Source organism: Sander vitreus, chromosome 2 (genome assembly GCF_031162955.1).
Source record: "Sander vitreus isolate 19-12246 chromosome 2, sanVit1, whole genome shotgun sequence".
NCBI lineage: Eukaryota > Metazoa > Chordata > Actinopteri > Perciformes > Percidae > Sander > Sander vitreus.
The window spans coordinates 33814409-33885692 of NC_135856.1; the positions used below are offsets into that span (position 1 = coordinate 33814409).

At 40.6% G+C, this 71284-nt stretch overlaps 5 protein-coding genes across 7 annotated transcripts; all 5 read left to right on the forward strand.

Annotated features, from left to right (window-relative positions):
* Positions 1-5224: 5224 nt before the first annotated feature.
* On the forward strand, positions 5225-9543 carry LOC144528222 (cysteine-rich protein 1). Its single transcript, XM_078266713.1, has 4 exons — positions 5225-5417; positions 8839-8933; positions 9034-9088; positions 9234-9543. The coding sequence occupies exons 1-4, from the start codon at positions 5375-5377 to the stop codon at positions 9242-9244; spliced, it is 204 nt and encodes a 67-aa protein (XP_078122839.1). The 5' UTR covers positions 5225-5374; the 3' UTR covers positions 9245-9543.
* A 2172-nt stretch (positions 9544-11715) lies between these two features.
* pi4k2b (phosphatidylinositol 4-kinase type 2 beta) lies at positions 11716-25550 on the forward strand. 2 transcript variants are annotated; one of them, XM_078266723.1, is made up of 12 exons: positions 11716-12259; positions 17065-17216; positions 17746-17826; positions 18037-18156; positions 19353-19484; positions 20010-20030; positions 20264-20417; positions 22027-22085; positions 22621-22723; positions 24078-24211; positions 24361-24420; positions 25327-25550. In XM_078266723.1, the coding sequence occupies exons 1-12, from the start codon at positions 11905-11907 to the stop codon at positions 25498-25500; spliced, it is 1545 nt and encodes a 514-aa protein (XP_078122849.1). In that variant the 5' UTR covers positions 11716-11904; the 3' UTR covers positions 25501-25550. The 2 variants fall into 2 exon arrangements, with proteins under 2 accessions (XP_078122849.1, XP_078122857.1); XM_078266731.1 differs by lacking the exon at positions 20010-20030.
* Positions 25551-28942: 3392 nt separating this feature from the next.
* LOC144530575 (serine protease HTRA3-like) lies at positions 28943-36423 on the forward strand. Its single transcript, XM_078270199.1, has 10 exons — positions 28943-29739; positions 30820-30925; positions 31220-31442; positions 31938-32132; positions 32329-32361; positions 33221-33335; positions 34297-34347; positions 34436-34493; positions 35229-35324; positions 35621-36423. The coding sequence occupies exons 1-10, from the start codon at positions 29316-29318 to the stop codon at positions 35787-35789; spliced, it is 1470 nt and encodes a 489-aa protein (XP_078126325.1). The 5' UTR covers positions 28943-29315; the 3' UTR covers positions 35790-36423.
* A 4188-nt stretch (positions 36424-40611) lies between these two features.
* On the forward strand, positions 40612-52460 carry LOC144530584 (G-protein coupled receptor 26-like). The gene is made up of 4 exons (XM_078270211.1): positions 40612-40703; positions 48938-50025; positions 50445-50558; positions 51406-52460. Exons 2-4 carry the CDS (start codon positions 49289-49291, stop codon positions 51647-51649), a joined length of 1095 nt encoding a protein of 364 aa, XP_078126337.1. The 5' UTR covers positions 40612-40703; positions 48938-49288; the 3' UTR covers positions 51650-52460.
* A 5320-nt stretch (positions 52461-57780) lies between these two features.
* cpz (carboxypeptidase Z) lies at positions 57781-68619 on the forward strand. Of its 2 annotated transcripts, none has more exons than XM_078266747.1 (13): positions 57781-58038; positions 58508-58537; positions 59147-59198; positions 59784-60106; positions 61315-61530; positions 62110-62306; positions 64348-64509; positions 64609-64767; positions 65840-65975; positions 66083-66222; positions 66520-66619; positions 67397-67542; positions 67802-68619. In XM_078266747.1, the coding sequence occupies exons 1-13, from the start codon at positions 57867-57869 to the stop codon at positions 68003-68005; spliced, it is 2037 nt and encodes a 678-aa protein (XP_078122873.1). In that variant the 5' UTR covers positions 57781-57866; the 3' UTR covers positions 68006-68619. The 2 variants fall into 2 exon arrangements, with proteins under 2 accessions (XP_078122873.1, XP_078122866.1); XM_078266740.1 differs by having other exon boundaries at positions 57783-58038; positions 62110-62345.
* The last annotated feature ends 2665 nt before the right edge of the window (positions 68620-71284 follow it).

Genomic DNA, 71284 nt, shown 5'->3' on the forward strand with positions numbered 1-71284 from the left:
TTCACTATTAAAGCAAGGAAGAAAAAAAAAAAAAAAAAATCACAGTCAAAAAATGAAAAGGGCAAAGAGCTATGCCAAGAATGCACAGGCAAGAAGCAACACATTAGGTTCTTTCCTTCTGCCTGCCTCTCTGTTTCCCCAAGCAGATCTAAACAATAGGTGGGGCCAGCCACGAGAACCGAGCACTCTGCACTCAGAACCCTGCTGAGTGACTGAGGTCAACTCTGCAAGTTGAAACCGTGTATAATGAGCATATCATTCCCTTAATATACCGGTTTCCTTAGATAGCTATGAGGTTGTTAAAAATCATCTTATTCCACACAGTCTGACTGTGTCATATAGCCTACTGTATATTCTGTATCAGCCTGTTCTGACTCTTCATTGAAGCTATATGGTGTTTACACTGAGTGAAATATGGCTGCATCAATTATTCAAATGACACTTTTTTTTAGATGTCTTGTGCATCATGTCTGACATATCTGGGGCCTTTGATAAGTAAGCATAAGAAAGTAATACAAAGTTCTGTGGATTTGATCAATGTTTCGCTGCATGGCCTGAGTCTGTAGTGACTGGCCCTCCAGCTGGCCAAAGTGTGTGGCCACTACAAGTGTTACTAAAAAAAGTTACATTTCTAAAACATTTTTCCTCTTGTGTGTTGTGTTGAAACAAGGCGAGTCTACAGCCACGCTAGGAGCTCTGTGAGGCTTTACTCAGGCACTGCGATTCTAAGAGCTAAACGCTAACTTTAGCATGCTACCTTGCTGCTCACAATTATAATGCAAACCTGCTGATGTTTAGCAGGAATATTGTTGACTGTGTTCACCATCTTAGTTTTTGCGCGTTAGCGTGCTAACGTATGCTGATAGCACTAAACAAAAGGTACAGCTGAGGTTGATGGGAATGTCATTTATTCATAAACCAAATTATTGCACACATTAGCAATGTGACCCGGTGATGGAGCCAGAGGAATATTCAGGAAATATCAAAAGTTAGTCTATTGTAATCCATCCTGAGGGGGACATGGATGTCTATACCAAAATGAGTGCCAATCCACCTGGTAGATGTTGAGAAATTAACTGAATGAGTCTAAACTGTTGGTGGGGCTAAGAAATAGATCCAATAGTTGTCATAGCACTTTACTAAACTCTGTAGAGGCACTAGAGAAAAAAGCCAGGGGATGACCAAAGTAAGCAGGATTTATGTTTATGGAGGACATGATTGTCTGTACTACATTTCATGGCTGTCCTTCCAATAGTTGAGAAATTTCAGTTTGGACCAAGATGGTGGACCGGAAAAATTAATGGCATCGCAACAACAAATGCTAGAAGTTTAGTTCTTAGTATTTATGGCAAAGCTTGTATTTGCATGTGTGTGTATGGTAGTGCAGTGCCATTTGGAGGATTGGCATTGCATATCAGCCCTAAGAGAATTGAAAGCCAAAGTGGCATCAACACCTGTGTAATGTATGCTACTGGCACACACACACACACACACACACACACACACACACACACACACACACACACACACACACACACACACACACACACACACACAAAAATGATTCCTCCATTGGTTTCTTCACAGACCATACAAAACAAAACAAATATCCCATAAGGCAATCTGACTGAACCAGCTACTCACAGCTACTAATCATGTAGTAATAGTCACCATGCCATACTCATATCACCACATAGAGGCATGAGGGGACTTATAGGCTTTGCCAGATTAATAGTGAAAAACAAGGACTTATTTTTCGGACTTTTCCATCCGCTGATACCCTAAGTATAGAGGATTATAGCCTTTAGATCGTCTGACTCCAGAAAGGCCGTCACAGAGGGGGATATTTGTGGAAAACACACCCCAGAAATGGATCACCACACCATTGTGTACCAAAATACCCAAGCAGCTGTGCCAGATGAGCACTAGAATGGCTTTAAAACAGTGAAGGATGAGAGATTTTTGTTGGCTCGGTTGGAAAAGCTTAAGCTGTTCGGTTTTCTGCTGTTGACAGTCTGATGATTCAAAAGAAGCAAGGAAAGTCGTTCTGAAAACTGATATTTTCACATTGACAAATGATGATAATATTAGAGGAAAGCACAAAAAAAAGCAGGTACCAGAAAGCAAATCATCATGTGGCCCTTTGGCTATCTTCATCTGTCAAATGTTTGAAATGCTGCTTGATTTTGTTTGCAATGTGTCTCATATTGTGAGGCTCATTGTGTGTATGCGGCTGAGATGCAAACCCCAAAGCCATGTCATATTCTGGGCTTGGGGAAGAAAGGAGGATGCCAAGAACTGAAACGTGATGACGAGTGGGTGTGTGAGAGTGAGTGGGGTAAAGGAAGCCTTCCAAAGCTCCTTTTTGCTCTATGTGTGTGTGTGTGTGTGTGTGTGTGTGTGTGTGTGTGTGTGTGTGTGTGTGTGTGTGTGTGTGTACTTTGGTGTGATCGGGAGTGTGTTCATGTGTGGGAAGAAGGAATCCTTCCAGCTGTTTTCTTTCCTGAGCCTCTTCCTGTGTCCCCCCCGCACACAATTCTCAAAGCCGGCGTCGGAGGGTTTGGCCTCGGCAAGATCCAACCCACCAGAGGAGACGGGAGGAGAGGAGCCAGTGTTTCTCTCCCTCTCTCCTCCGAACTCTGTCTGTTTCCACCACTCACTAAATGTTACTATAAATCCTGTTCACATACACACATTCCCACATCTCTCCATCCAGTGTGTGTTGGTGTATCTCATATGACTTGGCAGAAGGGAACCATGCATATGTGCGTGCCAGTGCGGGAATGTGTGTGTTAAGAGTTCTGGCAGTTTTCTTAACGCAGCCTTACCAAAAGATCCACTGGGAAATGTGGTTTTAACACCCCCTCTCTTCTGTCCTCCTGTTTCCTTTCTCTCTCCATTTCACAATTACATCGCCTCTGTTTCTCCGTGCTCCCTCTTTCTTTTTAATTCCTCCTCTACATTTTCCTCTAAGTCGACCTGTGGAAATCCTCTCTGCTTCTCCTTCTAGCTATCCTTCTCGCTCTAATGACAGTAAACTCTTGTGCATATTAACTATGTGTTCTCTATTAAAATAATGACATCTCCATTTGCATAAAGAAACATTGTAACCGTGCATACATACTGTATAGGCCTCTGATTCAGGATGCAACTCTCCGAATGCTGTCCACACACAATGAATGCTGATGGAGAGCCATGATAGGTTATCCTGTAGGGAAGACTGGTCAGATAAAATAACTACTTGGTATTCCAACCCTCTGCAAAGCATGGCACACAGGAGATATGCTGGTAAATATGCAAATGATGAAATACTTCATACATTTCATGGCCTTCTGAAGTTCATCAGCAACAGGAATGATACCCAGATATGTTTGTGATGAGGGCTGGGAGAATACGTTAGAACATCACAAATGTGGTATTTGGGAAGTAAATACATTTACTCAAGTACTGTACTTAAGTACTTGTAGTAGTTTACTTCCATTTCATTTTGTATTTGCCCACACTTTCACACAGTAAATAATGTATGGAAGTATAAGTGAACAAGAAGCTTGATTTAAGACGTCCTTCATTTGATACAGTATTTAAAGACTTTAACATCTTTGCTTTGACATCATTTGCATCTACTTTTCAGCATCATTTATTATCCATAATCACTCCCCAAAATGATTTGAGTCACTCCTTCAAATTCAACATCACTTCGAAATAGTGTTACACTCAAGGACGATGAATTTGGTCTTGCTTAAATTCAGAGATAGTTTGTTCCAAACAAACTCCTGCACACTGTCTAATTTGCAAAGACATATTAAATGGCAACGGTACTAGACCTTAATCTCGAAATAAACCTTGCCTGATGAAGGTCTAGTACCGACTTTTTTTAATTTTTTTTACATTTTATAATAGCTTGTCACTTTAACGTTTTAGAAACAACTAACCAACTACAACATGAAATGCTGCCGGCAGTAATGCATCAAGAGTACTAATATTACAAAAATATAACACTAAAAAGGTCATTCTTCATAATGAGAATTTTAACTTGTAATACTCTGAGCACATTTTGCTGCAAATACTTCTAAACTTTGACTAAAATGTCGTATGCCGGAGTTGTACTTGTAATTATACCTCGAAGTATTACTACTTTAAGGAAAAGATCTCAATACTTTTTCCACCACTGTATTTTTTCGTCTCCTTCGGTCATTCATAAGCGAAAAACAAGTCCTATTGACAGTGATAGGGATCGAACCACACAGACGTTTGCCTGTCTTCTACACTCCAGCGGCCCCGTTCTGCTCTGCCAAGTTCATCAGAGTTCATCTTCTTTGTCCCTGCTGAGCTGAGGCCGAGTACTGTCTCCATCCCTGTCTCGCTCATCTCTCCTCACCCCTGTCCCTCCCCAGGTCTACTTCCATCACGTATCCTGAGGGGATAACTGCGTCCACACACACACACACACACACACACACACACACACACACACACACACACACACACAACCACACACACACACCTCCCCCTCTGTCTGTCCCTCAACCAACCCGACCTCACCCTGCCTCTCCCTCTGGTCTTTGGCTGCAGCCTCTGTGATGTCATTAAGGAGAAGTACAGCCTTTTGGGTGTGTGTGTGTGTGTGTGTGTGTGTGTGGGAGAATAAAGGGGTATGCATAGTGTGTGTCTGTGTGAGTCAGTGAGCGGGGGCGTGCATGTGTGTGAGAATGTGACAGGGAAAGAGAGAGAGAGAGAGAGAGAGAGAGAGAGAGAGAGAGAGAGAGAGAGAGAGAGAGAGAGAGAGAGAGAGACGACTGACAGAAAGAAGGAAAGAAAGGCACAAGTGTCAGGTTTCTCTTTTCAATTCAGAGGCTCAACTCATTGTTTTTAATCTAGAAAAGAGGCTGAAAACAGCAGGAGAGGAGAGAAGATAGCTGGAAACTTGAGCTGCTAACAGCTGTTTATGTCCCTCCTCTCCTTACCCCTCTTTCTTTTATCTCTCTCTTCTTCCCTCTTTCTGTCTCTCTTTACAGTGTCATGGCTGTGTATCCATTAACATATAGACAACTGCCCATACAATGATGCCTATTAACATGGCTTTATATCTCTTCTATATCATATATAGAAGTGAGTGATGTGATTAGAGATGCTGCCTGTCTCTTTTTCTTCCACTGATACCACTTCTCAAATCACATATTTCACTCTTCCTGTGACGTCTCCACTCACCACATCCTGGTTTTAAAGAGGCCAACATATCGGCAGTTTAACGCTTTCGCTGTCAATTTCAGTTCACCCATATGCTCACATATGCTCCTCTCGTAGGATATATATTCTCACTACGCTAGCTAAAGTGCACGCACCAACACTGTACGTTAAATAATTATATAGCATCATGGTAGGCTACTGTCCTATCTGTGGAAAGCCCGTCTACTTTGGTAAGTGTGACCTCTTTCCTTTTACTGTATATGTCTGTCTTCCTCTATCTGTCTGGCATTTTGTCTCTGTCCTGTTCTCCATTTCTTTCAGATTGTGTTGCTCTCTCTCTCTCTCTCTCTCTCTCTCTCTCTCTCTCTCTCTCTCTCTCTCTCTCTCTCTCAATGTCTTTCTTTTACTTGTTTTACCTGAAAAGGAAAAAAAAAGGGTCATTTTCCCCTGTTCCTTGAATACATTATGTATTCAAAATATTACAGAGTAATAATATACTTTCTTACAGTGGACATTATAACCTGCCAAACACAGGTGCAACTAGTAATGTTAACGATGGCGACGTTCCATTTAGATGCATCAGTATTAAGTGCATAGACTCACAGACACACCTAAAGGAAATGGGGACATCGTTAACATATCGTAAGTCAATATATCTGCTTTGAAAAATATGCTTTGATTTTCCTTTTGATATTTGCTGATATATCTGGCATTATTCTTTGTTTGGAGGGCAAAAAGAAGGTCTTTCTCCCTGGCTTTCTCCTTCTCTTTAAAAAACACACACACGCACACACACACACACACACACACACACACACACACACACACACACACACAAATGCACATACACGTATCCATGATAACAACAGGATGTGGGTCTAGCCAAACAAGCTTGTACGCTGTTCTATGGGTTTCCTTCTTACCTTCTGTCTCTTTTAGTTGAGTCCTCTCCCACACTATTAAATACAAACCATCACTTAAACCATCTATTTCAAGTCTGTTTACTTTTCTATTCATGAGCCAGCTAAGTTCAAATTCTCAGATGTGACCTGGCCAACACCACACTCTCTGTGTACTGATGAGACTAGCAGTCTGCAGTCAGAACCAGACACTTGAATCTCACTGTTTCTTGTTAATCTTCTATTACTGTAAATTGATTTTTACGTTTTCCTTAATCTGTTGGTATGTTTCTCTAAATCCAAAACAGAAAAATGCATTAACAAACGTGATCAAGGTCTGTAGCAGTATGACAGGTACTCAACAGAAAAGTCTGTGTGATTTGTATAACAAACGGTTAAAGCGAAAGAAAGCAGAACCCACCCTGTCTGTCTGACAGCACCCACCCCTGCACCCAGAGTTTTCAGAACTTGCCTTCTGGTTCCCACTTCAAATGCCCACTAGCCAAACAGCAACAGATATGAACACTTCTTCATGCCCTCAGCCATCTCACCTCTGAACTCAAACAGAAATAGATAATATTAGCCTAACCACCCTACCACGCTTATACTGTATATTACAGGTTTTTTTTCGATTGCTTTTCCACAGTGGGCACAACTGGAGCCACGTGTGCAAAACTCTAACTAGAGTCTGCACAGCAGCAGTTCATGTGGACCAAACTCCAGTTCGTTTTTCATAGCTTGAACACAGTTTTCAAAAGTCTACACACTTATCCCATGACTTTAACCACAACGTGCACAACACTGTGGATTTACAGCACTTTACTACACATTAAAAACAGAATTTAGAAACTAGATTTCAGTCTGGTGCCTATCAAACACTGCTGATTGCAATGGTCTCTTGTTTTAGACTTGTTAGTGAACACATACTGTATATACGGTATATAGGGAAAGCTCATACAGCCTTATTTGGAAATAAAGAAACAGCAAATAAGAATGAAACAGTTATTCATTGTACGGTTTGAGAGAAACAGTAAACAGGTAAAAGAGCAAAGATACCAATATGTCCAGGTAAGATGTCTGAGGTTATTAAACAAAAGTGAAAAACACTATATCTTTACTATAGTAAAACTGCATTCTTACTGTTTTTCAGAAAGTAATGGAGGTGAAAGTAAAAGGAACACCACATTCATTTGGATTTAGAAATGGATTTAGAAATGCATGGCAAGGCAGGACATCCAATGTTCTTTGTTATTACGTACCTTTAGTTTTAAATTTTTTTCTCCAGTCATCACATTACAGTTTTTCTCAATTGCTAAAACACAATTTCTGAAACCTTGCTCCATTTGCTGAAAACATCAAACACAATACCTCATCTTCAAGCGCTATTTACAAAACCTCGGACTCCTCTCGCAAAATGAAACTTTCGTTTTACCTGTGTTCAAAATCAAACGCTGCTCTCAAACATAAACAAAGTGATCAAAATGATATACACTATCAAGTCAGTAAACAATACACCAAAAAAATTGAAAACACATTGTTCAAAACATAGTTCTCAGGGAGAAGTAATCTCAAAACAAATTTCATATTTTTCCGTCATTGTCTTTAGATGAATGAAAACATGTTCTATCATATTAGCTCAAAATTTATCAAAAATTACTACTCTGCTTTGCTCTTTATATTTTTTGTTTGTTCTTCCTCCTCCTTGTACCCCTATTTTTACAGTACTGTACCCTGCATCTCACAAACCTATTCTTTGTCTCTGTGATACTGTAATTCTTGTTCTCTGTTGATATACGTATGCGTCCTCGTCCTCTCACATTGTTTCTTCTATCCATTCTCAGACTTTCTCCTTCCCACCTTCAACAACCTGTTTGCTCTCTGAACTGACTTATAATGATTATGTCACATCATTTGAAACAAGTGAAATCAGTTTTGAGTGGTTGTGTTCAATCAGTGACATGTTGTTCTCTATTTGTATTTGATTGTTGCCACTTGTGTTTACCAGTATGGATGACGTGCATTAGAGTGCAGAATGTGTTTAGAGATTTGCTAAAAAGTCTAAGTGAGATCTGCAAATTGTGTTTGACCGTGTGAAATGGTTTAAGGTATTGACAACAGACTGCACAATTAGCTAAATGAGTTCAGGCAACTGAGAACTTGGTTCAGCCAATGGGTTTTAGTGTTTTAGCAATTGAGAAAAACTGTAACTACTACAGGTAAAATAAAATGATATATATATATTGAAGCAAACTGCTGATTTTCATTCCTTTTTGTTTCCTACAAAAACTGGTATGCTATAAAATAAAAATGTTCACATGAAAGAATTTCACTCTTTTCTTTAAAGAAGCTATTGATTAGTGTGAACTTAGTGACTTAAATTGCTCAAACTGTAAAGATGAAAAGTCTGTATTTAGTTTCTTGGTGTTTTTACTCTGTGTGTTCTGAGTGACAGTGTGTGTTGTCTCAGTGAGGATTGTTCTGAGTGTTTGGCTGCACTGAGCCTGTTCTGAGACGCGTGTTAAGAGTTGTGTTGCTTGGAGTGAGTTTTGCAGGAGATGTGAACTGTTTAGCTCAGGTGACTGTTGGTAATGCAGACTGCAGTTTGAGTTTTGCACATGTGGCTTCAGTTGTGACCACTGTCGTTTAGCAATCGAAAAAAATTCCTCTGCCTTTTTTTTGGATTAAATATATCTATAAAACAGGCTCCCAGTCTGCCTCTCATTATAACGGTCCTCATTTGTCATTGGCACAGGTGAAAAGAAGAGGTCCTTAGGGAGGGACTACCACCCTCTGTGTCTTAAGTGTCAAAAGTGCAACAGACAGCTCACAGCTGGACAACATGCTGAGGTAGGCCTATATGTGGACAATGAATGAGGGACTATGTGAAGAAAACGTGAATGAACGAGTAGGGTGATGCAATAAATATGTCCTGCTAATTGTTTTTCAGTATGATGAGAAACCGTACTGTTCACACTGCTACCTGAAGATGTTTGGTCCAAAAGGTACTGCCACACACACACACACACACACACACACACACACACACACACACACACACACACACACACACACACACACACACACACACACACACGCCACACACACATACAATGTCTGAATGTCTTTTCTCTGTGTCTTTCTTGACAGGAAACAGGTGACTTGTGTCGCCATGGCACAGTGCAGCTCCTTCACAGACACCAGACTGAGCCAACATGGACAAACGCTGACATACAAAAGACATACCGAGCCTGTTTATTCGCATTATAGACAGATATCTAACAGTCCACTCACTTCAGTTGACTATCATTTATACTCCACAAGATTATTTATTTATAAATGTGATGACCACTTGATGCCACATGTATGTGATTGTTCACTTTTATAATGTAAATGAATTTTGCATGCAAATTGTTAAGTCCGAATTAATAAATGCATTTTTTAAACATGCCAACGTCAATCCCTGGTGGATGTCTCAGTCTCTGCGGTGGACTTTGTAATCAGGAGCCCACATGCTCATATCTGAGCATGCAGGGTGGATGCATTCGCTCACAAACTAACAAATACTCTAATCATTGACAACACACACACGCACATAAAAAAAAAAAAAAAATGAGTTGAGCTATAGGGTTCTCCCTCTCTGCCTCCTCAAGCAGCCAGGGGAAAGGAGAAGGAAGGAAGGAAGGAAGGAGGAATGGATGAGGGTGGTTGATGTTGGCAGGGTAAACCAGATCTTATGCCAGCACAATCTGCTGGAATGGGTGCTACAGTGAGGCAAAGATGGATCTCAAACGCGCTTGCACACGCACGCACACACACACACACACACACACACACACACATCCATTCACGCACATTGCTGGCCCTGAAGCAGTGTGCCTTGACTGCTACAGGGGCTTGTCACCCAGTGGTGGGTGAAGTACATACACGCACACGCACACACACACACACACACACACACACACACACACACACACACACACACACACACACACACACACACACAAACACACATAGAGAAAGAAGTGTGCTGATGTGCTTCCCTGTAAAGTGGCATGTGTCACACGAGTGACATTTCAGGTATTTGTCCTTGAAGGATAGAGGGATACAGAAGTAAAAGGATAAAGGAGGCGGAGGCAGAAAGAGTGTGGAGAAAGCTGAGGGACAAAGAGAGAGAGAGAGAGAGGGCTGATGGGATTATTTTTAACATCTAGCAAAGAGCTAGCAGAGGGATGCCTGTGTGTCTCTCAAGCACGTCTTTGAACCTGTCCGTCTCCCTCTCATCCCCCCAGATCCCTCCTTCATCCTCCCTCCTCTTCTATTCCTGCCCTCCGACTCCTCCATTCTCCCTCCTCCCTCCATGTCTCCTTCACCCCCTAACCCCCTACCTTGATAGATCACATGACGGCTGTGATACCAGCTGGCTGACTGCTCATTTGCATGTGATTCAGCTACATTCTCTTATTAGGTAGAGGGGGTGGTGGTGGAGGGGCCGAGTTATAGGTGAAGAGGGGCTGAGGGTTAGGGAGAGCGAAGTGCTGTGGAGAGCGCTGGGTAATTGAGGGCCACTGTGAGAATTGAAAGAATAAAGAGAGAGACCATGGATTTATAGGGGAGAGACAGGAAGGCAGAGGGAGAAGTAAAATAAAGAAATAGAAAATGAGTGTATTAGGCCTGGCAAAGTTAAAGCAGGGGTTCTTCAACCTGCAGTAATTCACCATGGCTCCAAAGAACAGAATTGATAGACTCTATCATATCTTTATGTGATGGCTGCACCAGGAAAGGACCATTTGTGGTCCCAAACTTATGTTCAGAGACAGTCTGTGTGTAGGAAAGGAATCAATGATGACAATTGATGAGGAACTGATATTAAGGAGCACCATTTTTCTTTACATCCAAGATAAAAAAGAATGGAATGAAGTAGTAGGCTATGTTTCTAAGGAAAGTCACTTTGCGTGGGACTCAACACTTGCACTGTAATCTTCATTTGTGTATCACTGTCGACATCTAGTGGCTATGAAAGACAGTTGACAGCGAGGAGTGCATCACAACATATCAAAATACCAGTGCTGTTTGTGTAGCATTTTTTAATCAAGTTTCAAAAAAGTCTGCCCACTACCTTTTTAAAAAAATTATCTGTGTTAAGTTTTTGGGATTTTTTTTCATAATGAATGAAAAAGTATTGGAGCTGCTTTGCATTTTGTGATTAGCTAAGGTGATGCTTTATAAACGGTGCTTTATTTTGGGTCTTGTTCATTGTTTGCAGTGAGGCTTCCCTTGGAAATATGCGACTGAAGAGCGGAGGGAAGGCAGCCAAAGCTGTTTCAAAGCAGGCCAACAGGTGTTATTTTTAAGCCAGCAACTGGTTTTTACCTCTTTACATGATTAGCAGTAGCCTGTATGCCATTTGTTGAGATTGAAAGCATAGCCTATGTTTTAAAGCTAATATTTGGTTTAGGTTTTACCCTGCATTAGCTATAGTCTAACCATGTGAAGTTGACATGTGTGTCAATCTACTAAGATTGTCAAGAGCAAATTTAACCTAGAAAGCGGGAGTTCGGACTTCACAAGGAGTACTTGAAGGCAACTTTAGCTAACTGTGTTATTGTGGTGCGCATGCGCAGTGAGCCAACTAGGAAGCAGAACAGACAAGCTTGAGTTGACGGCTTATGTGGACATGAGCGAAAGCAGCTGCTTTTGAATCATTCATCTTGGGTTTATAAACTCGTGGAAAGGAGGTAGTCTCTTTTAAAATGGAAGGCTGACAGCTTAAAGGAAAGTCAGTGTATTTATGTATACATTTATTAAAAACTGAGCAACAATGATGTCAGAATGCGACCCGCCGCCGGAGACGGAGACCAGCGAGCCCGTGCTGGACACCGAAGCAACAGCGGTAACGTTACCTGTTTCAGAGTCTAACTTTTACTCCTCAGACCCTGTAAAGGTATTATTTGATAGGAATGGGATAGGGTTGGGACTTGCGGCGAACCCTGGAGTCGCTGTTCGTATTTCGGACTCTTGTGAAAGCGTCTTAACCGAGCTGGAGACAGACGGCTCCAGCGAAGAGGCGCTGTTGTTACCGTGTTTAGCAGGAAGCTCGTCGTCTCCGCGGGCTGTACGAGAGAAGCGGAACAGACACAGCTCGTCGTCGGATAAAGACACCTTGGCCTCCCCAGGTAAATGGTTTGGAGCAATGCTTTCGACATCTGATAAATAACATACATTGACACTTAAGTTAAGTAAGGGAACTCATGCTCAACGAGGGTATGTCCTGAGGAACGTGTTTTTTTTTTTTGTGCATATGGTTTAGTGCTGAATATCAGGCTGATTAGATTAACAAATAACAGTGAATGCAACGTGGTCAAAACGCTATGATGTCATGCAAGCCCTGTGAGGAGTGTTAACCATTTCACTGTGGCTCTCCACTGGGAGCTCCTGAAGGGCCCCTGTAGAGTCTTGGGCCTGATTTGGGTTACTGAAGTGTTGAATATTGATAGGATATTGGCTAACTTGTTGCCCCGACACTGTTTCTTAGCAAACACACACAACTCTGAATGTTATGCCTAAGAAAACTATCCACACACTCATGTTACATTAAAGGCATTAGGCTTGTGTTTGCATGGAGATGGAGTCTGTACCCAGTCTGTCTACTCTGTGTGTTTTCCAGTCAGCTGATGCAATATCTGCATGTTATCATCCCTGTGGATGATATGAGCTGGCAATCTCACCTCGTGACCTAAACACTACATGGAAGTCCAGCCACAAGTACAGTTATGAGTAGGGCTGGGCGATAATTCAATATGATATTTATTTATCAATAAAATCATATCGTGACACAAAATAACCTTATCTAAATTGATAACAAGCACATATTAACTCAAATTGTGAATACTTTTTTTTTTTGAAGACTGGTTTTGGTTTTACATCACATTATCACTCATAGGATTAACAAACTGGACTCCCAACTGACAACCTTCAAGTCACACATAAATACACCAGTGTAGTTAAATCAAACTAAATCTGATTCCTCAGTACAGTATATGTGTGCATACATACATATATAAACATAGTCGGGAGTATAATTTCACTTGAAACTGTTATGCTCAGTAATGTACAAACATGGGCTTTGCCATGTGGTTATTTCATATAGGCTAGACTAAATGACCAGAAAACATGCTAGATCGTGATATAGGCCTATATCGGCCTATAACGTTAAAGAGATGTGAAATGACTAGGGCTGGGCAATATGTTCAGGTGTTTAGGTTTCTGTTCAGATGATTTCTCATGTAGGAGGCTAAGAGAATCTATTTTTTGCCTGTGTATTGTTTTGTTGCGTATCTGGTCAGTCTTACATATTCACAGCACTAGATTTGGTTTGGACTATAAAAAGAGAAAGGTGATCTAGTCACCATGGAAGCAGCACATATTCTGACTGAACTACTAATTGGACATCACTCCCCCTCATACCACCCACCTTTTTTTTTTTCCTGCAACTCAATATTGGAGAATTTGTTTCCTTTTATATTCCCTTCTGTTGGGGTCTCTCTCTCTCTCTCTCTCTCTCTCTCTGCTGACTCTGAGATCTATTGTTCGACCATGTTCTATCTGGGCCAGAAATCTAGGCCACAGGTAGACACGCTGAGCCTGAAATCGCAGGTGTTAGTCTCCTATTTCCTCTAGCCTGTTAGAATAATAATTACTACACAGTTTCTATTCAGTGCATTACAAATTAGAAGTCACACATAGTCCTCAGAGCTGTTGTACTGTCTACCATGGATATCTCATGGAACATGGCCATAAACCATCCAGTCCTTCCAGCTAAAATTTACATTTATATAATCTGCCAAACTACATGTCCTACTGTCTTCCTTTACCTGAGTCCATTGGTCTATGAGCACTGTTAGCAGTGTGTTACGCACACATTTTAATTTAATCTTGATTGAAACATTTGCATACGTTGACATATTCAATCATGTAGCTGTCTAAGCACAGGACAAAGACTTCAACGTGTAATACGTAAAGCGCTAATGAATCAAGAACACGAGCTTGCAATGGCTAAGATATAAATGTGTGCGTAAAGCTCAGTGGGACCGCACATCTTAGCAGTGACCCTTTTTCAGAGTGCAGTGTTGCGACTTCTCACACCGTTTGCGTGCACTGCAGGTCAGCAGATCTCTAGAGCTTTGAGTGAGCTGTGAAAAAGCACATCTGGGCCCATTAACTGACCGAGGGCTCTGAGAGACAGACATTTAATATGCATAAGGCCCTTGTGCAAGCAAACCCACAGACAGACAGACAGACATGCATGCATGCATGCATGCATGCATGTATGTGTATTTACTTTCACTCACAGCTTTCTGTGGGGCGAGAATAATGGAAGGCGAGCGAGACATTTCTGCCTCTTGCTGTCACACTGCAAAATGACATTATCATAGACTTTCATCAACAGTACAATCCAGTGAAAGCATGCGTCCATCATCAGGTAAGACAGCTGAATAAACAGACTGAATTTATTGTTGGAAATTAAATGAAGATAAAATATTGTGTCAGCTCTGTCTCACACACAGATATATTGTGTTATAAATCAGAGGCACCCCGCAGTACATTATCACAATCTATCTTTAGATCTGTGTTGACAACATTTTATTTCCATATTAAAGTCAAGATGAAGCTGTTTTTAAATAACAGTCAGTTTCCCTGCAGACCACCAAAATAAACATGGCCACACTTTTTGGCAGGGTGGCAAATTAGAACTTTCTAACTGTACATCAACCAGATGACCTTACAAGCTCAGGGGGTTGCTGTGGACTGCATTGTGGCCTAACTCGGGCAAATGAACCGTTTCATACTAGGTAATCAGGCAAAGATGGCATGGCGCACACAAAAAAATCAGAGGACCACGTGTTGCACGTCTTCTTAATATTAAGCATTTTCCGATTGGACCACTAGGATGCAAAATAATTGCATACACATACAACGTGTGTGAGTCGATCAAGTTTGGAATCTCTACTCCATGTAAACGGTGTATAAATATATAAACTATATGTGTTTTACTTTAATGGAAATTGGTTTCAACAGGAGGGCTGACAGTCAAGTATTGAGGCAATGCGCTGTATGATCTGACCTGCTTGTGAAGTTTGCCCAAGTTAGACTTAAAATCATCTAGTGCTCTACTTTCAAGGCATGCTTCTCATGATTACACAGTATTTTAGGCTAAACAAGTGCCAAATGGAGCACGAAACACAAGCACATCCTCCCCTAAAACATCATTTTGGTGGCCTCTACAACTACTTTGAGGTGTACCTCATGCACCGACATTGAAAACATAAGAAATGCAGTAGTATGTGGCTTTTAGAGAGCAATGTCAGTGATAATACTGACGCTGGTGGTTTTCAGGTAGATAGAACTACATAAAGGCACAAATCGCCCAACATGGGAACAAAAACATTGGGTGGAAGTAAGTAAAAGTGAATTAGAAACAAAACGGACTATGATAATTTAATGTATTTTGTTAGGAAAACACTGACAAGTTTAAATAATCCAGGTCCCTGATGTACTTTTTGCATATCCCCATCCTGCTATTTTCCCCTTCCTTCTTTTTAATTTGCTTCTCTCTCAGCCCCCCCTGCAAGTGAATTGGCTTCAAAGCTATTTTTGTTTCTCCTTATCTCTCTGTGACAAATGGCATGTTAACTGTCCTCACGTCCCTTTGTCCCTCCTTCCCCTCATCCCTGTGTCTGTCCCTTCATCGCTCCCTGCGTCCCCACTGTGGCTTTAGTGTGACTCATACAGAGCATATGGAGCCTTTCTGTCAGCTGACAGTTCTGCCGTGTTAGAGGAGACGGTAGAAGGTGTTGTGTCACATGGTTGGGCCTTCATCAAAGGAATAATTAGCACCGAATACCAATCAGACGGCATTCACATCCATGGAATTAAATTAGACCTGCAAGGCAATAGAAAATAGCCTTTTTTTTCTGATGTGTGGCTGTCTCACTCATCAGCTCTGTTGCCTCACAGCAAGACAAGTACTGGGTTTAAATCCACTGACCCACTGGAGCCTTTGTGTGTGCAGTTTGCGTGTTCTCCGTACCTGTGTGAGTTTCATCCCACGGTCCTAAGACATGCAGGTTTGGTGAAATAGTGATTTTTCTTTTTTTTTCGGTTGGCATTTTGGCCTTTAATGGATAGGACAGTTGTAGACAGGAAAGTGGAGAGAGAGTGAGAGAGAGTGAGAGAGAGAAAAGACATGCAGCAAAGGGCCACAGGTCAGATTAGAACCTTGGGCCGCTGCAGTAAGGACTGAGCCTTGGTACATGGGGCACACGCTCTACCAGGTGAGCTACCAGGGTGCACCAGAAATAGTGATTCTAATTTGCCCACAAGTGTGACTGTGTGTGTGAGATAGACTTGCCACCTGTCCAGGTTGTACCCCAGCTCTCTCCCAGTGAGTGAGTGCTGGGAACAGTTGCAGCCTCCCATGACCCTGAACAGGATAAGCGGTTTATGGCTCCCGTTGCCTCTCACATACAAACCATGTGCATGAGTGGAGAGGGTAGTTACAGGAGAAGCAGTAGATGGGAAAAGATTGACCTGTAGATGAGCTTACAAGCATATAGAAATATTTTTATAGAGCAATATCTTTTTACTTTGTAATAGGGTTTGCAAAGATGACCTATATGTGTTTTTCAGTATTCTTCATCATTCACGCACAGATTAAAAAGACTTTCATGGCAATTGGCTCCTTTTTTTTATATGCTATGACACAGGTTGCCATGGATATTTCCTGATGATGCTTTGAGGTTCACAACATTTTATTGCCAACATTTTGTCACTGCATGACATTAATTTAACACCATGTTTTGGAAGTGGCATGAATGACGATGCAGTATCATAAGAAAAGCCGTTGCTGTTTTACTGTAACACCGTCTGATCGCCCACAACGAAAATATGACTATCAATCTGAACGTTTGTCCCGCTCTAGGTACCAACAGTGGAGACTTCAACCATTTCCCTGACGATCCCGAGTTTGCAGATATTATCAAAAGGGCGGAACAAGCTATCGAGAACTGCGTCTTTCCAGAGAGGATTTCCCAGGGTTCCAGTGGGAGCTACTTTGTCAAAGACCCAAAAGGGGTGAGGAGCAGATAGAGGATTGTACATTAGGCTTTTTAAATAGGAGTTATGAGATTTAAGAAAGCATTATATAGTCACTTTCCCCACTCAGATTTACCCAGCTAGTGTAGAAATTCTAGCTGGTGATTAAATGTGCTAGCTTTGTGACATTTAGCTTACTGTAAGCTCCCTTTAAGGTGGTTCTACACTGCTCTAGACCAGAGCTGAGCTGCTGAACGGAGTGAACAGGCGGTGGACTCCAGCAGTATGCGCGGTTAGCATCACATTAACGAGTAATGCACACAACAGGAAAAAAGATCTTGATCCCTAACGTGTTATCAGCTTCTCTGTCACTTCACTTGTTGCTTATAACTTTGCATGTCGTGCCTGCGGTTCTTTAGTCTTGTTCTTTTAAAGGTGCCATAACATGAAAAATGGCTAGTTCTGTCCCTGTCTGTGCTGTATTCTCCCATTGTCTGCCATGTGCCAAATGTATAGCAAAAGGCATTTGTGATATAACACTCTTTTTCATTGTCTTTTCCCTCTACAGAAAGTCATTGGTGTTTTCAAACCAAAGTCAGAGGAACCTTATGGTCACCTCAACCCCAAATGGACCAAATATTTTCACAAGGTACATTGTGTGACATCTGTTACGTGTGTGTGTAAACAATCTGAGGGAGCATTAGCAGACAACACTCTAAACCAGTTTTCTTTTCTAAAGGTTTCTCAAAGTTTCCTGGTTGCTCTCTCTCTCTCTCTCTCTCTCTCTCTCTCTCTCTCTCTCTCTCTCTCTCTCTCTCTCTCTCTGTCTCTCTCTGTCTCTTTTTCCCTCTCTCACTAGCTGTGCTGTCCGTGCTGTTTCGGCCGAGGCTGCTTGTTGCCTAACCAGGGTTACCTCTCCGAGGCTGCTGCCTCACTGGTTGATACCAAGCTCGGCCTGGGAGTGGTGCCGAAAACCAAGGTGGGGGCTCTGAGAGCATGCATGTTATTGCATTTAAAGTGCTCATATTATGCTCATTTTCAGGTTCATAATTATATTTAGAGGTTGTACCAGAATAGGTTTATGTGGTTTAATTTTCAAAAAACACCATATTTTTGTTGTACTGCACATTGCTGCAGCTCATCTTTTCACCCTGTGTGTTGAGCTCTCTGTTTTAGCTACAGAGTGAGGCATCGCACTTCTGTTCCATCTTTGTTGGGAGTCACACATGTGCAGTAGCTAGGTAAGGACTACTAGCCAGTCTGAAGCAGAGTATGAGGGCGTGCCATGCTTGCAGCTAGGTGAGCATTATAACGAGTGTTACAAAGTGACGCACGTTTGTCTCTGAAGTAAAGGCTGGACTACAATAGAGCTGTTTGGAGCAGTTAGTGAACAGTGTTTTCTGTTGGAGATGGTAAGTCCCTTTTGGGGTGGAATTTGGGCTTTTTCACTTTGTACACCTGTAACACGCACAAAAAAGATATATGACATAATAAAGGAAAGGGGGGAAAAAGCATAATATGAGCACTTTAAAACTCTTTTGAATTTGCAACATGTCATCACAGTTTGACTAGTCTGGCTATCACCAGACCAAGCTCAATCTTTTAAGATTGAACATTAGTCTGGGGAGTCTGCTCTGTACTTTCTCTGCACAAGAGGCGTGATCAACGGGCATAGTTCAAATGACTCTGTACGCATTTGGATAGTCCTTCAACCAATCAGACCCACGATCCGGGTGACGCGACAGCGGCGTCAACGAGTTGCTGCCATGGAGTGCTGCACTTCGCCGGCCGGCTTGTTGAATGTAAACAAAAAGCTGCTCGGTCGCTTCTCTACCGTCATCGTGTTAAACCCGCCAATAGCGCGCCAGGTGGATAATCCAGTTTGTGATTGGTTCCGCAAATTTGTAACGGACGCAGGATAATGTACAGATAAACCTGCAGGTTTCCAGCCTGAGCTGCAGGGCAAAATCAAATCGCCGGCAAATCGGGCCGGGTTTACCCATTCTACAGTTTGACTGAAATCAGACTAAATTCTGAACTCCTGTGAATGTATTGAAACAGAATATTCAGTGGATGTAGATGTGATACTTCTTCTAGCTGTAAGAGAAACTATCCAGCAGTGGTCACAAGGTACAGCTAAAGCAGTGGTAATGGAGTGCCTTCCTTTTTTATCAGGTGGTGTATTTGGCCAGTGACACATTCCACTACAGCGCCATCGACAGAGCCAAATCCAGGGGGAAGAAGTACGCCTTAGAGAAAGTCCCCAAGGTGGGACGACGCTTCCACAGAGTGGGCCTGCCACCTAAGGTAACAGAAAGTGGTAGCCCTTCGTGGTCTAATGTCACCAACATTAAGCTGTTTTGTATGAGCAACCAACGAGAAACCTAGGCTGGAAACCCTTCTCTTGTTCATTCCTGTGTGGTATACGCTTTCAGACTTTTTTCTTTGTTATTTGAGAAGGCCTATACAAATGGTGTAATTAGAACAAATACTAATGTATACTAAAAACATTTTTATTGCTAACATCCCCCCCTTAAATGTCACATGTTTTTGTTTTACATATACATGGTCTGCTGTCTGTCTTATCATTATGAAATGAGAGTGAGCAGAGGGCTCAGAATAGCTGCCTGGCAGAGGACAGTAAAAGGAATCGTGTCACACTCTCTGAAAAAACTGGTTTTTAAAAAAGATAAAGAAAATAAGGTAGGAAGAGGAAGCATAAATGCCATCTCTGTTTTGAATTATGTTCTTTTTTTCAGCGTCTTTCAAACAGTGATTGTGTAGTCGTATCTCTTTTGCAGTCTGCTCTACTGTCTCTATCTCTCTTTGTAGGTGTTGGCTGTTGTGAAAAAGGTGGCTGGAAGAATGTGTTCAGGAAGTCGTATGAGGAAGTTAGCTTCATGTTTTCAACCGTCACGCACTGCTGACATTTTAGCCTGTTGACATCACGCAATTTCACGTTACATCATTGCACCCCACCACATCATTACCATATAAACAGGCTGCCTGCATTTTCAGAACACGCTTTTTTTTTATTTATTTTTTTTTATAAATGTATATGTGATGAGGTGTGTCTTTGTTTCCAGGTGGGCTCATTTCAGCTGTTTGTGGAGGGTTACCGTGAAGCGGACTACTGGCTGCGGCGCTTTGAGGCAGAACCTCTGCCAGAGAACATCAGGAAGCAGCTGCACTCACAGTTTGAGCGGCTGGTAGTGTTGGACTACATTATCCGAAACACAGGTGAGGGAGTCTGTGTTGACATGTATTAAACACACTGTGTACCAAACTTAAACACAGAATTGCAGTTAGGGCTGTCAATGATTAATCGTTAACTGAAAATAAGAATTTTGACCGATCAGTTGAACTGTTAAAAAAAATCATTTAAAATCTTTGCATGATAAAAGAAAAAATAGGCTATACAATCTATTTCTAAACTGCTAGTTAACTTGTTGGTGCAAACTTTGCACTAGCATGTTGCGTTTTAGCAAGATAGACTACAGACTCTGTACTACATTTAACACTTACTTGTTAATATATATAACATAAATATTACATTTAAAAAATAATATATAATTAATAAATAACCAGCTTTTCAAAATAACAGTTGCAATGTGCAATTTTAAGCTCAGTAAACTATAACAGTGTTACTCGCATGGCTCCCATTATCCTCCGTGACACGCTCTCTTCCACTTCACCTGACAACTCTTCTCCAAAACAAACAGCTCTGAGATAACAGAGCTCAGCCCATAGCTTCACTCACTCAGAGCACATAGTATGCGTGAAATAAAAACGGGACACGTAATTTCACGTCTCGTAATTAAAAAAAAAAAACAGACAACAGCTGTGTCTCAAAGACCGGGCAACAGCCGGGACGTTGAGAATCCACTCGCGAGAGCTGATGGATAGTTCCAATCACTTTCATCATGTATTCACTTCGTTGAAACAAGAGAAGAAAGCCTCACTGATGTGAAGAACAGGATGCCCGTCTCTGCCCGGGCCACAAACACGACGCGACGGTGAAATGGCGATTTATCCCTTTTTTAAATGTGAATAAACGACAGTTACACTCAGCGACAGCAAATGCCCTTTCCGTTGTGATTGGTGGTATGTTGACAACTCGCCGTTACCTTGTTTCCTACAGACTGTGTTGATGCGACTTGTACATTACAGCCACTCAAACAGGACAGAGTCGACTTAGTTAAGGCGGCAGGCGCGTATTGTTAAGGCGGCCGCCTTAACTGCAAAGTGCTGCGGGAAACCCTGGTTAACTGCTCCTCAGATCTCTGCAGGGTAAATCCAGACAGCTAGCTAGACTGATCTGTCCAATCTGAGTTTTCGGTTGCACGACTAAAACAACTTTTCCACCCCGAGGCTATTTTGCAGACGCACCGTGGCTCCGTCCGGCCCTAGCGCCGCCCAGGACGATTGTGATTGGTTTAAAGAAATGCCAACAAACCAGAGCTGCTTTTGCTCCAGTCCCTGAATGCTGTGGTCTCGCCAGACCCTCCTCCGCAGCGCTGTGAAGGAAGGTCTGCCAATGCAATCGGTTAACGAGGGTCGGCTATCGGTCGACAAAAAACCTCTAAATAAGCATCCGTAATAACAGTCCATCACCCCAACTGCCATTCGTCCTATTTTACTACAGTGAGTTTTTCCTTTTACACTCTAGCCATTTACAGCCATTGCACTACATTGCTGCGTGTTGACATTGTCAGCCTGTTTGAAAGTTCACTAGTGTGTTACATTGAATTTGGACTCGTCATTATGGCTAATCATTTATAAAAGCTAGCTGTCTGGCTTTGGTCCTTCCCCACCTACATGCTTATTTCCATTTTGTCTTCGTCCTCAGATCGAGGGAATGACAACTGGTTGATCAAGTACGAGAAGCCAGGAGGAGAGGGACAAAAGGTGAGGTCAAATTCACACATACTTAGGGTGTGTTCAAACTGTTTAAAGAACAAATTATCACCTTGCCTCGTGCATTTGAACTGCTGGAATGCTGTTACATTGTCATTGTGGGACACATCCCATGTTAAAAAACACACACACACACACACACACACACACACACACACACACACACACACACACACACACACACACAAACGCTTAAACACACACTTTTGTACTTGATGCTCTGTCACTTATTCATATGCAGGACACATTGGGGCCCACATTGACAGACAATAGCTTGGATATTGCAGGTCTGGAACAAACCAGTGCCCCAGAGACTTTGTTGGTTACAGATCCCAGAACACTGTCTGCCTCCCCATCATCAATCATTATTTGCCATGTGTTGATAAATGAGCAAAAGGTTGTCATCTATCTGTCCAATTAATCAGGCCTTTGGACAGTGATCAATGACTCGTCTGGTCATCGATCATGAATCACTCGGTCAGCCGTTGGTGATGACTTCTTTGATCCTCTTTTCCTCTCACCGTAGGATGCAGAGTGGCCAGAGAATAGCTCCGAGTCCTGCATTAAGATTGCAGCAATCGACAACGGCCTGGCCTTCCCCTTTAAACACCCGGACGAATGGAGAGCCTGTATGTCTCTTTCCTCCCTCACCTCTCTTTATACATGTTCTGTCTTTTCTGCTCACTGTCTCATATGGGGCCATTATTGTAGCAGAACTATTTGCAAATGTGTGTGATAAATTGTGTCAATCCGTGTATGTGTAATCACATTTGTAAATGTGTAGACAAAGCTGTAAATGGATGCATTGCCCTGTGAATGTGTAGACACATCTGTGAATGCGTACATGGAGGCACTACTGAGGCGCAATGTGGACAGAGCGGTACAGACAAATCTCCACACACGCCACACACATTGGCAGATCTCTGCCACAGCAGAAGTGTAGCAACAATCGTGTGTAAAAAGACAATTAAAGGTGCAGTAGGTAAGACTTATAAAACTAACTTTCTGTCATATTTGCTGAAACTGACCCTATGTTCCAGTAGAACTACATGAAGCAGGTCATTTAAAAATCCGGCTCCTCTGGCTCCACCAACAGCCTGTAGTGAGATTGGCAAAAATCCACCGCTCCCTGTTCAGATGCACCAATCAGGGGGGGTCTAACTGCGTGTCAATCATTGCTCATGCACACACATTTATTCTCCTTTGTGGGGGGAGGGGCTTAGGAGGCCGATTTGGGCTTTAGCGGAAAGGGGGGAGGGACTGAGAAGCTGTCGATGTTCACATCTTTTGGCTAAGTCCTGGATCTTCACAATCCTACCTACAGCACCTTTTTTTAAGAAGTATGCCTGAGTAGTAACTGATGACTTGTCTGTCTGTATTTCCTGCTCTTGGAGCAAAATGATTTTCAGCCATTACTCTCCAAGTATGCGTTGACAGATGACAGATTACAGATTTATCTACACATTTACTGGTTCACATTCACATGGATAACTAGGCATTTTCCAAAGGTTAAGAAAAGAAACGCGTTGTGTTTTTTTGTACGGATTAAACAAACCTTACCTTTGGACTGTGCCAGGCTTCGTGTCTTTGTGCTAAGCCAACCAGCTGTCGGCTGTAGCTTCATATTTACCCTACAAACATGAGTGCTTTCAATCTTCCTATCCGAGCTCTCAAGAGAAAGTGAACTAGCTTATTTTTTTCTAACTATTCTTTTAATTGTCTGTCCCTCAAATAGTTAACTAGTTATTTATTTTGATTCGCTTATTCTTGCCATGATGAGTCTCAGACGGTTAACAATAAATAAAAGCAACAGTAAAAACGCACTATAAAACGGTAAAGACGCAACATAATATAACAAGACAGTGTGGACTCTACAAATAGTTTTTATATTAATAGGAAGGCTTTGCCTGTAGTGGCAGGCAAGGGTTGTTTAATGTCATCCAGCGTGTTGTGACAAAGTGGACCGTTGCCTCCTCCCATCAGACCCATTCCACTGGGCATGGCTCCCCCAGGCTAAGGTGGCCTTCTCCCAGGAGACCAGAGACCTGGTGCTGTCCCGCCTCTCTGACATGAACTTTGTCCAGGACCTCTGTGAGGACCTCTATGAAATGTTCAAGGTACGAGCCACCTCCATAACGTTCCTCTTCTCTCCCCTCCCGTTCTCTCTGTTTAGACCGATTACAATTACATGTCCGATTACATGTCTGTCGGCGGCGTAACATGAGACAGGACACCTGCTAACAGGAGTTATTGTTTTTCTCTTCAGACGGATAAAGGCTTTGACAAAACCATGTTTGAGAGGCAGATGTCTGTTATGAGGGGACAGGTGAGTTTTCCTTCTTTTGAAGAAAGTATTTTGGACTGCTGTTGCTATCAGCCTCTTTGCCTTGTGTCTTTCTCCTTTTGTGTCCTATATTTAGTTTTTCCTTTTTTATATCCTACCATGCTCTCCTTTCTCTCTCCCGTGCCCTACTTTCAGTCACCTTCGTGGGTTTGCTCTGTGACTTAATCACCATCCGTGTTGACCTAATTTCTCACCCTCCACCCCTGTCTACTGCCCCGCCTCACCTTTTCACGTCTTTCATTTCTACTCCTCATCTCAACCGTTTACCTCCTCTTTTTTTGGGGGGGATTAATGACCACTGAGTGTGTCCTGGCCATAACAGTCTATGGTCATCATAGCATCAAGAGTACGTTGGTCAAAGGCAGACAAAGCAGACAGTTATTTCCATGAAGCAAGTCTCTTTTTTTTTTTTTTTTTAATGTAGCTCTCATAATTTACTAGACCCAGTGTTGTTGTGTTCTATTTCCAGTAGTATCTCAATATATTGACTTAATATCTCAAAATATTGACTACATATCTCAATATATTGACTAAGTAACACAGAATATTGACTTTGAATCTCAAAGCAATGAGAAACTTTAAAATATTGACAGAGAATCTCAATATATTGACTTGAATATTGAGTAAGAGCTCTTATTTATTAATCGTTGAAGTCATTTTTCAACAGATTAGATTAGCCTAATCCATGTTGCCTCAGATTTCATAGGTGCTTAACCTCTCTCTCACACACACACACACACACACACACACACACACACACACATCTCTCTCTCTCTCTCTCTCTCTCTCTCTCTCTCTCTCTCTCTCTCTCTCTCTCTCTCTCTCTCTCAAATGCAACCAAAAAAATGGTTTGTGTACATCCTACATCATGAGCCCTGTCTACACCAGGTGTTGAACCTGACCCAGGCGCTAAAGGACGGGAGGAGCCCCATCCAGCTGGTGCAGATGCCCCGGGTGGTAGTGGAGCGCAGCCGCTCAGGCGGCCATGGACGCGTGGTCACGCTCGGCAACGCCTTCACACAAACCTTCCACTGCAAGCGGCCCTTTTTCTCCTCGTGGTAGTCAGAGATGGGTTGAGGAGGGCGTGCGGAGGAGAGACTTCTGCAACAGCTCTTTTTGTCCTGAAGTGAGGGAGAAAACGTGAATGTCGCACTGGACACACACTGGCTCATGTTTCTTTGGCGAGAGAAGAAATGGAGAGGAAGACACGGATGATAGAAGGTGAAGATGAAGAAACTTGGCTTCAGTGCATTCCTCATGGTTGTGAAGAGAACACAGAGAAGCATGGCAGCTGGAGAGATTGGCATACCATTGTCTCATTGAGACCTTGGGGTTATTTGTGGTTACCATGGTGACTTGATTGGATAATCGGCTTTTCCACAGAGGGGGGCTTTGTTTATTGTTAAGGCAGAAAGGATTTTCTCTACCCACCCAAAGTACCTACTGAAGTCTCTTGCAAGGTCTCTTAGTGGTGTTAATGGCCAAAGAAAAGTACCTGCAGACCACAGAAGTAACAGAGCTGCGGTCCACTACGTTTGGGAATCTAAAGCACTGGTTTCACAGATCTCTCCAGGAAGTGATTTTTAAAATCTGCGAGAGCGTTGTTCCTGGTCTGGGGTCCCAAACTACTTGCTTTGCCTTGTAGGATTACTTCTTAAAATCTAGATGTGCACTTGCACTGCTGGAGGTGTTTGACTAGTTCTACAGAACCGGGTCAGACCACTTTTTATCCACTGTTTGTTTTCACAATCTGTTGAACAAACAGTGTCTTCAAACTCTCACTACTGCCAAAATCTGCTCCTGGGAGGAATATTTAAAAGCCTCAAAAAGAGAATATTGTTGAAACTTGAATATGAAATTTGGGGTAGGAGGACTAGTAATAAACACGTTGCTCGAATGTAATCTGTTTACGGTTTCTACACAGATTCTTGCTCCTAAACATTTCAATACGAGTGAATGCTGTCAAAAAAAAAAAAAAAAATGTTTTCCTTCTTCTTCGTAACAATGAATGTATTTGTTGTTAGACATGTATTTAATTTCTGGCAAGCAGCTATCTCTTGAACCTCGTGGCATGGGCGGAAGGCTACCTCGTCCCTGCCATTTACAATCCATTATTTGAAGAGGAAAAACAAAAACAGAAGACGATATTTCACACTTGCTCGATGCCGTTGTGTTTTTCTTATGTATGCATCTTGAAATTTTTATTCCAACTCGATGATTGTATGAGTAAAGTTGTATATTTAACAGATGAAAAATAAAATTTGGGAAATTTAAATCTTTGTTTTGGTCAGTTGTATATTACAGTTTCACAGAAAAAGCGTGATTGTGTAAGGAATGAGATAAAGATGAAGTGGTGCCGATCTGCTTTTTGACTAACTGCTGAGGGAAACAAAGTGGTACACAGGGTTCCAGCTGTGTACATTAACTGCCTTCAAACATTGTTGACAAAGGTGTGTTCAGCAGAGACCTGGGACTGACGGGACCATTACACTTGTAGACTTAATAATTAACTGATCTCAGAAACAGTAATACATCAAGACAAAGGGAGCTATTCATAACTGTTGTATACAAATGCAGACTAACACGTGAACACTATTTGAGTTATTTACTAAAACAATTTACATGAGATTTGAATAAACGGTGTATATCCATAAAACTGAGAAAAGAGAAAACACGTGTACATTTTAAAGGTAAAACAATAGGTATTAAATAAATACAGAGTTAGGATTAGTACTGTAAATAACATGGGTCTTTTGTGATTGTACTGTGGGGATTCAGTCATGTATCTTACCTAACTTACTGTACATCTAGGGCTGCAACTACTCGAAACACGACAATGTATAAAAGGCTCCATTACCTTGTGTCTCACGTTATGGCTCCGTAGCAGACGTTTTTGTAAAAATAGGCTAACGATTGTGTCATAACCACGGGACTTACTGTCGCACAGTAGAGGAATTACCGTATAGTACAGGAGAAGCTCGCAGGCAGTTTCGACTTACATTAGCTGTTTAAGTTTAATTACTAATGTTAACTAGCATTTTAGTTAGCAATAATTAGCCTGTGTCCATGTTATCTCCTTACATATACCTACGCTCTCCGTCTCTGCAAGATTGGGAATGATTGAGATTTCTCCTGGCACAGCTACCAGAAGACTTACAACTTTCAGACAGGTTGCTCATATCACATCTAAGTTGTCTCTCTCAGTTGGAGGCTGCGCAGTAACGCTCAGCCATCACCGGAAAAGTGCTTCTAATATCTTTCACTGGTCTCCGTCCAGAGCAACGGCATCTGTTGGTCCATTTTATATATGTCAATGAATATCCTTCACTGGTCTCCGTCCAGAGCAAGGGATCTGTTGGTCCAGTTTATATACTGTCTATGGCAATACCAGGACCCTGAATCTAAAGCAGCTAAATGGGATTCAGCCATCATTCATTGGAGTATTTACACCTGTGTGTTTCGTACTGACATTATAACACACAAAAACACAGATATCAGAAATGCAGGCACATATTGCCTGCAGGGGGCGTACTAAAACTGTAACACTGGAGCAACTATTACTTATTTTGGGTGAAGGTGCAGGGAGGGAAATTTAAACATGTTTAATTAATAATAAAGTATGAATATGATTAATAAAACATTTTGTTTACATTTTCAGACATGTCCTGTAGAATCTCAGACAAAGGTTGAAATAAATAAATGTATTTTATGTCCATGTTACAAGATGTCATTCATCAGTTCAGTGCAAAATAACTGACCTGATCTGGTTTTAGATTAAAGTAGGCCAGTCTTTGCTTCAGAGGGAAACTCTAGTACAGGGTTCTTCAACAGTTTTTTAGGCCAATGACCCCTTAGCTGAAAGAGAGATGGAGCGGGGACGCCTACTATACATATTGTATCAAATTAAGTTGCATATTCAAATGGGCCTACAATAACGTGTAGGGCGGCCCTAAAGCCTTCATACGTACCTTTCAACTGCATGGAATACTAATCTATTAAAATAAGAATTGTTGGCATGATTTTATAAATCACGTTTTAATGTTAAACGTACACGTGGCACAGTGAATCCTACCTTTAGTACCTAAATAAAACATCACATTCATTATTAGTTTCACATGTTTTCATTTTAAACAAATTGTATATCTTTATACAATACACATTTTCTATAGGCTCAGGCTGCCACTTTTTTTTTTTTTTTTTTTAAACAATTCCAGTGCTGGTTCCATGGTATCAGAATTTTGGATAGTCATGGAAACATGAATTGGTCACGTGACAAGGGCTGGGAAGATTGGCAGAACAGGCAGCCCAGTGACAGTACTCTGATCCATTGGAAATCACGAATGTCAGATTGACAGCGTTAGACCCAATGGATTTAGCCCAATGATCATATTTCAGGGGGGGGCGCTGCCACCCCGTGCCCCCCTTCTAGCCCCCTGTTGAAGATCTCTGCTCTAGTAGACTAGTGGGGGAACAGGCGTTACTGAAAGGCTGGTTTTAAATTGTGTTGATCAGTTTCCTATCATGAGAAAGTGAGTGGCTCCCTGGCTCCAGTTCGCCTCGGACTCTGGGATCACTCACTCACAGAACGGAGTGATGTCCAGTCACCAGGCTGTCAAAATATGCAGGCGCTGTTGACTCAGCAATGTCGTGAGTTCAATCTACGGAGAGCTGAGAACACGAGCTTCATAGGTCCAATCACTTCTCAAACAGCGCCACAGCTCTGTGGACTGAAGTAACACGTGGAGTGTTTCTATATTTATTTATTCAGGATCTGGACACAGGGACACATTTGTACTTACATTTAATATGACGATATAAGGAACCAATTGAATCCTCCCCCCCGAGCTCTCTGGCGGGTGCTTTCAACATTCATCACCATGCAGTTACTTTTACTTGCAGCGGCGCTTCTCTTTACGCACGACTTCACCGGAGCTGTGCGCTCTGACAAGTGCGCCTCCCGCTGCGACGTGAGCTTGTGTCCGAGCCCCAGCTGTCCCGGCGGGTACGTCCCGGATAGATGTAACTGCTGCCTGGCGTGTTCACCGCGCGATGGAGACCCCTGCGGCCGCAAAAACGACCTGCCCTGCGGGGATGGATTGGAGTGCAAGCTGCTCGCTGCGGGGAGGCGGCGAGGCTCCAAGGGGGTCTGCCGGTGTAAGACGGAGGATGAAGTGTGTGGAAGCGACGGGAAAACGTACGGTAATGTGTGTAAGATGAAAACGGCCAGCCGTAAAGGTGAGCAGAAGGGGAGAGCCGCAGTTAGCCAAGCGCACAAAGGACCCTGTGCACCTTCCGGCGCAGGTATGGGAAGACATTCACTTTTTGGGTTTAACGAAAACATATGGCATATAGCTTTAATAGTTTTCAGTGCTGCTCTTAGGGAAAACTCAGGAGCAGCTTGACTCTGGATCCGTGAAGTTCGGGAGACTTGATGATTTACACAGAACCATTTATTTAAATCTTGGTAGAGGAGATTTAGGATTAAGCAGTGCAGTTTAACCACCATGTAGCGCCATCCCAACTCTGAGGCACTCTGCATTTCCAAGAGACATTTATCTCATGTTTGTCAAGTTTGGGCTATGTAAAGATATTAATGGCGCCATGACATAGGCGCAGCAGAACTCAGATGCTCACCTAAATCAATGTTGTTTTGCAAGTCCAGTACCTCTCTCTGGGGACAGGCTATCTGCGGGTGTGTGTGTGTGTGTGTGTGTGTGTGTGTGTGTGTGTGTGTGTGTGTGTGTGTGTGTGTGTGTGTGTGTGTCTTTTAAGCCTGTTTAACGCTGACCTTAAAAGGAGACGGTCCTGGAACACAACATTCCTATATCATGCAGCTGCATAAATCCCCTCAATAGAGAGACATACTTGAACACAGAGCAGGTTTAGTGATGGAGTATGGCGTAAGTTTGGATGGAGTAAGAGTAAGTTTTCCCATTGCCTCATCTTACCATCAAAATTGTGTTTCTGGACGTAATGAACCTTCTGTATCGAGAGCTGCAATAATTAGTCGATTAACTGATTAGTCGATCGTCAGAAAAATTAATCGGCAACTATTTTCGATGAATGTTTTCAGTCATTTTCAAGCAAAAAAAACAAAAACAACCAAATATCCTCTGATTTCAGTTTCTTCAATTTCAGGATTTTCTGCTTTTCTCAGTTTTTTTAATATTGTATCGTGTCTATTTGAAGACCTCACTGCAATTAGCATTGCATTTTGCTATACTGCACTTTCTTGCGGTACCAGCATTGAAGGAATATTGTTTATCTGATAATTATCTTCCCTATTATCACGTGTGTGTGTGTGTGTGTGTGTGTGTGTGTGTGTGTGTGTGTGTGTGTGTGTGTTTCTGTTAATGCAGTGCTTTCTTCATGTCAGTACAGGTCGTCCACTGGTCCGTCCCAGCAGCCCTCGCTACAAGTTCAACTTCATCGCTGACGTAGTGGAGAAAATAGCACCTGCTGTTGTCCACATTGAACTGTTCATAAGGTGTGCTGTGTGTGTGTGTGTGTGTGTGTGTGTGTGTGTGTGTCTAGAGATAGATGTTACAGCTACATTGAGTGTTGAGTAAAAGACACAGCAGTCTTAGCAGAGTGTTTTTGAAGTTTGACCCTTCTACCTTTAAATAAAAACTATTCCTATGGCATTACTTGGGTACATACTTGCGCTCCGCTTACCCCTCATTATAGTGATACAACTTCAACAATTACAACCTGTGTCCTGAAATAAGGCCTCTTTCTCATTCCTTCCAACTTGGTCTCCTTCTCCCCTCTCTGTCTCCAGACATCCCCTGTTTGGTCACCACGTGCGTCTCTCCAGTGGCTCTGGTTTCATTGTGAACCCCTCAGGTGTGATTGTGACCAACGCTCACGTGGTAACCACAGCGACCATGGTGACAGGGAGGCCCCAGCTGCGCGTGCAGCTCAACGACGGTGACGCGTACGAGGCCACGGTCAGAGACGTAGACAGGAAGGCAGACATCGCCACGATCAAAGTCCACCCCCAGGTGCGAGCATGCACACACTGAACACACAGGAGGGGCTTTTACATCCAGTCCATGCACCTTCATCATCACTTTTGTTCACCCTTTTCTCTTTTTCCAAATGCAAGTAATGTTACTTTAGTACTTTAGTATTTAGAATGTATATTCCAGACATCTCTTGGCCTTAATACAAACAAAATTCTGCACTATTGCACACTACCCACATCCTGACACGGTTTTCTGCTAGACATTCATAGCGGGAATACTTTCCTAAACACCAGCTCTGTGACTCATAGACACCGCACTGATGTGTGTATTTTGACACCCATATCTCAAATACTTGGACAGTTTTGTGAGAATTAAACTCTTCTTAATTCCCCTCTCTGTCTGTGTCTTTTCCTAATTTATTTCCCTTTATCCTTTGCAACTTGCTCTCTGTACAACTTGTCCAACTTGCCTCCATCTGACACGTCTATTTGTGTTGGTATGTTTGATCTGTGTGCGCCCATTTGGGAGCAGAAAAAGCTTCCTGTGCTGTCTCTGGGCCGTTCAGCTGATCTGAGACCAGGGGAGTTTGTGGTTGCTATTGGCAGCCCCTTCGCCCTGCAGAACACCGTCACCACGGGCATCGTCAGCACCACTCAGAGAGACGGCAAGGAGCTGGGCATCAAGGACTCAGACATGGACTACATCCAGACCGACGCTATTATTAATGTGAGAACACACACACACACACACACACACACACACACACACACACACACACACACACACACACACACACACACACACACAGGCCATTCAGTCTGGATGAGATGTTTTGTTGTATATGGATTTTTGTCGTTTGCATATGTGTCAAAATCATTGATGTAATTGTCTCTGTCTCATATTTCATCTGATCTGTGAGAAGTATGGAAATTCTGGAGGACCTCTTCTTAACTTGGTGAGTAGTGTTGTGATGACTTGGATGATTGTGGAGGATCGTTCAATGGGACTGTCAGAGGTCCACATTAACTATTATTATTTTTAATCAGAATACAAATAAATCAAAAATAAATCAGTATTAGAAATATCTGAATCCCCACCTATCTGCATATCAAGAGACTCTACATGGGCTTCTGATTGCAAGATTATAAAACTCTCCCTCTGGCTATGATGGATAAAACACAATGCAGAGCACCCTAGGGTTCCCTACCAGTAGAGAAAACGTGATCAAGTGCCCGAGGTCGCCCTACCAGTAACACGAGACATATAGGCTGCCCTACATGTTAGAAATCGTTCTGCATGTGGTGGGGCACCCCTCAGACATCATATAACAGGCAAATTACACAACCGCTTCTATATTACTACTGTGGAAATATGTGGTTTTGGACTATTTCATGAAATTTGACTTGATTTGAAAAATATTGGTAGACATAACAATTACAAACTTGCTAAAAAATGCTAAAATAAGTCATTTATTGCATCAAACTGGAATTTTGATTCGAACTTCCCCCAAAAAGCACAAAATGAGTAAAAAAAGCTGGATGCTGTACTTTGTATACTGATTCAAGCAACAGAGTTATACAGACATAGCACGCTGAATGTCTGCCCACATCTGCGATTTGTTGAGCTATTCAAATGAATGAATGAAGTAAACTGGCAATTCAGTCTTCTTTTCTGGCTAACATTTGCATAAATGATTGCATATATACAGTGTGTATAGCAATATTTGACGTGTTAGACTACACACAACCTTCTTTTAGATGCAATTTGTAGTAATCCAAATGATATATGTGATACATGTGTGTATTTTATTTCAGGACGGCGAGGTGATAGGCATCAACACTCTGAAAGTGACAGCAGGGATCTCCTTCGCTATTCCCTCAGACCGAATCAGACGCTTCCTCACAGAGTCACAGACAAAACACAGCAAAGGTCAGAGGTCAAAGCTCGGACAGCACAGTGGTTTTTCTTTGAGCTTTACCGTCTCCAGGCTGTTCCGAACTCTGCTGCAAGGCTTTTAACTCACATTAACAAAAGAGCACAAATCACACCCGTTATAGCCTCACTTCACTGGTTACCAGTCCAGTATAGAATTCAATTTAAAATCCTGGTCCTTACTTTTAGAGCCCTGTATGGTCAAGTTCCTCCCTACATCTCTGACTTGATACAGCTTCATACTCCCACCCGTAGTCTGAGGTCATTAGCTCAGAGGCTATTAGTGGTTCCCCGCACTCATTTTAAAACTAGAGGGGATTGTTCATTCCAAGCAGTGGCTCCTAGGCTGTGGAATGTCTTGCCTCCCTCTCTACGTTGTGTGAATTGTGTCGAATCTTTTAAAAAGCAATTGAAGACTCTGCTATTCAAGCAGTCTTTTAGTTAGTCAAAGGTTTTTTATGGATGTTTGTTATGTTTTCTATTTGTATTAACATTTTCTTGTATTTTAATTTGTTGTATTGTATTACATTTTATTGTGAAGCACTTAGTGCTATACAAATAAACTTTACTTACTTACTTATTTACTTACTTACTTACTTATTTACTTACTTACTTACTTACTTACTTACTTATTTACTTACTTACTTACTTACTTACTTACTTACTTACTTACTTACTTACTTACTTACTTACTTACTTTTAGTTAGTCAAAGGTTTTTTATGGATGTTTGTTATGTTTTCTATTTGTATTAACATTTTCTTGTATTTTAATTTGTTGTATTACATTTTATTGTGAAGCACTTAGTGCTATACAAATAAACTTTACTTACTTATTTACTTAATTATTTACTTACTTACTTACTTACTTATTTACTTACTTACTTATTTACTTACTTACTTTCTCAGTATTTCTCAGTAAATCCCATTCCAGTTGTTGTTGTTGTTGTTGTTGTGACAGAAAAGACCAGACTGCAAAGAAGACTTACAGAGGAACACCAGTCTGATGCAGGTGAGAAGCATCTGTCGTCATGGAAATTTCCACGATGGGGTCACATTCTTTTTCCAAGAATAAGTTTATTCTATTGTGTTGTTTTCAGACGTGTCGGAAGGGAAGAGACATTTTTTAGGCATCAGGATGCTTGCTGTAACCAAAGCGTGAGTTGTTACATCCCCACACACACTTTGCTCAGGCTTTTTATTACAAAGCCTCAGCGTTTTCATCACAAAAATTTAATTCAGCATTTAGTTAAATGACGATGGACGTATTACTATGTAGTATTATTTATGTTCTTCCAGTGAAACTAGTTTTTATAACTGTATTTATTGTCTTATAGTACAGTGCGCGCACACACACACACACACACACACACACACACACACACACACACACACACACACACACACACAAATGTACAAAGTTGAATAATAATGTAAAATAGCATAAAATAAATTAAGAAAAATTAAGAGAAAAAGTTTCTAAAAATAATATAAACTAGATCAAAATAAAATGTGACATACTGTAATTATTAATTAGGTTATTTGTAGTTGTCCATTATTTTTAATATGCCACATATTCTGTCTGTTCTGAGCATATTCAATATAGGTTTTATTTATTGTTTATTTCAAAATCTATCCACTATTACAAAAGGCATATTACGTTACAGGCTTTATAATTGTGTCTAACAACCTTCATCTCTAATTAGTAATATTTGAAATCACTCAGTACGGATAATGACAGACTATATATATATCCCTCCATAGAAGATGGAAGGGTGGTGATGGATGCCTCAGTGAAACTAGTTTTTGTAACATATGAAAAGAAATGTATTAGTATTAATATTGGTATTTGTATTAGCATTAACATTAGCGTTGTGTATGTGTGCGTCTCAGTCTAGTAGCAGAGTTAAGACGTCAGAATCCAGACTTTCCTGAGGTCAGCAGCGGAGTTTTGGTGCAACAGGTCATACCTGACACTGCAGCAGAAATGTACGTACACACACACACACACACACACACACACACACACAGAGAGCACAGAGAGAGAGAGCGTCATTGGAACAAGACTATGATTCATCAAGTAGCACTCAAACTTTGGTGTTCTTCAAATGCCATAATGTATACGTGTGGACTATTATAAAGGATTTCTTATACATACAGTAAATTATGACTTGTTACATAATCTGTTCAGTCATGTGTTTGGCATGTACACATTTTACATTACAACATGTTCCTCAGACCTGTAGCAAATCATGGAGTACAGTTTGTTTCCTCTGTGTTTATAGTGGAGGGATTAAGGAAGGTGATGTTATAGTCAAACTAAATGGAAAACCAGTCCAGACCACCGGAGACATCCACGAGGTGTTGCAGCGTGACCAGCCTCTCCTGCTCGAGATTCGCCGAGGCAATGATGACTTACTGTTCAACATCCACCCTCAAGTTATAGTAGATTGAAGGGCAGGAGTCAGTATAGTGGCAGTAAAGGTCCACCTGGCCAGGGGCAGCATACTGCAAGGATTTATGAACAAGCCATGTTTGGAAATATGAATGAATGATATGATCAACCATTAAATAAATACAGTATTTTATTACAATACTCAACATACTGCAGAGGAAGTACATTGCCCTGTATATAATATGAAGCTCAAAGAATTTCAGAATAAAAGCTCCCAAACAAGAAGCCGTGCACTGGTATGTATGGGTCTGTCCTGCAGCTGTTGTCCATCTGCACAGGCGGCAGGTTGATTCCTTTGTTTATGTCTTCTTATCCCCCCCGCTCTGCCTTGGAAAGACATTCTCCTAATTTAAACAAACCTAATCCGACACCTAGACACACACACACACACACACACACACACTGACCAAAGTGCTGTTACTGGAAAACTCACTTTAATCCTCTCCTGTTTTGGTAATGACAATACTGCATGCTTAACGTTCTCTGAACCTTGACGTTAAGGACAGAAAATCCTTGTGGGGCTGCTTTGTTGGTGTTTTTAGATAATCCAAATGCAGCCTGAAACTAATGACGGAAAATTGGTAGCATCTGCTTCAAAATAAAATAAAATGCAAATATGTAGACCTGAGCAAACTCTCTTCTTGGTGGCTTGACATTACACTATTACACAGATGTTAGTACCGATGTCTCCTCCCATGATGACCTAAAAATGACCCCACCTGATATGTGTGCACAGTTCATGAACTGGACCCAGACAGACAGTCCTTCCTGCTTATTTGATTAGAAACTGTGCCATGTTACTGTTGGCTGTGTAGACATGCATGCACAAGGATGATGGAAAAAAAGAAAAGAGAATGGGATAAAAATCGAGAAAAAAAAGGGGGAAATGATGCTTAGAGAATAAGAGACTACCACAGTGGACAAATTACTACCATATCACCCAACAGGAGTCTTTCTTTAATATGTGTTCCTCTGAGTCTTAGCTGTGTGTGTGTGTGTGTGTGTGTGTCTGTCTCACTGACGCAGTTGTTTGAGAGTGTGTGTGAGGTGTTCTAGTCTTGCCAAGACATATTGTCATAGCAGAGTGCCAGAGGGGCAGACAGGGGACACAGCTGTTTGTCCTTATACAGACAAAATAAAAACGGTGTCACTGAGCTCACACATGGCTCACATACAATCAAAACCTCTCACACCGCCTGTTTATAGGCTGAAATTAGAGATATGTGCGCATCAAATCCATTCATCTACAATGGAATGACGTTTATTTCCCATAAGGCCCCATTCAAGCCGTGGAGCAATGAATGTATCACCATCTAGAGGCCAAATGGAATCAAGTCTTGTTTAAATTCAACCCAAATTATGATTCCCAAATAGAACACTAGATGGCATGTTGGGTGTAATAATTCAGTCCTGACGTGGCAACTGATGCTATAAGTGAAGTATAGAAGTCCACATATAGCTCTGGTTTCTAATGTTGAAGCTAAAGTAGAGCGCACTGGATGAAGTTATTTTTACCATTGAATGACACATTCAAGTGACCAGTAATGACCATTCTCACCAGACTAAAATCTTAATCAACTATACATTTTTGGATGAAAGACCACTTAGAGTAATATCCAGACATCATGCGAGATTTGGATATGAATTTGTGAAGACTTTGGAACCTTTGTACCACCTATTTATGTTCTGATCATCAGGGTAATCTCAGCTTTGGCGTGGAGACTACAAATTCATAACAGAAAGCGTTACAAACTGCAAGATTTGGGCATATACCAGTCGGGGGAGGGTCTAACAAAAACTAAGCTCCAGCAGTTTGACCCCATGACTAAAAGTCAAGATATCTCTGCCTTTGTATCTGTAATTTTGACCATTCTTAATCAGTTGAATCTGTCTCTCATGAGTCGCCCAGTTTATGAAAGTACTTCTTTGAATTGGAACAGGAGGAACATCTTTGGCCCTGAAACCCTGTTTTCTCAATCAGCTTCTTACTGTCAGTGATACTACACACAATCGTCAGCCAAAGTTTGAACAGTTTGGGCTATTTCACATGAGAGATTTCTGAATTTGTGTTTTTATAGTGGACAATTGGAAAAAAGGTGATGTCATGTATTTCCATCCAATCCAATCAGGATTTAGCAACATTTGAATTAAGCTCTTGTGAAAGTTGCGGGATTGTTGCTTATGTTGCTAGCACCGTCAATCAAATTTGATTAAATATCTCCTACACAATTTCTAAATAAATCAGATTATTTTTGCTTTATGAGTGTTCAATTCTTAATAAATAGGCTACTAAATGAAGCATAGCAGAGGGGACTTACCCGTGTTTTAAGCCCAGCTCTGTGGGTTGGGGTCCCAGGTCCAGGGACCTTAGCCCTCTAGGGAAGGCATCCATAGGGAATAATGGACCTTCAGCTCAGTCACGTGGGCTCATAATGCTTGGTTCATCATTTAGAGAGAAAGAGATAAAGACTGAGAGAAATTTATAGTAGGGCGCAATCATAATGCCCTATGTAATGTCAAACTGTGAGTCATCCGTGACCTCAGAACCTGGTGACATTCTGAGTGCCGTCAGCAGCTCTTAATGGATGCCACCTCTGCAGTTTGCAAACAAACACAGAGATTAACCTGAGATGGAAGCTTCTGCTATCAGCTGATACAAATACTGAGCTGGTAATCTCTAATAACAAAAAAGGAACCTTCTGGATTTTGGCAGCGGTAGAGAGTAACTAAGATCATTGACTCAAGTACTGTACAATTATTAGGGTACTTGTACTTAAGTAATGCCATGTTATTCTACTTTATACTTCCACTCCACTACCTCAGAGGGAAATATTTTAGTTTGTACTCCACTACATTTATTTGACATTAGTTACTAGTTACTTTTCAGATTCAGATTATTAATACAAAGTATGACCAGCAAAGAAATCATGATTATACATTAAGATAGTTAGCAGTATATAAGGTATGTAAAATATAAATCAAATCCACCTTTACAAGCAGCAAGTGATGCTTACACATGAATGCATCAATAAGTATGATCCAATAATACCTTTATAATATGTATAATGAGTACTTTTACTTTTGGGTATTTTAAGGATATTTTCATGCTAATACTTTTGTACTGTTGCAAGTTTTAAATGCAGGACTTGTAACAGAGTATTTCTGCACTGTGCTATTGCTTTACTTAGTAAAAGATCTGAGTGCTTTTTACAACACTGGATTTTGGATATGTGTGTGTGTGTGTGTGTGTGTGTGTGTGTGTGTGTGTGTGTGTGTGTGTGTGTGTGTGTGTGTGTGTGTGTGTGTGCCTGCCAGTTCTCATACGGTCAAGGAAGTGAGTAACATAAGACTGGGAAATGTTCCAAGAAAAAAAGCCAAACCAGAACAATTACAGTATGCAGCTTCAATTGAATCTCTAGCAAGTTCAAGAGATATGTTCACAGTAAAGTCGTATGCTGGAGGAACTTTGGAGGCACAGACTGGGGCATCAGGCATGGCAGCAGAGTTATAAACAGATTGGACTCAATTTTATAAATAATAAAAAAAAAAAACTATTCTGTCACACTACAGTAGTTACAGTAGTACACGCCTAACTACTTCCATTTGTCTGGATTCCAACTCTTACTCTCTGTTTGACTCAGAGCCTTACTGGCCAAAAATACTGTGGGCAAGTTACTTCATTAGAAAAGAAGAGAAGAGGATTTTTGAGCAGGCATTTGGAGAGAAAATAAGAACGTCTTTCAACCCACCACACACACAGACACCCACACAACCTAAACACACAGTACAATACAGCTAAGGGCAACATCTCTCACACAATGAGCCTCCACAACTGGACAATTAGTCCTGGAAAAAGCAAATGAAATCCATGTGTTGATGTTGATGTTGATGTATACTTTGCCTCCACCTCCACAAATGGGATAAAACGGCACATTCAAGTGCAAATCTGTAGATGCAAGGATAGTCTATGTGTATCCTTATGACTGCTAATACACGGAATATTTCGTTTTCTAAAGGCCACATCGTTTTTGGAAGATTTAACAAGGGCTGGAATTCCAGGCATTCCTGGCAATGTGTGATCTGTGTGATGAGTTTTTCCTCTGAAGATACTCCGTCTATTCCCAGTCATTTCAAAGTTGTTGTTGGACTGAAGGGAGACGGTGGAAGACTCCTTTCTTGGTTGTCCTTTTGGTCCATCCAAACAGCTTTCTGTCCGAACAGACAGAACGGGATGATTATACAAAAGATTTTTTAAAAAACAAAAAAAACAATAGTTTGATTTTTCACTTTTTTGCCCTCTCAGTACCTGTGCAAACACATGGTGCTGAGAGATCTTTTCACACTTTTTCAGCCTCTCTCCCTGTCCCATCTTTCTTTACTTCTAGTTTCTAACTTCCATCTTTTGTCTATTTTTCTGTCTTTTTATTTGTCTCTTATGTGGTCTCTAACCCTCAAGCGTTAAAAGTACTAATTTATCATTTCTGGGTCTGGGTCTGAGCGGTAAGGCAGTTGTTTAATGTTACAGTAGCTACACCTAAATGTTCTCTGGGCTCCCATGGCGGATACAGGAAAAAACGTTTCAACGTTTTTATTTTTATTAATCAATGGTCAATAAGCCTAGCATATATGATATTATACCTATTTTATTTTAAACCCCCAGAAACTATGAATTATTTTCACTAATTAATATAGCTGAAAGAGCTGAAAGTCTCTTAATAGCAGAGAAAGTTGCATTGTTTTGGTTTTCCGGCCCACAGCTTTTCTGTTTCGGGTCACTCTCACCGCTCTCAAAGCAGCTACCTGCCCAGCACCAAACAGCAGGAAGACACAGTTAGAGACTAGCTGGTGAACACAGTGGGGAATGTAGCCCTTGAAGAACCAGATATTTCTCTCAGGAGTTGGTGGAGACCAAGGTGAGTGAATACTGGACTTACATTCATTAGGGGGACACAAACATTACTCCAAGTGCTACGTAATTTTGCTCTGCAACTGCTGGATGTGTCAACAGGAAACACATTCACATATCAACGTATAGGCTATGTCAGTGTTGTGTCCGAGTGCCTTCATGCCAGGCCAGACTAGGCTAGGCTAGGCTAAATGCCTGCTGGCCGTATCAATCTTCTCATCTAATGCTTGGCAAGAAAGTGAATAAGCATAGTTCTCAAAATGTTGAACTACTCCTTCGTGATTCAAGTATTTATGTCATGCGCTGAGCTAAACTGTTCAGCAAATCTCTCTCAAAACAGAGATAGAAGCCAGTGCTTTCCTGTGGTTTTGCGCAAATTCTTTAGAACTGGATTGCCTCAAATACACCCTGCTGAGGAAATGACACACACACACACACACACACACACACACACACACACACACACACACACACACACACACACACACACACACACACACACACACACACAATAAACTGAGCATTGAAATTCTTTTGTCAGGGCTCCAGCAATAGCTAAATCCTGTGAGCCCTTCCTCTGTCTCTCAACTCCCTGTTTCTGGCAGACTGCTGACTCATGCTTTCTCTCTCTGTCTCTGTCTCTCTTTCTTTATAAATCCAGTCTGCAGCCTTTGACTCTCAACTGCTCTTCTTCCGTATTCACTCAGGCATTTCCTTGAAATTTTAAATAATTCAGCTGCATTCCCTTATCTTGTGACCTCTGCGTGTCTGTGCGCTCACATAAGCGATATAATTGTAAACGTTAGTGTCGGTTAAGCTCACGGATTGTGTGCGTGTGGGTGTGTTTAATGTGTGTAAGCAGTCTTGATCACCCCTTCTGTCTGTGCAGTTTCTTTTGTTTTTGAAGAAACAGAGTAATTGCCTCTTACTGAAGCTGTATAGCTCTTAATGAGAATGCTTGCTGTGCCTAAGCTAGAGGCCCAGTATTTTCTGGGTAAAGTTGGCACACGCACACAGAAACCAGTTTTTCCTGTAGTTGGTAAGGGTTCCTCTTGTCTTGAATATTTAGCTTTTAGTCAGTTATGTCTGACCGTTTTTCTGAGAAGTACAGGTGGCGTTATGCTGCCAGGTGGTCATAAACCTGGTTTGCTGAAAGAGGCAAAACAATGCTGTTTTTTGAAAGCTTTTTTTTAAGGATACAGCATCTAGAAGTCTCCCTTTCCCAGAAACAGAACAGCAAACGTCTGGAATACACATCTGTGAAGATAAACAACAAGCCAGCCAAATGAAGTGGAAACTGTAATCTTGGGTATCTTGGATCTTGGATAGGTAGAGGACCACATGTTCTTTAATGGCCTGAGCGGAGGCCAGAATTGTCATTTCTAAAAACAACTAGCTCCTTGCTGGATTGCAAAGACAAGGGAATCCAAAATGAGCCCAGAAGACAGTTTACTAGAAGAAAATGGCCTATGAACTTTAACTCTGTTTTCAAAGGGTTAAGTATGGCAATTCTGATTAGAATTTTGCTGAAATAAAAACAATAATTTTTGACTGAATGGCAATGCATTTGTTTTTCTCAGTATATAAAGGATGGGAGGACAACTGGTTGTCCATCCATCACTCTGTTCTCCCATCAGGGACAGAATATTTCGTTTTCTAAAGGCCACATCGTTTTTGGAAGATTTAACGAGGGCTGGAATTCCAGGCATTCCTGGCAATGTGTGATCTGTGTGATGAGTTTTTCCTCTGAAGATACTCCGTCTATTCCCAGTCATTTCAAAGTTGTTGTTGGACTGAAGGGAGACGGTGGAAGACTCCTTTCTTGGTTGTCCTTTTGGTCCATCCAAACAGCTTTCTGTCCGAACAGACAGAACGGGATGATTATACAAAAGATTTTTTTTAAAACAAAAAAAACAATAGTTTGATTTTTCACTTTTTTGCCCTCTCAGTACATGTGCAAACACATGGTGCTGAGAGATCTTTTCACACTTTTTCAGCCTCTCTCCCTGTCCCATCTTTCTTTACTTCTAGTTTCTAACTTCCATCTTTTGTCTATTTTTCTGTCTTTTTATTTGTCTCTTATGTGGTCTCTAACCCTCAAGCTCTAAAAGTACTAATTTATCATTTCTGGGTCTGGGTCTGAGCGGTAAGGCAGTTGTTTAATGTTGCAGTAGCTACACCTAAATGTTCTCTGGGCTCCCATGGCGGATACAGGAAAAAACGTTTTAACATTAGACATCCAAGCTACCAGGCTAAGAGCTTAATAGCAACTTTCAGCTCATTGTTTTGGTTTTCCGGCCCACAGCTTTTCTGTTTCTGCATAGGCCGAAATGCAATCTCGGAACCAATCTCGCAATCTACAATTATTTCGTTTTTTGTCGCTTTTAACCCTCCTGTTGTCCTCGGGTCAAATTTGACCCATTTTCAAAAAGTTTCTATATAAAGAATTTGGGTTTCTTTCAACCAAATTGTCAAAAAAAAGTCATGTGAATGGTTCCATACAACGCTCTTCACAAGTAAAATAAATGATCAGTTCACTACTTTCATTGAATTTGTTGAACAAATTGACAAAAATGTCATGAAATAAGCTTCAAAAACGTGGGAAAGAAACAAAAACTTCAAATAAAGTAAAGAAGAAATCTACAAAGACATCGAAATAAGCTTCAAAAACATGGGGGGAAAAGTAACAAATGTCCAAAAAAAAGTGACAAAAACATCAGGAAAAGCAACAAAAGTGTCCAAAAAACCTCCAAAAATTTGAATTTAAATTTTTTGACCTGTTTATAGAGATGGCAGCACGTTGGCCCAATGCTTAGCACTGTGGCCTCGCAGCAAGAAGGTTCCAGGTTAGAACCCCGGTCATCCCAGGCCTTTCTGTGTGGAGTTTGCATATTCTTGTGGGTTTTCTCCGGGTGCTCCGGTTTCCCCCACCACTAAAAACATGTTCCCCTCCCTCTCTACCGAGCTGATGTGTGGTGAGCGTCTGGCACCCAGGTGGGTGCTACACATTGTCTATGATAAAGCGCTAAATGTGATGAATTATTATTATTACTGTATACAATGACCAGCACACGGAAGAGGAAGTCTTGGCACAGATATCTGTTATCCGGATATCTGCTGGCTACTTCGGAACCCAATATATTGGCCATCGCCCCCAGGGGCCAAATCGTCATCAGACCAATGGACAATGGGTTCCGAGACTGGATTAAGAGCAAGACATCTTTACAAACACTGACCAGATTGCACAAAAGCACATTATGTTAAAGGTGTCAAAGTGCAAGTGCATTTATAAATCACAAGGTAAACTGATTATATCTTGTCCATGGCTGTTCACAAGTCAAATGGCTTCTGGGATAAAACTTAACTTCCTTCTAATTGTTTTACATACACTCAATCTAAAACACATTCCTGATGGATTTAGCTTAAGGGGAGACACCCCAGGCAAAACCATCATTTTTGGGCTATTTAGCTACTTTAGTATTCCTTCAGACTAAAAAAAACATCCAAAATACACATTTAGGTGTTTATTTTACTACACTTTGTCTATTTACACCTGCACACTTCTCCTACATTCAGCAAACGTTAGCATCAGATAATGCCTCATATGCATATTTAAACATACAATTTCAGAAAACGTGTAATACAAAAAATATATGTCTTAATGTAAGTATTTAACTGGGGAAGTTTCATGTTGATATGTGTTAGTTAATGTTTTGTTACCCTATTCCCCTGTAATGTCTTGCAAAATGTCTGCTATTTTATAATCCATAATCTTTAAAGGCCATTTTCTCATAATGTTTTTTTCTCAGACTCTGAGCCAGAAATCTCCACTTCAGTAGCACTTACATACACCAAACTTCATCTATTTCTATTCTGAAGGCTTTAACAGAGGGGTTTGTTCAGATATCATTCATAGCCTGATGTATGTAACATGTTATATCTAAAAACGAATATGGATTTTTTTTTTTATGGCTGTTGACACCATATTCTAATTTATGCAGTGATAAAAGGAAATATCCCAAATCCCCTCTGTAAAAACCTTTGACCCTAATATGTCAACAAAATAAAAGAAGAATTTTTAACCTGGCTTTTTACAATGTTCAGATTTCTCTCCTGGAAATGTATGCGAATTAGCGCATATTTAGCAAGATAATGCATAATTTCCATATTTAAACGTAAAAATACAGAACACTTGTAATACAAAAGATATTTGTCTTAATGTAAGTAATCAACTGGGGTAGTTTCATGGTGATTTTTTGTTTCCTATTCACCTGGGGTGTCTCCCCTTAAAGTAGTCACAGTGGTCACAGTGTGTACGGTTGTTGAGATAAAGCGGGAAAGAGAGGCAGGGAGGGGGAAGAGAGGCAGAGTGACAAAGAGCATGGATGAAAGTGAGTGTATGTGTGTGTCTGGACATGTGAGTGTCTGTTTGAGTTAGTGTTTCTGTGCAGAGCGTTTGCTCTGTAGCTCAGAGGGCTGAGACCTATTTTTACACTCCCACTCCCACTCTCCGGAAACACTCACTCATGACATTTGTTTCTCCTCATTTTCCCTCTCACATTATCTTCTCATCTCATATCTCGGATTCTTCTCTCATCACCATCATCATTATCACGTCATTGCTAGACAGGGGCATGCTACCATCACCTCGACAAAATGTCGTGCTCTCAGGTTTTTTGAGCATCCAATTGAATTGAACAGAGCAGATAGATCAGGGTCACTGCTGCCAAAAAGGAGGGATTCTCTTCTCTCAGTCACTTCAGTCTTTAGTAGGAGTAAAGAGCTTCACGCCCAGGGGTGTAGACTGTTGAGGATGCATTCAAATGTGAATTTTCGGGGCGCCTAGGTAGCTCATCTGGTAGAGCGTGCGCCCATATACAAAGGCTCAGTCCTTGCCACGGCGTCCGACCCGTGGCCCTATGCTGCATGGAATTCCTCCTCTCTCTCCCCTTTCATGTCTAAGCTATCCTATCAAATAAAGGCTTAAAAATGCCAAAAAAAGTATCTTACAAAAAGTGAATTTTGGTTAAAAATAGACACCTTCTTCACAAAATTCACCTGCAGGGAACCAAGCATCAGGACTGAGGCTGACTTGCGTGCAGCAGTTAGATTGGAGTGACGGATGGACGGACAGAGAGTATAAATGATTTACAGGGAAAGGAATAGAGGCAAAGTTAAGGTGATGAGGGCGCTCCATATTGTGTTGCCCACCGTGGGAATTGTGATGTTGTGTAATGGCTCACACACTCACAGCATATGCACAGAGTCACATAGGGGCAGTGGCTTAAGTGCTTCAGCCATCAGCATTCCATTGCTTGTATAACAGCTTCTCCAACCCTGGAAACCCTATACACGTGACCACTAAGAGGGCTCTTTCTAGCTCAGGGGTTTCTCATCCCCTCTCTTCCTTCTTTTTCTCCCTCTTTTTTTTCTTTCTCTCTTTCTTCTTCCTTCTTTGCAACAAAAGGGTTTTCCTTCACGGCAAGATTAACCTGCCTGAGGAGATAGCAGGATGCCAAAAGAAGGGGCAGTGAATTGGGCATATTACTGCATATGCTGTATATGTGATCTTCAAAAAACCTGTTGACGGTGACAGGAGAGATCAACAACATCTGGGGAGGTGGTGGGAAGAAAATGTATGTAGCCCACCCTCATGCCGATAGACAAGCATATATGATATCTACAGTATATACTGAGGTAATAGCTGCCCACGCATTCGCCACACAAGCTCACTCATGCTTGCAGAGGTGAAAAGATGGAGGATTTAAATAAAAACGCCTAAATAAAAACAAATCGCAGAAATAAAGTGAGCTACAGTACAGATTATTTGTATTTTCTTTTGATGTATGCACTTTCTTGTCAATTAAATATAAAACATGTTAAGACAACAATTATTTAGCTTTTTGTCTTTAATAACTGAATTCATTCTTTCATGATTGAGATTAAGGAACCATCTTAGAGTGCTAAATAAGACAAGGTGATGTGCATGTGACTACCACTAACTAGTCAGTCAATATCTCTTATGTATTATATGAATGTACAGAACACATGGTTCTACTGGGCAGTGCCATCTTGGCTCGTACTACTACACCTGCCTATTTGCTAAGTATGCAGTGAACGGCCCACTGGAGCAGCGCCTTAACAAGCGCCCTCTAAAGTTGACTTTTCACCAGTCTAGTTCAGTTTGTTACATGGTAGAAGGCTATTTTCACGTTTCCATTAGCAAACGTTGTGGATAGTACCTGGTACTTTTTTGTTACCACCTCGGTCGTGGTTCCAAGCGAGCAGAGCCGATACTAGAAGGTGGAATTAAGACACTGCAGACCACTGATTGGTCAGAGAGAGTCGTCACTAGCGCGACACAGCACCAGCTGCAGAAAGTGTTAGCTTATGTCGATAGCGAAAAGCAATAGTGGCAATTTTTTCACTCACTCAACCCAGATTTAAAAAAATGGCAGCCCGCAAGACCACGGCGTTCACTACAGACATTCCACTATTTTTGCTTTCCGATTAAAGGGGTCAGCGAGTGCTGCGTTAAAGGAACACGCCGACTTATTGGGACTTTGTCTTATTCACCGTATCCCCCAGAGTTAGATAAGTCCATACATACCCTTCTCATCTCCGTGCGTGTCGTAACTCTGTCTGACGCACCCACTGCTAGCCTAGCTTAGCACAGATCCTGGAGTGATTTGCTCGCGGCACCTGAGAAGCCCCGTGGTGAGGAGCAGAGAGTTCGCCTGGAGTTCTGGGAGCAAATCACTCCGCCCAAGTAGCAGAAGTAGCACTGCTTCGACTTTCTGAGAATATAGTTCCCAGTATGTATACGGTTAGAAGATGGCTGTGTCTCATGTGACCTTGTTTTTTGTAGACGCTGTGACTATAGAAATCACAACATGTAAATAGGAAAATGTTGGCGTTATTTTGTCACTTATTGGGAGCAGTAGGCTAGTTGGTTGCGTCAGACAGAGTTATGACACACACGGAGATGAGAAGGGTATGTATGGACTTATCTAACTCTGGGGGATACGGTGAATAAGCTAAAGTCCCAATAAGTCGGCATTTTCATTTAAAGATCACGACAGTTTCACGTGGCATTGCTATAGATCGATCAGCTGAGCATTCCGCCTACACTTAGGGTGTACTATTCACAGTGGAAAAGGAAAAGAGAACTTATACTGCTACAAAAAACAAAGTCAAGTCTGGCAGAGCATTACCATACAGTAGAAACACGGCATAAAAGAAACAATCACCATTTCACTCAGTATTACCAATTACAGCATGGCTACACATTGTATTAAATATAGTTGTTGTTGTTGCTTGCTTATCTTTGCAATATACCTACGAATCAGCTCATGCACCCGGTAAATGCAGAGCTAACACTGATAACTAACATGAGCATGCATTATGCATCTTATGTAGCAACTTAGATTCATGTCTGCAGACAGAAAAGGTAACGCACTTCTCAGTGGACGCACACAGGCTCTCACTGTCCAGACTATGCAGTAGTATTTTATGTTTGTTTGGATGTATAAATGTGATAACTGTTTTTCCTGCTCGTGTTTTACATATTCATATTTACTTAAATACTAACAGCTCTCTTGTTGTCCTAAACCCCTCTGGTGCGACTTACGCCTGCTATGAAGGATTGATTCACAGACTATTTAGGCCAATAGAAATACACTGTAGACTTAGCAAAAGGATAGGCAAGGATGTAAAACTAAGGCATAGATATTCAAGCAATATAAAACATTACATAGTGTATGTATGATTTAATTGTATTTCTTTCTTTGATTTGTTTTTATGTAGGCATTCAAAATCTTTCATAGAAAACGCATGAATGCACAAAAAATCCCTTTAAGGTCATTTCCACCTGCTTGTTAAAGTGGGTTTTAGAATTTAGGTTTTCGTAGTATTATTTATTATTATTAAACCGCATGAGCATAGTTCTATTGTATACTTTAGAAGGTGTGGCCTATAGAAATAATTGAACATCTGAAATACAATAAGCTGCCTGTAACACATTCTGGAAAGGCAAGTCCATCCATTTTTCCATCTATCTGTCCTGCACATGACTTTCCTCCCCCTTAATTCATTTCATTTCATTTTCAGCCTCGACTTCCATCCTTCCTCTCGTACTTCCCTTGCTATTTCCTCTCCTCGAACTGCATTTGTAACGCAGATTATGCCTAACACAGCGTCTGATATTTCCATGAATCTTATTGAAAGAATGGTTTCTTACAGGCAAATCAAAACAAATCAGTGCTAAGGCGACGAAGGTGACGTTCAAAGAGTGATGAAGCCTCCAGAGACGCACACCATGACATCCCCACCTCTGACATTAACTCCTGCCTGCATGAATATTGTTCAAGCGTCACATGCCAGCTCCCGACTGCACGTGCAAGGGCGCACCGCATTGCCTGCGAGAGAGGAGGCGCCGGATAGTGCGCATGTTCGAGAGTAAACACTGCGCACGTGGTAAACCTGGAGTCGTCATTTCAGCACTGGGCAGCAAACTCCGCGTGCGCTTCTGTGGCATGTGCGCCGGTAAAGTGACCATCCGTCACAGCTGGTGGGGAGCACGAGCAGAGAGCAATGCACGGCACACTCTCCACAGCATCCTCCGCACGACTGCTGCTAACATCCGAGCCTCGAGAGATGAGCATACCGGAGTTCCTACTGGAACTGTCCATCGTGGTCATAGCTGTGGTCTCGTTGCTGACAAACCTGTCGGTGCTGCTATGTTTCACCCAGAGCGCCGAGCTAAGGTCCCACGTGCCAGGCATCTTCATCCTAAACCTCTCCTTCTCCAACATCCTCCTCACTGTCATCAACATGCCCGCCACTTTTCTTGGAGTGGCCAAAGGGGCAAAGCCCCTCGGCGACTTGTTCTGCCAAGCTGTGAGTTTTGCTGAGACTTTTCTCACCGCCAACGCGATGCTGAGCATGGCCGCGCTGAGCATGGACAGGTGGGTCGCGGTGGTGTTTCCCCTCAGGTACTCGAGCAAGATGCGCTACAGGGACGCGTATCTGATCGTGGCGTACTCGTGGCTGCACTCGCTCTCATTCTCTCTGACTCAGCAGCTAATGGCCTGGGGAGGTTACAGCCACACGTACGCGTCGTGCACCGTTCACCTGGACGGGGAGAAGAGGTCGCAGCTGGCCGCCTATGCGAGCTTCACGGCGCTGTTCCACTGCAGCAGCTTCGCGCTCTGCCTCCTCGTGCTGTGCTTCGCCTACCTGAAGGTCCTAAGAGTGGCCCGGTCCCACTGCAAGATGATAGACGTCATTACAGTGCACACTCTGATTCTGTTGGTTGATATTCACCCCAGGTAACGTGTTCGCCTACTGGAGATGCAGCTTTGAGGATGTTGAGCCCTTTAGATTACGAAGAGGATTTTAGGGCCAATGTGAAAACATGGATTTGAGTTTAAAGTCAGCATTAATGTCAGAACTTTAAACTTATAAAGTCAGAATTCTGACTTTTTTTCCCCCATCACAATTCTGACTTTAAACTTCGAACTCAAATACATTTGACATATGTGGCCCCAGTCCTCTTGCCATATCAGATAAATGTCAACAGTCTGAGATGTTCATCTGTTAGTGCAGTTTGACTTGTTTCCATTGAGTACATTCTTGGCTTAAAAAAATACTGTACAACACTTGCTTTGTAATACTAAGGCTATAAATCGTTAATATATTGGCTGTTATGGCAGACATTAATTCATCTCTCTGTGTGTCTGTGCGTCAGTGTGAAGGAGAGGTGTCTAGCTGAGCAGAAGAAGAGGAGGCAGCGGGCCGCTAAAAAGATTAGCATCTTCATCGGCACCTTCATCCTCTGCTTTTCACCCTATGTTATTACAAGGTAACCGCCTGCTGTCACTGTTTATCACAGGCTTTATGCCACTTGGTTAACTTTGCACATGACTTGTCTGTCTTCAGATGCTTTTACGGTAATGGCCGGAGAGAAAATCAAACTGTGTAACATTTCATGTGTGTCTGACGTGTCTCATGATACAATAATGGGTTTATATGATTGTGTCCTTACTGTTTTACTGTTGTAAAACATCTGATGCACAGAGACTACACTATATCCTGAATACGCCGGTAATTTAAATGCAAGAGTTCTGAAATGTGTTTCTAACATTCATTTAGTTGAATCTGCATTGAGAGTAATGTTTTCTAATATTTTGTAATAGAAATATATAATGGAGTGCTATACCACATCATCAAGTAAAGTTCATTTAACACCTCTCCAACACATCATTTCAACATGATAAGCTTTACTCAGGTAACATTTATTGCAGGGATATTACAATGAATTACATTATACTGTTCATACCCATGCATCTGTTATACCCTCTTCATGCATACAATACTGGAAGGACAGAGTAGCTGACAGATGCACGGCACTTCACACAATTACAGTTTGGATTCTTCAGTTAGGATTCATTCAACAGATATTATAGAGCAGCTAATACAGATTGCTAATACGCAGACATATTATACTGTGGAAGCCCATTTAGCAAGAAAATAAGTCATAATAATAAAATACAATCACATTATTCCGATTTAGTATCTCATAATTATGAAAGATAAGAGATAATAAAGTGTTGGTTTTGTCAATTTCCTTCAAGTGTGTGACAGAAATGGGCTTCCATATTCAGTACATGAGAGCCAAGAGAATTGACTTCTTCTTCCTCGTCCTGCAGGTTGGTGGAGTTGTTGCCCTCTGTGCACATCCCCCGGTACTGGGGCATGACAGCCAAATGTCTATCCTACGCCAAGACGTCCAGCGATCCATTTGTGTACTGTCTGCTGCGGCAGCAGTACAGGAAGGTCCTAGTTAGCATCATCAGCCGGGTTCTGAGACAGAATCCCTACGCGCTGTCTATCCACAGCGCTAGCAGCACGCTGGACACCACAGACGACAACTGCGTTGCCAGAATCACCTGAGCTTGAGGTGCAAATATTCAAATGATTCAACATCTGCATCCTTCCCGCAGGGAGGTCAGAGGTCAGGGTTTCTGAAGAGCAGCAGCCCTGCAGATGGAACCGGAACGGAGTCAGTGCCTTGGTGAAGGACACTTTAACACAGAGGTGGACCACAGTGTTGTCCACTGGGAGAACTGTGACGGACACAAAACAAATGTGTGCTCAATGAGACGCACTCTGATGTGTGCCAAAGGCCTCCTCAGCCTCCACAGACTGCTGTTTCCACAGTGCTTGTCAGTTTGCCTGCTGAGTCATTGCCAAAAACCACATGAAACCTACAACATTATATTATTTCATTTATTATATGTATGTTTATTACTTTCATTAATGCACATGTATGGTTTGAAGAAACCTGGATTTGTTCGAAAGTGGTCTTCATGTTTCAGTGAAAGAACTGGAAATATGTTCTTTCTGATTACTGTTTTGAAGCTAATATTAAAGTTTATAAGTGTCAATTAGTAACATTTCTAACATGTCGAGTTCACAAATGTGTGGAGATGTTATATCACCGCAAAAACACAGATTAAAAAATAAACTCAGCTGCCACAGACACACTATAGTCCACTGTACATAAAAGTGAAAAACCATTAGATTCTGGTCAAATTGTGATACTGTAGGTCATTTAAATTATAGTTATGTTGTACCTGTAGCAGTTGCTCCCAACATTTTTGCCTTGTGATTCTTAATCACATGAGCTGTGAGTAATTCAAACAGGGAGTGAGTCATCTGAAGGACTAGTATTGCAGTGCCCTTGTAGAACATACCTGTTTGGAACAGGCCGATTGTGGTGCTATTGCTGCTTGCAGCTTTCTGGAGAACCGCTCATCAAAACAACTTCCTACTCAACAGTGCGCTTCTTTGGGTCCTGAGCAATACACCTGCCGTGATACAAATTAGTTGCGTCACGTACCCAAGTCACTCATGGTCAGAAACACTGGTGAAATACACTCTGTTTCATGCAGTGGTGTAGTCTAATGTATTGTAGTGTGTATATTGGCCAGAATCTGCCTTTGGGGGAGGGAGGCATATCATAGTCGGGGGGGTTTGAGCATCAACAACTTCATTTCCTGTATTCGGATTCTCTTTTATGCACCAATTTACAGTGGAAATACCTTTATTTAGGTGAAGAAGAAAAACACAGATGACAATTCAAAATATATCAAACATATAATGGAAAGGATGTTGTTGCGTGTCACTGGGCATTTTTAAGAGGGTATATGGAAATCCTGGAGCTTTCTTAGTGGGTATACCTGCGTATCACACCAAGAGCAGACTGTACCATTAGGCAAGACAGGCAACAGCCTGGGGAGTGAGGTAAAAGGGCCCCAAACAGATATAGATTTTAGATATGAAAAATATTGAATATATCACTATTCTAAATCCGCCCTGAAAAACACACCAAGTCGGTCAAACACATTTAGTGGAGGCAGGCTATTCCTGGCTAAATATTAGTCGCTTGCTTTGACATAACCACCGCGGCCGGTTGTAAAGGTATTTAAAGAATATCAAGGTATTTTGGCATTATTTTGGCATTATTACATTTGGTATTTAATGTTATTAGTAGGACTGTCTACGGAAAGTCGGTGACCACTCAGTCTACTGAGATTCTTCAAGTCGAGCAGTCGTTTTTTATCGGCAAGAACTGTTGTGAGCATAGTTTAGGCTATTTAATTGAGTTGGCTCGTGAATTTAAATTTGACTTTTTTTTGTGAAGAGTAGAAACGGAAGAAGTGAAGCTGTAGCCTGTGCGCTGGCGTTGTTAATATGGGAGTTAATAGAAGTGCATGGGCCGCTTGGTTCATGCTGGTTCAGATTACCGAGCGTCCTTGTTTTTGTATAATTACCCTCGGCTACAGTAGTTTGCACGCATTAGGGCTAACTTGGCTTGTTAACTTTACTTGAACATTTTTGTCACCCTGAACGTCCCGCCAAACCCTGTTCAAAAATCTGTCAGTTCAATAAAGGTTTCTTGATGCTCTATATGAAAAAAGGAACAAATAAATTGAGTTGAATATTTAGTGTATCCAGCAGAAAAACTGAACTGTTTATTCACACACACGTTTGTCGAACGATGGTACACAGTAGCCTCCATGTTTACTGACGCTGTGTTGTGTGTGACATCTTTGGACAGTCGGACGGACTGACCGCCGGCAGACGAAAGCTGCTGCGTTTGGCGTTTTTCACAGATGCGGATCACCACATTAGCGAGACAGACAGCCGGACGGATAGACTCACAGACAGAGATTCCTGCCTTTATTGGTTAGATGCCTAAAGAGGTGAAAGTATCCATTATTTCACAAGAAATAAAAAAGCAAACGAATAGACAAAAGTCACAAGACAACAGATGTGTGGTCTTAGTCCTGTAGTCATATGGTGACCGCTCATATTTATGGGGTGCCAAATGTAAAAGTTCGGTTACATTTAGCTCACTTTCCTCACATTTAGCGCATTTTCCTCACATTTGAGATAGAAATTATATATATATATATATATATATATATATAAATGTTAAATGTTAAATCTAAATGTTATATCTAAATCTAAATGTTAAATCTAAATCTTAATGTTAAATATATATCTAAATGTTAAATGTTATATCTAAATCTAAATGTTAAATCTAAATCTAAATGTTAAACAAATATCTAAATGTTAAATGTTAAATCTAAATGTTATATCTAAGTCTAAATGTTATATCTAAATCTAAATGTTAAATTTATATCTAAATGTTAAATGTTAAATCTAAATGTTATATCTAAATCTAAATGTTAAATCTAAATCTTAATGTTAAATATATATCTAAATGTTAAATGTTATATCTAAATCTAAATGTTAAATCTAAATCTAAATGTTAAACAAATATCTAAATGTTAAATGTTAAATCTAAATGTTATATCTAAGTCTAAATGTTATATCTAAATCTAAATGTTAAATTTATATCTAAATGTTATATCTAAATCTAAATGTTAAATCTAAATGTAAATGTTAAATCTAAATCTAAATGTTAAATATATATATCTAAATGATAAATGTTAAATCTAAATGTTATATCTAAATCTAAATGTTAAATCTAAATCTAAATGTTAAATATATATCTAAATGTTAAATGTTAAATCTAAATGTTATATCTAAATCTAAATGTTAAATTTATATCTAAATGTTAAATGTTAAATCTAAATGTTAAATCTAAATCTAAATGTTAAATCTAAATCTAAATGTTAAATATATATCTAAATGTTAAATGTTATATCTAAATCTAAATGTTAAATCTAAATCTAAATGTTAAACATATATCTAAATGTTAAATTTATATCTAAATGTTATATCTAAATCTAAATGTTAAATCTAAATGTAAATGTTAAATCTAAATCTAAATGTTAAATATATATATCTAAATGTTAAATCTATGTTATATCTAAATCTAAATGTTAAATATCTAAATTACTAAATGTTAAAATGCATATATCTAAATATGTTAAATTTATATCTAAATGTTATATCTAAATCTAAATGTTAAATCTAAATGTAAATGTTAAATCTAAATCTAAATGTTAAATATATATATCTAAATGATAAATGTTAAATCTAAATGTTATATCTAAATCTAAATGTTAAATCTAAATCTAAATGTTAAATATATATCTAAATGTTAAATGTTAAATCTAAATGTTATATCTAAATCTAAATGTTAAATTTATATCTAAATGTTATATCTAAATCTAAATGTTAAATCTAAATCTAAATGTTAAATCTAAATCTAAATGTTAAATAAATATCTAAATGTTAAATGTTAAATCTAAATGTTATATCTAAATCTAAATGTTAAATTTATATCTAAATGTTATATCTAAATCTAAATGTTAAATCTAAATCTAAATGTTAAATCTAAATCTAAATGTTAAATAAATATCTAAATGTTAAATGTTATATCTAAATCTAAATGTTAAATCTAAATCTAAATGTTAAACATATATCTAAATGTTAAATGTTAAATCTAAATGTTATATCTAAATCTAAATGTTATATCTAAATCTGAATGTTAAATTTATATCTAAATGTTATATCTAAATCTAAATGTTAAATCTAAATATAAATGTTAAATCTAAATCTAAATGTTAAATATATATATCTAAATGATAAATGTTAAATCTAAATGTTATATCTAAATCTAAATGTTAAATCTAAATCTAAATGTTAAATATATATCTAAATGTTAAATGTTAAATCTAAATGTTAAATGTATATCTAAATGTTAAATCTAAATCTAAATGTTAAATCTAAATCTAAATGTTAAATCTAAATCTAAATGTTAAATCTAAATCTAAATGTTAAATATATATATAAATGTTAAATGTTAAATCTAAATTATATATCTAAATCTAAATGTTATATATATATATATATATATATATATATACATAGTATATATATATATATATATATAGCTATGTAACCAGTATTACAAACTTCTTACAAGTGGCTGGATTGTGACATTTTAGTTGTGTTCGGATGAATATGTTGGATGCTGGACTTTATCCATGCTGGGCTAACATTAGATTGCTTGGGAAGGATGACGTTAGTCACACACGGAGATATGTAATTCAAACAACGGTATTGTGATTAACACAACTATTAAGGTCAATAATATAAAATACTGTAGATCAGTGCTTTCCAACCCTTTTGGTCTGAGGTTCCCCCACAGCCCTGTCATATAAACTCACATACCCCGCCCTATCAATTCCCAATGTGTTCACACTATTTATCATATTAAAGTGAATATTCTTACATTTTCATGCAATTGAACTATAAACATTTAGGTTGGTTTGGTCAGAAATTCTACTAACTAGACCTTTTACTTGAAGTGTGGTTAATGTTTCAAAAGTCATCCATTACTTTTAGCTAATCATTTCAACTGTTAGCTAAGTCAGTAGGCCACTTTTAGCTATTTTTTTCTACCATTGATTACTTCGCTATATGTTTTAACTTATGTGTTGAGCTGTTTTAGCTGATATATTGTTTTAAATGAATCATAATTCAATTATTATTTTGACTAGTTAAGCTGCTCCACAATCTTTCCAAGTACCCACTGGCTACTGCAGAGATACCCCTTGCTGGGGCATCACTGGGTGCAGTGCGATTTGAAGCCACTGCAGTGGGCGTGGTTTCCTTGGGGATTTGAATATTTTCTAAATATTTAGCTTTACACTTGGCAACACATTTAGATATAACATTTAGATTTAACATTTAGATATATATATATATATATATATGTATATGTATTTAACATTTAGATTTAGATATAATATTTAGATTTAACATTTAACATTTAGATATAAATTTAACATTTAGATTTAGATATAACATTTAGATTTAACATTTAACATTTAGATATATATTTAACATTTAGATTTAAATGTAACATTTAGATTCAACATTTAACATTTAGATATATATTTAACATTTAGATTTAACATTTAACATTTAGATATAAATTAAACATTTAGATTTAACATTTAGATATTATATATATATATATATATATATATATATATATATATATATATATATATATATATATATATATATATAATTTCTGTCTCAAATGTGAGGAAAATGCGCTAAATGTTGAAAATGTATCAGCTAAAAATTGTAACCAAACTTTTACATTCGGCACCCCATACATATTTATCTTGGGACCCTCTGAGGGGTCCTGACCCCTATGTTGGAAACCACTGCTATAGCCTACGTATTGTAGTTATTATACGTTCCTATAACGGTTTAATAATAGAGTCACACAGACTAATGGTGCAGAGATCTGTTCTAGCACTGAATTGGTGCTCAGCAGCTCTATTGTGTCAAACAAACAGTGAACTGAACTTTTCTCACTCCCACCCCCACAAGCCACGTTTCTTCCTTATGTTCACACACACACACACACACACACACACACGCACACGCACGCACGCACGCACGCACGCGCGCGCGCGCGCACACACACACACACACACACACACACACACACACACACACACACACACACACACACACAGTGAAATATGATCGGCGCTCGCTCGTTACGCACAGCAGTGAGCCAATTCCGGCGCGCCGCACTTTTTTTCGGGCCAGGGATGCTCCGCGCAGACAAAGGAAGGAGGTTTCCGTGCTGTGGGTGGTAATTACCATGCAGCCTAAAGAACGGAAAAGTTGCAGCTTCAAACACACACTGCCACATCACACACCGCCGTCACTGCACTCCAACATGCATTCAGGACTTTTGGTGTTGTTTCTTTCTTTGACGAGAAGTTGTTGGTGCGCCCCGCAGCAGACTTGTCACCCAGGAGACGAGCTTTTAGGTAAGGTCTGTTCAACTTAAAACAAATGCTTTATAGAAATATGCGTCACTATACGACACCAAAGCGTGATGCGTAGGAAAAACAACTCAGGGGCCTATCTGAACGAGCATTATGGGCGATTTGAGATCTACTTCTAAGCATTCAAAAAACAGCTGATCGAGTTGGCAACACACTTTATACATACGCTCTAAGTTAAGTGCTGTTCAAAATAATAAATTAATCCGGTTATTATTTTCTTAAAGTATATTCTCCACTCTCCCCCAGCTGTATTGCATACAATCAAAATGTGATCATGACTTCATGTTATGGTCACCTGCTGTTTTTTTAAACCACATAAACAGTAATAAAGCAGAGGCCCTGCTTTGGCTTAGTCTTGCTTTTGAAGATGTCGCCTCCTAGCGTTTTATTTGTGACCCACTAACATTTTCATGTTTATTTTTTGTGTGACTTGTGCTCTCTTACTGTACAGGAAGATGCAGCAACAACGTTGGAGACAAACGTAGGTGGCTCATTTTAACCTTGTGTAATGCAGGACCTTCCATTAAATCATATGTATTAAAGATCAGATGTTGTATGCCGGGTAGGCTACAGAAAGTGATCAGAGCATGTGTAAAATCACAAATCAGGGCCTATCTACTTAGAAATTAGACTATGTGACCTAATATGTATTTCGAGGCAATGACTTGACTTTCAGGGCTGGGAAACCAAAGTGTTTGACATACCAAGTGCCACTGCAAGATGCAACGGGCCTTCTCTCCAGACCTCTCTCTGAGAGGAGAAGAAGCTGCACCACTTGAGACTAACCTGCATGGAAGAATTTATGGAGCTTCAGAAATCCCTGTACTTTTCTATATGAAACACCAAGTGCTACACCTGCCAGGTCTGGCGGTTTTTAATAGATCAAAGTGTTTCTTTACTACTCTTGGAGATGTGACTGATACTGATCTTCCAGCGAGAATCTAAAACGATGTAACTATTTTCTAACTTAACAAAACAACAGAACAACCGAAGAAAATATTTGTTTCACCTCCTAAACTAAAAAATGAAGTAAACAACTTGTTTTCAAAAATGTAAGTTACCAACTCTCTCTGCTTTCTCTGTTCCACAGCTACCTGTACAGCGCTGAACCTGGGCTACTGTAATGATATGGAATACTCTAGGTGGGTGGTAGTGGTTGGTACTAATGTAGGCGAAGACAATCTGTGCCAGCTAAAAACTTAACCATACAAACATTTTAGGGCATCGCTGTAGTTATTTTGATTTCAATTTTCTTTATAAGCTTATTGTTGGCATCATTTCAGCCAGAGTGATGAAAACAAAAGATCATGCAACTCATTATAATGAGACACTTTCTAGAAATAATACCTTAATATCGCGACATAATACCTGAGTATCTCAAAATAATGACTTAGTATTGCAAATAAATGACTTAGTATTGCAGAATAATACAAATTATTATTCAAAATTATGACTTGCTTATCTCAAAATAATAAGACACATATTAAATAATGACTTAGTATCGCAACATAATCAGAAACGTGATAAATAATGACTTAGTATCGCAACATAATCAGAAACGTGATAAATAATGACTTAGTATCTCAAAATAATAAGTCAGTATTATTTCGAGAAAGTTTAATACTATAATGACTTAAAGGATCTTTTTTTTTTTGTCATCCCATCTGCGGAAATGGGCTTCCATAGTATCACGGTTAACAACTTGTGTTAAAATGCTGCCACTCCAGAACCATATTCCCCAACATCCTTGGCCACCGGAATCGCCTGGAGGCAGAGTCAGGGGCAGAGTACCTGCTGCTGAGCGTCATCCACGGCCTGCTCAACGGGGAGTGCTCCCCTGAGATCCGTCTCCTGGGCTGCTCGGTGGTGGCTTCGCCCTGCCGGGATGACAAGATGATCAAACCCTGCCGCAGCACATGCGAAGCACTGAGGAGGGACTGTGCCCATGCCTTTGAAGCCATCGAAATGGCCTGGCCCTACTTCCTAGATTGTGACCGTTTTTTTGCCAGCGACCGTGAGGGCTGCTTTGACCCGCTGGCAGGGCTGAAAGGTAAAGGCAGTGGGGGAAGAAGTGTTCAGATCCTTTACTCAAGTAAAAGTACGAATACCACACTGTACTCTGTTACAAGTAAAAGTCCTGCATTGGAAATGTTACTTAAAGTGCTCAAATAATGCTTTTTGACTTTTCCCCTTTCTTTTATTTTGTTATATATCTTTTTTGTGCACGTTATAGGTTTACAAAGTGAAAAAGCCCAAAGCCCACCCCAAAGGGACTTACCATCTCCAACAGAAAACACTGTTCACTAACTGCTCCAAACAGGTCTATTGTAGTCCAGCCTTTACTTCAGAGACAAACGTGCGTCACTTTGTAACACTCGTTATAATGCTCGCCTAGCAGCAAGCATGGCACGCCCTCATACTCTGCTTCTGACTGGCTAGTAGTCCTTACCTAGGTACTGTCAGGGCACGCCCTCATACTCTGCTTCTGACTGGCTAGTAGTCCTTACCTAGGTACTGCACATGTGTGACTCCCAACAAAGATGGAACAGAAGTGTGATGCCTCACTCTGTAGTTAAAACAGAGAGCTCAACACACAGGGTGAAAAGAGGAGCTGCAGCAATGTGCAGTACAACAAAAATATGGTGTTTTTTGAAAATTAAACCATGTAAACCTATTCTGATATAACCTCTAAATACAATTATGAACCTGAAAATGAGCATAATATGAGCACTTTAAGTAACAGTGTGTAAGTATCATCAGGAAAATGTACTTAAAGTATTAAAAGTAAAAGTACTCAATGCAGAAAGATCCTCACGTTTTAGAGACCGGAAATTATCAAAACAGTTCTGTCGCTCAACTAAGTGTTTAATGAGCTAATCATTTTAGCTGGACTTGAAGGCCTATATATTGTCGGGTAGTTTAATTTATAATAAAACATATATAACATATCATCAATCATATGTAATTAACTGCATGTGTTTTGTGTGCAGAAATCTTAATTCTTTTAGCTGTCAGATTAATGTAATGGAGTAAAAAGTACAATATTTCTCTCTGAAATGTAGCGGAGTAGAAGTAGAGAGTGGCATGAAAATTTGAGTACCTCAAATTTGTTGTGAGTAAACTACTAAGTACTTAGTTCCATTCCACCACTTGGTAAAGATCACGCTGTCGTGTTGTAGTGTTCGGACCAATGCATTCCTAGTGCTCTGTGAAACAAACAAAGCATCCCTTCTCTGCCTTTCCCATAACCTCCTCCAGCCAGACATGAGCAAGAAATGTCCAGCCTATCTCCCGAAGAACCCAGCACCATCATCCAGTTCACCTACACCTCCAACGCCCACATGTACAGCTTACTGAAGAGAACAGCAGCCAAATGCTCCCACATCTCTCATGTGTACAGCATCGGACGCAGCACAGAGGGCAGGGATCTACTGGTCATTGAGTTCAGCAACAACCCAGGACAGCACGAGCTATGTGAGTAAGGAAGAGCAGTGGCAATCGATTGTGTGATAACATTGTGTTATATGTGCAGCCTTGTGATTACACATTCTCACTCCCGTCGCGTAAAATACGGATGCTTGGTCAGGTGCCTTTGGCGTTGTTATTGACGCTAAAAGTCTCCTTTAGCGTCATATCTAAACGCGCTTTATCTAAACGCGCTGGGCCGGGACTATTGGCGTCACATTTGACGCAGTTAGGTTAAGGAAAAGGTCGTGGGTGGGCTTATAAAACAGTTGGGTTTAGGAAAAGAAGAACGGGACAGTTGGGTAAAAAAAAAAAGCCAGATATCTCCCTCAGGAGTTGATGGGGACCTAAACAGAGCAAAAAGGAGGGTGAATATTGGTCTTTATCATTAGATGGACACAAACACAACTCCAAATGCATGCTAATGTTGCTACGTGTCCGCCACATGTGCAAAGAGGCAACTGTTTGCTTGCACTTTCTAAAGGTATAATACTTTAATATTGTGTTTACAGCTTGTTCTGCCACCCCAAAGTGTCCAATTCAACGAATGCAGCTTTAACCATGTTTGCTTCTGTCTGTTAACCGTAGTGGAGCCAGAGATCAAGCTGGTGGCCAACATGCATGGTAACGAGGTGCTGGGCCGCCAGCTACTCATATACATGGCCCAGTACCTGTGTTCAGAGTACATTCTGGGGAACCAACGCATTCAGACCATCATCAACACCACCCGCATCCATATTCTGGCCTCCATGAATCCAGATGGCTATGAGTTGGCCGCCTCAGAGGTAGAGGATAACAATGACCCGGAGCTCAGCAACCAGGAAGTAAATATTGTTAACAGAAAAAAAAGACAAACCGCCATTATCCGCTCTCAATCTCATTGTCTGTTCAGTCTGTTCAGCTTGAGGTGTGGAGATGGAGGAATGAGGTACTCTGCTGAGGGAGCGTGAGCATTGCTAATGCAGAGGGTTTTTACGACGCAGTTTGTGGGTTGTGAAATGGGACACCGTTGAGCAACTTTATGACAATGTAGCTGTGCTTTTTGTAAGGCTATCAATTTTAAGATATCTACAAAAGGAACACATTTTGCTATGGCATGCTAAAGGATAGACCTTTGCTCTGCTCTAAGATTGTTGAAGATTAATTGTAAACATTAGAAAATTGGTCATTTATTAATGTAGGTATTAAAGTGTTCATATTATGCTCATTTTCAGGTTCATACTTGTATTTAGAGGTTATATCAGAATAGGTTTACATGGTTTAATTTTCAAAAAACACCATATTTTTGTTGTACTGCACATTGCTGCAGCTCCTCTTTTCACCCTGTGTGTTGAGCTCTCTGTTTTAGCTACAGAGTGAGGCATCACACTTCTGTTCCATCTTTGTTGGGAGTCGCACATGTGCAGTAGCTAGGTAAGGACTACTAGCCAGTCAGAAGCAGAGTATGAGGGCGTGCCATGCTTGCTGCTAGGCGAACATTATAACGAGTGTTACAAAGTGACCACGTTTGTCTCTGAAGTAAAGGCTGGACTACAATAGAGCTGTTTGGAGCAGTTAGTGAACAGTGTTTTCTGTTGGAGATGGTAAGTCTCTTTGGGGTGGACTTTGGGCTTTTTCACTTTGTAAACCTATAACATGCACAAAAAAGATATATAACAAAATAAAAGGAAAGGGGAAAAGCCAAAAAGCATAACATGAGCACTTTAAGATAGTAATTTACTCAAGAAGACGAGCAATAACAAATCAGTGATTGTGGGAGGCTGCTGGTGGATTTAACTACTGTTGTCTTTTTCCTGGTTCAGTTGCTAAATTAGATGTAGGAGATCAGAGTACTAAAGCCTTCCATCTTCCACCTATCACCCTACTGTCTACTACTAACCAGAGAATTCAACACTAATCATCACTCCACTAGCTTGTTTAGCACTTGTAGAAGTCCCTCAGCTCTCTTTATTCTACTGTATGTTGTGATGTAGTCGGATTGTGGGACCAGCTTTCTGTGGACTTTGTGTGACAAGCCTGAGAAAGTGGGACTTCAATGGCATCTCTTGAGCCTTTTAATACTCAGTATAACATTACTGACACAGCCTTTTGGTCAAAATGCTGTGCATTTATGTATCAGGCTGTGCCACTGTGGCTCTAACAAGCTCTGTATGCATGTGTGCTGTAGACTGATCATGTGTATGCTCAAATGTGTGTTGCAGTCATTTGACAGGGGGCTGTTAACTGTCGTGAAGTCCACTATGAAGATCAGTGATGATCACCATTGTCCATGTATGTAATGTCCAATCTGAAATGCACTCCGTAGCCTGATATCTTCATGGTACTACACACAGCTTTACTCCAAGAGAGGCAGTTTATATGCATGGGTTTTAGTCTGACAGGCTGTCTGACTGCATTAATGAAGGTGTGCAGCATGTTTACAGCAATATGATTACATCTCAAATGTATTATGTAGGACGAACTACTTTGAATGTATTCATATTCTATATATTGCATGTGTCATATACATTTTACAGTTTGCCTATAATCCCAAAAAATCTCTTCCCTAATATTTAGGAAAAATGGTTTCCTCTTGTCACTCTGTTTGCTACTTTTTCTCATGACGGATATATGGTCTTGTCTACATGTTAACAACAGAATTAACAGCGATAGTCTAGCAGGTTCCTTCCTGTACGTCTGACTAATAATCATATAATTGTTTTTCATTATTTCCTTCACATAATCACCCTACCATCCTACTAACGACTACACATCATCATGAATAATGTCACACTCTTTGTCACACACTTTGTAATACATATAGTTGTTTGAACATAAACTTTCCAGGGTCACTTGTTGAATGGTTGGACCAATGGACGGACCAATGCCCAGAATATTGACCTCAACCGTAATTTTCCGGACCTCACCTCCATTTTCTACCGGAACCGCCGCAGCAGGCACTACCGCATTGACCACATCGGAATCCCTGATGCCTACTGGTTTGGCAAGGTAACGGGATAGTTCTTATTAATCAGATTAATCATCAGCACATATACAGTTTATCAGCCTGGCTCGTAAAAACAATTCAATCCTACCTTTGAGCTGTAGGTGGCACCAGAGACCTATGCAGTGATGAAGTGGATGAGGTCCCTGCCCTTCGTTCAGTCTGCAAGCCTTCATGGAGGGGATCTGGTGATCTCCTATCCCTTTGACTTCTCTAGACACCCGCAGGAGGAGAGGATGTTATCACCAACTCCAGATGAACAGGTAGGGAGGAAGGATGGCTGTCTGGATTGATGGATTTATGTTTGCTGAAATAGTTTCGTCTAACAGTGCAGCTGGCAGTGGTGGAATGTAACTAAGTACATTTACTCAAGTACTGTACTTAATTACACATTTGAGTTACTTGTACTTTACTTGAGTCTTTTCTTTTCATGCCACTTTCTACTTCTACTCCGCTACATTTCAGAGAGAAATATTGTACTTTTTACTCCACTACATTCATCTGACAGCTTTAGTTACTAGTTACTTTACAAATTAAGATTTTTGCACACAAAAGTTGATCGACAGAACTGTTTTAATCATTTCCAGTTTCTAAAATGTAAGGGGTTTAATGCATTGAGTACTTTAACTTTTTTTTTTTTTTGTGATCAAATGTTTTTATTCAACACACATCATAGACACAACCAGCAGCATGTTACAGGTAACAGAACATACATGTAACACCCCCCCACCCACAAATAAAAATAAAATAAAATAATAAATACATAAATGAAATAAAATAAAAATTACATTAATGAATTAAAATGAAATAAGAACTGTATACTCAAAACAATATCAACCCACCCTCCCCAGGACCCCGTGTCCCCTTTTAATGTCGCTGCTATTACAAACCACATATCCGCATTCACCTGTCTAGCACCATTGATGCAGGCTGTTGAAAGTTCCATATAAACTATGTCAAGAAAGGTCAGAAGCCATTGCTTAATGGTCAAAGTGTGTGGGGGCAGCCGTGAGCCCGGCAAGGACTATCCTTTTCTGACATTTAGAAACCTGGAGTGAAGATGTGTCATTCAGCAGCAAAACTGGTATTGTCGCGGGAACTGTCCCAGAGACGAATGTCGTCAGTTCTGAGGCAACATTTTGATTACTTTTACTTTTAATTCTTTAAGTACATTCATCTGATGATACTTACATACTGTTACGTGCATGATTTTGACTTGTAATAGGGTATTTTACAGTGTTGTAATAGTACTTTTACTTAAGTAAAGGATCTGAATACTTCTTCCACCACTGGCAGCTGGTCATAACTTCCTCTCTCACCCCACACCATGCTCAGGTCTTCAAACAGCTGGCTCGTACCTACGCAGATGCCCACGCCACCATGTCAAACAACGACACAGAAAGGTGTGGAGCCTCCTTTTACCGAACTCGGGGCATCATCAATGGGGCACTGTGGTACAGTTTTGCTGGTGGTGAGATACGACACTTTTCAAACTACAGAGAGAACCATGTATACGTTAGTTTTTCTACCCGTCCCATTGGTTGCGAGGGACTGATAATGTACACGTCTCCCTTGCAGGTATGTCAGACTTCAACTACTTGCACACCAACTGTCTGGAGATCACCGTGGAGCTCGGCTGTGACAAATTCCCCTCAGAGGCTGAGCTTTACCCAGAGTGGAAGAGGAATAAGGAAGCTCTGCTCAGTTTTATGGAGTCTGTAAGTGTCTGTTAGACAGGTTTGTGTTAAAATGGGCATATTCTTACAGTGCATTATTTATTTAAATTGATAGTGTAAGGATGAATAATTGACAATTAAGGTGTGAACTGATGGCATCTTGTTAAGTCAACTTTGCTAGCGGAACCCAAGTGGGTTTTAAAGACCAGAAAGGAGAGAAAGTTTAAAAGCAATATTAATAAGTATGTGCCTATACGCATAAGCACTTGACCCAGAACAAAAGTACTAGGCAGACAAGGAGATAACATGCTTTCCATTGTGCTTCCTGTCCCTGAACAGGTCCATCGAGGGATAAAGGGAGTAGTTATGGATGGTGATGGAAATGGGATAAAAGGTGCAACTATCTCTGCCAGGGGGATTAGAAAAGATGTCACCACAGGTAAACACAGTCCTGCATGGTTACATATTTCCAGGTTGGTATAACTTTGAGATTTATTTTTGGTTGATGTATATTGTAGCCTTCAGGAAGTTGGTGTTATGGTGTAGCTGTGAGGCATAAGTTTACCTTTGATATTAAGCCAGGCTTTTAGCCAGGCTTTTAGGACCACATAATCCTGGAATAGCTCAACAACTGTTGGATAGATCGCCATGACATTTATTATATTCATGGGTGATGCCCTTATGTTTCACCGTGAGTTTGTGCTTTTGAGTGAAATGTCTCGACAACTATCAGATGGATTGTCATAAGACATTCATGTCCCTCTCAGGAGGAATTGTAATAACTTGTGATTTCTAAACTTTTTCTCTAGCACCATCATCAGAACAAAATTTGAATATTTCCAATATTTGTTTTATGACTAAATACCTGCAAAAGTAATGGCATTCCAATCAGCCTCAGCTGTATGTTGTTTAGTGCTCATTAGCAAATTGTATGGTAACACGCTAAGATGGTGACCATGGAAAACATTATATCTGCAAAACATCAGTATGTTAGCATTGTCATTGTGAGCATCTTAGCATGCTAACTTTAGCATTTGTGCCCAAGTTCCGCCTCACAGAGCTGCTAGCATGGCTGTAGAACTATTTATATGTACACTCTCCCATCTGGTTTCTCACGCTTACTGTGCTCTTCTTTCAGTTCCTCTCTTCTTTCATTGGTTGTATCCCCTCTCTGACATGTTAACTGTAATAAACTGTTCTCTTCCCCTCCCTCCAGCTGAAGATGGAGACTACTGGCGGCTGCTGAATCCCGGGACTCACATCCTGACGGCCACAGCCAAGGGTTACTCCAGGGTCACTAAGAGGGTTTATCTGCCTCACAACATGAACAAGGCTGGACGTGTCGACTTTGCCTTGAAGAAGGTTGGATCTTTGTCTTCATTATCTTGTTCCACCAATGTTATTCTAAAATGATCCTTGTTTACCTTACTTTCTACACATGCATGGTTTAGTTTTAGTACAGAGTTATTGTGTCAGATTTAGCTGCTTGCTCATTTCCATCTGCAGTCCCTGGGCCGGTGAACACAAACACTAATACAAGTTCAAAATACAATAAATACTAAATCCATCCATAGCCATTCTCTCTGCTGCGTCTTCACTATTTCCCTTGTCCTGCATCTAGGTTCCCATAGAGCCCGATATCGACGACCACCTCTTCCCTACGGTAGACACATGGGATCGATTCGACCCATACAACCAGTTTGAGCGCTACGGTGAGCCAGACGTAAGTCAGGGAGGAATAGAGCGGGAGGAAAAACCATGGTGGTGGAACTACTTCTCCCAGTCTGGCATCTCACCTCCAAACTGGCTGCTGCGAAGTGTCTAGACGCACTACAGGACAATAAGGATCCCAACAAATCACTGTGAGACTGGTGATGGACGGTCTCACTGGTGCTAACAGAGCAGGACTGAGCTGTGACACTAAAATCAGCAGTACCTAAATAGGCTTCAGTGCTTCCTGGAAGGATGCAAATAGGCTATTTTCCACCAGGCAAAACATTTGATTCTAGCCTGTCGGCGGAGTTTTGGCCAATATTGCTTTGCAGCTGCATTTAACTTCTTTTAACTGAAAATTTAACCACGGGGAAATACAGGATTTATGGATGCATCAATCAACTTTTTAAAATGTTCACAGTCAAAATTAATTGTATGCACTTATTTGAATATTGCACATTACAATTACTCATGTGACGGCAGCTGCATAAAATGTGCAAATGTTTTTTAAATTGAATTGGGCACAAGTTTCAGCCACATTTTATACATTACACACAACATAAGTGCAACAGTCAGCATTTTCTGTACCTGCAACAGCACTTCATATTGAGCACCACATTTAAGCTTGGATTAGCAGCAATACTGTGCCAATTGGGAACAGTACAAATTCTTGCTTAATTTGTTTTTCACAAGCATAACAAATAAATATTAAATATTTGTGGCATATATTCTTTTCTTTTCTATTTTTTTATTTAAAAAAATATTAAGTAACCTCATGTTTTTGGAGTTTAAAACTACTTGTTTTACACCTCTCAGCTCTGACCTATCTTAAGAGGCTGTTGTTGCCTTTGATCACCAGAGGGCGCCAGAGAACATGTAATGACAGACTGTGCCAACTTTTTTAAAGTCAATGACGAGTGGTCTAATTAGATGGTAAGGGGCGTTTGTACTCTTCATTCATTCATGAAATCATGTATTGATATTTCTTTTTGAGTCTGTTTTAATACACGCCAATATGGTGAATTGGTTTAACGTGTTGATTTTACAGTCTGTGCTGAAATTAAGTCTCAAGTGAAAGGTCGTAGTAGTTCTCAGAAACCACCAGAAAAGAACATTATCTGTCAGGGTCAAGCTGCTGCTACTAGAAATTATCTTACGGAGGAACACTTTTTATTATTTTTTATTACACGTAGGGCTACTGCCCAGGCGCACGCTGTGTCCTTGCGCCCTCACAGTATGACAGGTTGCATTTGCTTTGTTTGATGTGATTGTCACCAGTTTCTTTTTAAGCTAACAAGCGAGTTGTTTTGCTAACAGGCTGCGCAGGCAAACAGTTTAAATGAAATTAATGTGACTTGCTAGCCGGCACATTTCACCTGACCTTTTTAACGGGAGAACAGAAGGCTAAGTTACTGAATTTAATTTTTGTGTGAGAAAACGCAGCATGCTAGGTTTTTGCTCGACAGATACAACTGACACAAGCCTTTCCTTCAGCAGCCAACCCTAAGGTAGGCTACTCTCTCACAGAAGTACAATTTAGTTCGACATTCTGTCAAACTTTATGTTAGTAGCCATATTTTAATAAGGGCACGTTGATTCAGTTCCATTTAGGTTTACCAGCAAGCCATGTCAGTGAGTCAGAATACGTGGGCTGTGTAACTACACAGACAAATGAAATACAGCCATTGTGACTGTTCAGCAGCTACACTTGTTTGTGCTGTGAGGAAATGGTAGGGTTGATTTCATGGCAGTGATCCTCGCAACATGTTCTCACAGAAATCTTGACAGTGTTGTCTAATTGTTATAAAAATGCCACCACACATTTAAGTGCTTTTATTATGTTTTCCAGTTTTCAGTGTATTGTTTTGGTTACAGTTAGGGTAAGATTTTTGAGGTGGTTCTGCTTCCGGCTCTGGTTGAGTCCAGGGTGGCTTTTTGTATGTAACAAATTAAAACTGTGATATTTACTATCCAAAAAGTATAAATCTTACATGAAAGCAGTCCCAACAGGCAGCAATGATGCATTGCACACATAATGCATTGCTTTCAAATCCTGTTATAAACCTACCTGGATCAACCAATCAGCACTACCTGCATGCACATAAGACTTTAGGTACGCTTAAAAAAACAAACAGGGACCATGCATGGCCATGTGCATCATGACAAATACTGTAATGATAATGACAGACATAAATCCATGGTTGCACTAGTCTACAGCATCTCTTTATTTAGGTCCATCCAGCATAATCCATCTGCACCACCTGCATCCTACAGCTTTGCCACAGCTGGAGCAGAGGATGCACAGCAGTCCATCAATATCTGCTGGCGACTGGATTGCGTGCAACCTCTCCTAACCTCACAATCCATCTGCTATCTGTTTCTAAAGCACACTGACACGTGCTTGAACTAATGTAAGTATATTAAGCCAAAGCATGATTCATATTCATAAACTATCCCAAAATTAGCAGCTCAGCCTGCACTCTTTGGAGGCCTGCATAGTTTAATCTATATTATGAGGAGGTACACTGTGTAGTGGTTTAAGTATTTTATTAGCTAAAATCAATGTCTTCATTCATAAATATGTCCTCATTGGTGTAAAATGATCTCTGCCAATGATCTGACTTATCCTCGTAAGCGAAGAATTTCTTATCTGTAATTACATTGGACGGGCAAGTCCAAGGAGGCTTCCGTGTCGTTCCGCCATTTTGAAAAACTCTGATCGCTGAGAGGGACATAAAGCACTAGCATACCTGTCTAGCTAATCCACAACATGTTTTCGTTCAGAGCCAGCGTCACATGACTGAAACCAGCTGAAATGGAGAAGGAGTTCAGTGAGAGGCGCTTGTCACTGCCCCGGCAAATTTGAAAGCCTGCACTGCACTTTAGTTCATAATGGAGGATCATACTTATGCCGAGCCACAGGAGAAGGAATCCTCGTCGCCAAAATAGCGAACATTGGAAGACATGTTGTCATAGATTCTTGGTACATAACTGCCACCGTAGTTGCAACATGCATTTGAAAAAGCGAGGCGTTAGAGAGCACTATTTGTTTGAATGCAAAATACAATTTCACCGCTAGATGGGAGAAATTCCTACACAGTGTACCTTTAATGCAAGTCTGCAGTAGGTGGAGAAACATCCTCATTGTGAGGCTATGTCAACAGTGAACTACATTGAGTCCAACACAGATAATGTAGGCCGCACCAATAACGGTTGGACAATTCATTAGTGTTAATAAAAGTATCATGTTGGACGTCATAATGTTCCTATACATCCCACAAAGCTGGATGTAAAAACAATAATTTTAGAAACTGAAAGGTCAATAGTTGATACTCACTCCGGAGCCCACCCCCGTCACTCCACTCAGCAGCCGGGAAGCAAGACACGGGAA

Bases quoted from the DNA above. Each gene is read 5' to 3' on its own strand.
- pi4k2b (XM_078266723.1), top strand. From the start codon at position 11,905: ATGATGTCAGAATGCGACCCGCCGCCGGAGACGGAGACCAGCGAGCCC. The intron at 17,217-17,745 runs GTGAGGAGCAGA...TTCCCTCTACAG, and splicing joins TTGTCAAAGACCCAAAAGGG to AAAGTCATTGGTGTTTTCAA. The intron at 24,212-24,360 runs GTACGAGCCACC...TTTTCTCTTCAG, and splicing joins ACCTCTATGAAATGTTCAAG to ACGGATAAAGGCTTTGACAA.
- LOC144530575 (XM_078270199.1), top strand. From the start codon at position 29,316: ATGCAGTTACTTTTACTTGCAGCGGCGCTTCTCTTTACGCACGACTTC. The intron at 32,133-32,328 runs GTGAGAACACAC...ATCTGTGAGAAG, and splicing joins AGACCGACGCTATTATTAAT to TATGGAAATTCTGGAGGACC. The intron at 34,348-34,435 runs GTGAGAAGCATC...TGTTGTTTTCAG, and splicing joins GGAACACCAGTCTGATGCAG to ACGTGTCGGAAGGGAAGAGA.
- LOC144528222 (XM_078266713.1), top strand. From the start codon at position 5,375: ATGGTAGGCTACTGTCCTATCTGTGGAAAGCCCGTCTACTTTG. The intron at 5,418-8,838 runs GTAAGTGTGACC...TCATTGGCACAG, and splicing joins TGGAAAGCCCGTCTACTTTG to GTGAAAAGAAGAGGTCCTTA. The intron at 8,934-9,033 runs GTAGGCCTATAT...ATTGTTTTTCAG, and splicing joins CAGCTGGACAACATGCTGAG to TATGATGAGAAACCGTACTG.
- LOC144530584 (XM_078270211.1), top strand. From the start codon at position 49,289: ATGCACGGCACACTCTCCACAGCATCCTCCGCACGACTGCTGCTAACA. The intron at 50,026-50,444 runs GTAACGTGTTCG...TCTGTGCGTCAG, and splicing joins TTGGTTGATATTCACCCCAG to TGTGAAGGAGAGGTGTCTAG. The intron at 50,559-51,405 runs GTAACCGCCTGC...CTCGTCCTGCAG, and splicing joins TCACCCTATGTTATTACAAG to GTTGGTGGAGTTGTTGCCCT.
- cpz (XM_078266740.1), top strand. From the start codon at position 57,867: ATGCAGCCTAAAGAACGGAAAAGTTGCAGCTTCAAACACACACTGCCA. The intron at 60,107-61,314 runs GTAAAGGCAGTG...AACCTCCTCCAG, and splicing joins CCCGCTGGCAGGGCTGAAAG to CCAGACATGAGCAAGAAATG. The intron at 61,531-62,109 runs GTGAGTAAGGAA...TGTTAACCGTAG, and splicing joins CCCAGGACAGCACGAGCTAT to TGGAGCCAGAGATCAAGCTG.